General features: G+C 37.4%; 3 protein-coding genes and 1 pseudogene across 3 annotated transcripts; 3 read left to right on the top strand and 1 right to left on the bottom strand.

The window, feature by feature from the left end:
- The first annotated feature begins 10,824 nt into the window (after positions 1–10,824).
- Positions 10,825–20,113, top strand: LOC149848529 (cell division protein FtsZ homolog 2-1, chloroplastic-like). Its single transcript, XM_090011796.1, has 8 exons — positions 10,825–11,058; positions 11,390–12,253; positions 13,397–13,696; positions 14,764–14,854; positions 16,710–16,834; positions 18,551–18,643; positions 19,622–19,687; positions 19,770–20,113. Exons 2-8 carry the CDS (start codon positions 11,513–11,515, stop codon positions 19,905–19,907), a joined length of 1,554 nt encoding a protein of 517 aa, XP_089867922.1. The 5' UTR covers positions 10,825–11,058; positions 11,390–11,512; the 3' UTR covers positions 19,908–20,113.
- A 65-nt stretch (positions 20,114–20,178) lies between these two features.
- LOC149848528 (pentatricopeptide repeat-containing protein At2g22070 pseudogene) lies at positions 20,179–20,968 on the bottom strand (annotated as a pseudogene).
- Positions 20,969–43,212: 22,244 nt separating this feature from the next.
- LOC149848527 (large ribosomal subunit protein uL1-like) lies at positions 43,213–49,470 on the top strand. Its single transcript, XM_090011795.1, has 6 exons — positions 43,213–43,309; positions 43,411–43,446; positions 45,604–45,823; positions 46,916–47,081; positions 48,207–48,412; positions 49,192–49,470. Exons 2-6 carry the CDS (start codon positions 43,442–43,444, stop codon positions 49,243–49,245), a joined length of 651 nt encoding a protein of 216 aa, XP_089867921.1. The 5' UTR covers positions 43,213–43,309; positions 43,411–43,441; the 3' UTR covers positions 49,246–49,470.
- Positions 49,471–51,335: 1,865 nt separating this feature from the next.
- Positions 51,336–64,360, top strand: LOC149848526 (sulfate adenylyltransferase subunit). Its single transcript, XM_090011794.1, has 3 exons — positions 51,336–51,527; positions 63,279–63,500; positions 63,883–64,360. Exons 1-3 carry the CDS (start codon positions 51,393–51,395, stop codon positions 64,096–64,098), a joined length of 573 nt encoding a protein of 190 aa, XP_089867920.1. The 5' UTR covers positions 51,336–51,392; the 3' UTR covers positions 64,099–64,360.
- Positions 64,361–72,089: the final 7,729 nt, after the last annotated feature.

Here is a 72,089-nt window from a genome sequence, read left to right as displayed (position 1 = left end):
GGCGCCAAGGCAGCTCAACCTGCTGCCTTGAGCCATACTCTGGGATAGTCTGTGGGACTGCGAAGCACAATAGCACATACGCTGCTAACACAGTAGGGTTGTTAACCTGCACACAAGCTGGGAACGGCCAACAGCAGGCCTGCTGCCGACGCCGGCAACAACAACGGCCAAAGCTGCAAGGCCAACTTGCCGCAAACTGCCCTGGACTACGTCGGTCAGAGTGTCCAAGCTCTAATGCCAACGAAAAGGGTTCTAGTGCATGCAGGAACATACCAGACTGAACCACACCCACACCCTGGTCTAAACCAGGGCGATTCAGACCAGGGGGTGTGGTGCAGCCCACGGCCAAAAGCCCCAGACTGCATCAGTCTGGGCGCTTGATGCCACACGCACACCAGCCGGAACTGGTCCAGGTGGGACCAGACCTTGCTGGCCAAAAGAGAGGGGGAGACCCTGGTCTGAACCAGGGTGGAGGCTCTAATGGTGTAGGTCATGGCCTATGCAGGGAAGGCATGCAACCAACACCAAGACCTAGGTGCAGCCTGCACCCGGTTACTAGACTTTGCAAGGCTTACAATAGGGAGCCCCTGACCGAGTCCCTGCTCGGTCCAGGGTGACCCTGACAAGTCTGAACCAAGGTGGTTCAGGCCAGTTAGGCTGAAGGCAAGAGGGATACAGCGGGCCTCGGGCTGGGGTGCTGTTGTAGCTTGGCTATGGACATGGAAAGGGGAAGAGGAAAAGTGGCTCGAGTTGACCATCACTCAGTAGGTCTGGGTCATGGCTGCAACACATGCAGTTGCTGCAATACAAGGCTATGGCAGCCCAAAAAGGTGAAGAAGAGGATGGTGACTGGGCTATGAGTGAGCCCAATCCGGTCACCCATGCATCTAACCGAAAACAAAACAAGAACTTGCATGTGTGCGAAACCAAGGAAAATGAGAAGAATCTTCCTACTACATGCAAGAAACGAAAAACAAATAACGCTTGCATCTTATCCACCTAGAACCCCACACGCTTCATGGAATGAAAGGAGGAAGTTCAAGGCTTTGCTACAGTTCACAAAATGAAAGCATTTCCAAAAGAAATCGAAAACAAACGAAGATGAAGAACATCTTCAAAAATGTTAAAGTGTGTGGGTGCTCAAATGAAATGAAAAGCTACATGCATTAGCAAACGAACACCACTAGTCCGCCAAAGATCCGTGCATGCAATGGATGCACAAGGATCTCTTTGGCTCCATGCATTAACCAACATGCAAATCCAAGTAAAATAAAAAAATAGAGTGAAATACTCATTGATTTCGGATTGGGGAAGGAGAAGAGAACGACTTCTCTTAGCTTGAGATGGAACCTTCACAAAAATGAATACCCACACCACACACTCACACTCGAATTTTCGGAAGAGCTAGAGGAAGAGGAGAGGAAGAGAGAGAGAGAGAAGGGGAGCTCTCAAAGATGTCACCTTTTTGGGGTCTCTTTCTTTCTTAAAAGCTTTTATATCCCTTGCATGGGATATGAATGGCTAGGATCTCTTGGAGAGATCCAACGGATGAGATGCTCCACACACCCCTCTAGGCGGTGGCAAGGGTGTAATACCCTTACATGGCCGCCCAAAGTGAGCCACTCATCCACCTCTATTTAAATTTGCTTTTAAATTTTTCAAAAGTGCTATGGGGTTGTGTGAACACCCCAAATTTTCAAAAAATATTAAAATTTTCCTTTTTGCCCCTAGCCCTAATTTCCTGAATAATTGAGTCAGTTTTAATCAAAATTCCAGTTTATTCCTCGGATTTTACTGGAATCAAATCTGTTCACTGTATCTGACTTAATTTTGGATCCAGATCCAGTGTTAAAATTCAATTCTGAGCCCCGTTATCCAATTTTCAACTCAAAATTATAAAAATACAAACTAATTTTCTAAACGGCTCAGGTAGTCCATCCGGTATCCATTTGGATCCACTGCTTTGTATTTTTTGATTCGAGATCAAAAAACTCAGATATTTTATCAAAACCTTTGATCCAAATCCATTTTCTGAAGAAAATTCTAAAGGATAACCCCGAATTCTCAGAAGACCCTTCTTTTGTAAATATTTTTAAATTTTGCAAGAATAGTTTGAAATCCTTTATTTTTTTATGTAGTTTTATGAGTTTTTATTTCAAAAACACAAAAAAAAATACAGAAAATATAAAGAAAAAGAACAAAAAAATAAAAATCAAAAAAGAAAATACAAAAAAATAGGTTTTAGAAACCCCTCTTTGAAATTTGTTTTTACTAAAAACCCCTTTTTGAGAAAACCTTTTGGAAAGGACCACTATTTTGAAAAATTTTCAAAAGGTTTTGGACCCAATTGGTAAAGACTCCTAACAGCTTCACGTTATAAAAGAAGTCACAGGAGTCGAGACCAAGGCATCCGCCTTCACCCCACCATCGCATTTCTTCTGATCGCTTCTTCACCTCACCATCGACTCTAATCCTCTTCTCCTCTTCCTCTTTGCCATTCCCTCTTCTTCTTCATTTTGGTTCTCAAGGAAGACCCATAGCAGAGCGCCATTCCTCTCCTCCTTCCTTCGAAAACCCTGCAAAACCAAGGTAAGTCGTCATTCACCTTCCCTCTGTGCCTTCTTGGCTGCCGCCCCATGCACCCAATGAGAATACACAACTTTAATTATTACTCTTCTACGAATTACAAGAGAGCCATGGGTTGTCGCCCACTTGGCCAATCCCCACGCCTCCATTCAAAATCTTACCTTTTTATTACCCTTTTGCCACCTCCTAGCATGGTCAAACGTGACCACCTCGTCCTCCTCACCAGGGTGACGCTCAGTGAGGTCGAGCCATGGTGGGTTTTGACCTTCCGGTCAAACCCAAACCCGCTTATGATGGAAATTAGAATAAATCTTGTATTTATATAAGTATATATTTTTTTTTAATTGCTCAATTTTCATTTCTGATTGTGAACACCCCAAATTTTCCAAAAAATCCAAAAATTCCCTTTTTGCCCCTGAGTCCCTTTCTTTGAATAAATCAAGTCAATTTTTAATCAAATTTCTATTTATTTCTCAGATTCACTGGAATCTAGACTCAATTTTCATTTCTGACCCAATTTCTGAAAAAACTTTCATTCATTTCTCGGATTCACTGAAATCCAGACTCAATTTTTATCTCTGACCCAATTTTTGATCCAAATTGGATATCCGGATCCAATTCTGATCCTGGATCTTCTATTCTTCAAAAAAACAAAAAAATCAATTCGTGGTATTTTCTCGAATATTTTATCTGCATCCAATCTTAATTAAAGATCCAAAACCAATATTTTCTAAAAAACTTGGATCCAGGTCCATTTTGGAATTCATTTTTTTAAAATAAATCATGTATTTTTTGCAAAAAACCTATTTTTTGAAAATTCTCATATCTCAAAAATAGAAAAATTTTGCAAAAATCCCGTTTAGACCCCATCCTCTATATTCCCTTCGCATTTTTTGGGTTTTACCCCCTTTTTTGAAAAAAACTCATAAAAATCACCACCTTTTTGAAAAAAACTTTAAAAACTAACCTTTTTTTTTAATATCAGCAACGGCTTTCTATTACAAAAGTCGTTCACTCCCTCTCTTTTTTCCTTCACGGACTCTCTTTCTCTCTCGATCGACGATCGACGATCGATCTTCTCTTCCTCTCCCGTTCATCTCCAACCACCATCTTCCCTTTCCGATCCTTCTTCTCCCTCTTTAAAAGGGGCACAAAGGGGAAGCCTTCCTCACCGCTTTTCACCCCTCCATATGCATTCTTCCTCTCTACAACCGCTTCTCACCCACTATACACACTATACTGCATCCGTTACTTCACTCACACATTCGTTATATACCTTTCCCTGCATGCTTCATTATGTTCATAAGCATTCCTTCATTCTCACGTATATTTAGGCATTCATACTCTCATATGCATAACCATTTAGCTACGTGCATCTCATAGGCATCTTAAAATTCCATTTCACCATTTGCCTTCTTGATCTCATGAGATATTGCCACCTCTTTCTTTCGTACTAATCCACTTGGTTTTGCAGGAAATATATGGAAAATGTTATTTCTCGGTTTGAAAATCATAATATCAATTCAATTCAATGATGTAATAATTAGATTATAATGAGAATTTATATTTCAAGCACTAGATTAGAATGTACGAGCATACATATCTTCTAGAATTGCTTGTTTCATATCATTTTGCTCTTTTATTTCAAAAATTCACAAATGGGAACACGAATGGCACGTGCACCATTCTAATAAAAGGTGATTAAATCCTAAGTTGACGATTTGCATCGATGGCCATACTCAAGATGTGAACAAAACTTAGGATTTTCATCTTTTATGGAATAACACTAGATCCACACTGGATCTCTTTTTAAAAATCATCATATTTTCCAAATAATTTCTCTCTTTATCAGAGTTTAACTTAAAATTAACTCAAAACATATATTAATGGCCATAGTCAAGATATATTGAGAGTTAATTTTATTTTAAACTCTATAAAGGCACCAAAATGTGTTTTATTCTTCATTTGAATTCAAATATGATTATTATATAATACATTTTATGACTATAGTCAGAAATGTATCATATCTTCAATCTTATTTTAATTCACTTAAAGAATGAAATATGTTTTTCAATATTCAATTTTCAAAATCCCTTAATTCATTCATCATTTAAGATAGAATTGCATCATATTTTCAAAACATTTCAAATTTTCTTCAAAAACCCAAGTGATTTTAAGATAATTTTTCAAATATCTTCGTATTTCTCAGACCAATCTTCAATTCTTATTTATAAATTTAAATTCATCTTTCTATTCTCAAATCTGTCTTATTTCAAAATTCAAACTTCAATTTCAAAGTCCAATTTGACTTTAAAATTTTGAATTCATTTCTAGATTTAAATTTCAATTTCCAAATCAAAATCAAAGTTCAAAGTTCAATTCAACTTTGAAATTCCAAATTCATTTCAGAAATTCAATTTCAAATTCACTTTAATATTCAGATCAAATTCCATAGTTCAATTTAAGTTTGAAATCCCAGATTCATCTCCTGATTTCAAAACTCAAGTTTAAAATCAAATTTATTCTTCAAAATCTCTAAAGTTCTATCCAAAGATTGAGTCTTGATTCTCAATTTAAAATCAAGATTTTGAGATTGATTCTGAATCTCAAAATCCGATCTTCCCTAAAGTTTAAAGCCCACTTTTAAATTCAAATCTAGATTTCCAAAATCCTGATCCATCTTCAAAGTCCCATTTTGGATTTTCAAAATCCAATTCCGTCTTGGATTCTAGATTTAAAATCCAATTCCACATGAGATTCAGATTTTCAAAATCCAATCCCGTCTTGGATTCCAGACTTCGGATCCAATTCCATTTAGGATTCCAAATTTCATATTCAACTCCATCTTAGATTCCAGACTTCAGATCCAATTCCATTTAGGATTCCAGATTTCAAATCCAATCTCATCTTGGATTCTAGACTTTGGATCCAATTCCATTTAGGATCCCAGATTTCGGATTCAAATTCATCCTGAAATCCAGATCTAAAATCCAAATTCAATTCCTCTTTCAGGTTATGAAATTAAGAATTCTTTTTTCAGAATCAGCCCATTCAAATTCAAAGTCCATTTTTGACTTTAAAAACTCTATTTTTTCTCAAAATTTTATCTCAGTTTCAAATCTCTCATTTTTCTTTATTCCTTCAAATTCAAGATTTATTTTCAAGTCCCTGGTCATTCCGAGACTTGGAATTTCAAATCTCTTCTTCCAGATCTATTTCAAATTTTGGGTTAGATTCAAAATCTAACTTTTTCAAATCAATTTCAACCCTTTGAATCATTTCTTCACTACATTATCAGAATCGCTTGAAAAATCCCAAATTTCTAAACTATTTTCTCAAAAGCATATATTTCTGCATTCACACAAGCATGATTCTTTGTGCATCCCTAAACTTAGAATAAATTCTTAGACAATATTAAGGAAAAGCAAAAAGACATAAATTCGATCATTAGTTCGATTACCCCTGGTAAAGGCACCTGGAATGGTCGAACCTCGTACCGACGAGCGAGCCCTGTCTCCCTTTTCCCGCAAATATTTCAAAAATGGGGGCGAGTAATCTTTTAAATCCTTTCAGAATTTAGGTCAAGTGAAACCTTCGCAAAAGAGTTCTTCTCTCTCTTCTTTCTTTTCTTTTCTCTTCTCTCTTCTTTTCTGTCTTTTATTTCCCATTCAAAAAGGGAATAAAGGCTAGAAAGGAAAATAGAAGGAAGAGAGAGAAACCAAGAGAAAAAATTTTGCGATGATCACATTGATAAAACCTATAATTTTTTTAGAACCACTTTCAAATTTCGTGAAATAAAAGGATTTTAAAACAATTAACTTCTTCGATGTGCAATTTGATTGATCTTATGCAATTTGAATAAAACCTAGGGTTTTGATGAAAAATACATTACGATATGCATTTATTTCAACATGTATATATGTGTATGCAAAGATCCTTGTAGATATACAAAAATATTTCTCTAATTTTTTTTATCATGCATTGATTTTTCTGAGAAAATTCATGGGCCTTACACTAAGTCCCATCGACAAGGTCGTAACGAGCCAATCGAAGTGTGAGAAAGAGTTTTATTTTCAATATTTAAATTCAATAAAAAATCAGGTTATTTTTGGGCAAAATTCAGAATTTGATATTCGTATAATATGTAGTTGGATGCGTCGCAGAATTTTGAGCGCAACAATATTTCACTTTTCTAAATTCGAGTTCCGGTTGGCCCAGAAATCGTGTTTTTTTTTTAATTAAGCAGTTTGTCGAACTGGATCCGAAGCTGGATCGGATGGGATCCAAGGCATATGATTCGAATTATTATGGATTTGGATCTTATTTAAGACATACTTAAATCTAGATCTTAATCATTTTTTTGGGCATGGGTTTGAATTTTTAGATCTGAATGTGGATCCAAATCCAAACTCCATGATTTTTCAGCTTTAAATCGAATATAAAGCTTTAATTTGAGGTTTAATAAGGTTAGGGAGTCTTCTAGGTTAATTTGGCTATTTTTTGAAGTTTTTAAATAATTTTTAATTAATTAATTATTGTTAATTCCAAATTCTATTTTAGGGCTGAGTAGGATTCCTTAAAAGTATCTTTATTCTTACTTAAGAGAGAGTTTTAAATGAATTGAAAAGTTAAAAAAATAAAAAATAAAAAATAAAAAGTCAACAAAAGGAGTTGGAAATTTTTTATAACAAGAGAGAGAGTTCTAAAATTTTTGGAAACCCTCTCTCTCCAGTAAAGGGCCGGAGAAGGGGCAACATCACCCCCTCTCTCTCACATTATAAAAAAAAGAAAGGGGAAAGGAAAGAGAGAAAAGAGAAAGAAAGAAGGGAGAGAGGAGAGAGAGAAAGGAAAAGAGAGGGAATAGAGGAAGAAGAATAAGGGGGCCATCTTCTCCAACAACCCCTTTTCCACCATTGTTTCTCACTATTCTTTTAATTTTCAATAAGGTACAGGTCTTCTTTTGTATCCAAGTAAGAAATCAAATACCGGTTCAATTTTATGCAACATTTTGGTTGGGAAATCCATGGAAAAAATGTGTGGAGTATTTGTTTCTTAAGATCACATGGAGGATGATCCATGGATCGTCCTCCATGGATGTATTTTTGTGTATTTCTGCCCTTTTCATGAAATAAAAAATCTGTATTGTATAACATAATTTTTATTCATGGTGGGAGTGGTTCTTTTGTGAACCTCCTTGATAGATATTGATTCTCATTGGTGGATTTCAATAAGGGATGTGTATATGCATGTAAGTATGCTTTCCTAACCCAAAACATCTTATAGTATTTTGCAGTTTAGTGTTTTTTTTTTCTTATCCCACATGTCAGATGATGCACCGCCGATATTTGTCTCATTTACCTTACTTGAAATATCTTATGATGCTTGAAAAAATGACAACTGAGTTCTTTACCTTTGGCGAGAGCTTTTTCCCTCTGTTTTCGGCCCTACTGCTACATGGGTCTTTTGTGACTTGTTAGTACATCAATTATACTCATGAACCATGATCCAGAGGCATAAACACATATAGCACTATTGTGTACGTTCGTTTCTCATTTGAAATTTCATATTGTATTAAGTCTAATGACGTAAAGCAACCTGCAAACGCTGGCATACCAGGCCCTTTAAGCACTTGAGGGCTTCGTGTGAATAAACAGAGTGAACACACAATTGATGTTGATCTTGTAATGGCTTCTTAACTATTCTAACTAAATGTATAAAGAGATCAAATTCTAGGATTTACAAATTACGTGATATATATAAATTTATTGGTTGGCTGGGCTGTGAGTTGGCCTTGATAGTGCAAACACAGGCTCGGACTGGGCCTATGTATTGGCTGTCAGGCCCAGCTGATAGGGTCGGCTGGGCCGGCTCGGCTACGAGACCCTTGCGCAGGACTGGGACAGGTCTGGCAGTCCATTGCCAAGCCCGGCCTGGGGTCAAACCAGATTAGACCCAACTGACTAAGGTCGGTTGGGCCTGTATGAGACCCCAGCCGACTATGTAAGCCCCCCCTAAAAAAAACACATATATATACATATATATAAATAAAATAAAATAAAATAAATATTTTACAGCTATGAGTATATTTATGTGGTTTAAATCGGTGATTTGAGTTATACGGTGTATTAATAAATATATGCTTTGATGGGTGCATGTTCTTTTCAAAACGGGAAACATGGTATTAACAGTACGTGCATTTCAAAAAGAAAAACAACACAGAAATAGTTACACACGTTTCTATATTGAACATGCATTTACTAAGTATATGCAGAATTAATGAGTTCATGCATTGATTTATTGAGATCATGCAATTGGCATGAATATGCATACTTGATGGGAATATGCACTTACATGAGCATATACATTCAAAGAAAATATGCATTGGCATAGATACGTATATGTAAATGAAAGAATGCATTTGACAGAGTTGCATATAAATTAAGTAAATACATGCTTAAGAATATTTTTGTTTCATACACATGATAAAGGTTTGCATATATAAATGTGCATTTAGAAGATGTGATTTGTGTCACAAATTGGCATATTGCTTTGGTTTTTTTATATGGTGCATCGAAGATATAAGTGAATTATCGCAGTCTTGGAGAGCTTTGAGGACTAAATGTTCATTCTTTATTTACTTCTAAATGCATCGCAAAAATCACATTTATTATCATTGCATTGTATTGCACTGTTCTATGTGTTTGCACGGGCGCGAGTCTCGTGATGGCTCTCGCAGGGGTAGATGTGAGTTGTTGTCTTTGTTTGAATGCTGAATTGCAAATTAAAGAAATAGAATAATAATAATCTAATAAAAAGAAAAGAATAATATAATGTATTTTTTAAGATATCTCATCGAGAGTACGGGACTTTTGGAGTTGCAGTTTTGAAAAATGATGAAGATACAAAAACTACGTGTGTATTGTTGGTGCCCCTGAACCCGATATTGAAGTTCTTCTTCTAGCCACAGTTTTAGGGAGAAACTGCCATTTTGCCTGGGAGTGGTGTGTAGACAGAACTGTTATTTTGGTATACCAAGAAAAGTAACACTTGTAGATGGGTGGTCCCTGGTGTCCTCGACATTAGATGGGTGGTCTAATATTCCGAAGGTTATTTTGGTCGAGTGCTAAGTTTGGAACTCAATAATAAAATACAAATTATGTGTGAAACTACCTTGAGAACCTAACTTGACTTCGGGGATTTTACCCGTTTGATGTATCCGCGGACAATGAAAATTAAAAAGAAAAACTTAAATTATGTACATTTAATAGGGATATGTATATGAAAAGAAAGTTTTAATAAGATATAATAATTTACTAATACATTGCACTGAAGCCATACATATTTCTGTTATGCATTAAATCATGCATGTTTACATGTTCCCTTAAATGTTAAATGTTGGTGAATGCTTAATGTTGTTCACTAATGCATGTTAAATGATTGTATTGCTTAAATTGTGATTTCTGTTATTTATTAAATATTCTCTTATACTTAATAATTGTTTTTAATATATGAATGTTTGATCGAATTACGAATTTATCATAATTACATACTTCTAAAATATTGCATGAATTCTTATCTGTATTCTTTATGCTCATTTGATTCATTAGGGGGATTCATACGCAATTTTTTTTGGATTTCTGACCCTCTATTTCTGTGGTTTTTTGCAGCTGCAGAGGATCAGTGAAACGATTCACTTCTGAAAGAACTACGAGTGCTACACGTTTTCTAAACAACTTTACTGATGAACAACGTAACTCAACTTTTTCTTTACTTTTTTTTTACATTCAATTGTTTATGCATTCTGAATTTTCTTATGCAATTGTCTCGAGACTTATCATTAATTATTCAATAAAAATTTGGTTTGGTTTGCTATAGATAATAAATATAAAATCTTTTGTAGTTGGTTGAGTTATGTAATGGTGAGTAAAACTATAAAGAATTTGGGTCTCAAAAAATATTTTTGCTTAAAAAAACACATAGTTACACATGTCCTGTCTCAACAAGGTGACCCCCATTTTTCCCATGCACTGTAGGTGAGTTGGGCTTAGGGTCTGGGTACGCCTAAACACGCTTACCGACATGAATGCCTCGACTCTTGTCGCTGTCCACTTGGAGCCCACCTGAACAGCTGTAATCTCTTTTGTAAAATATTTTTTTTCGATAGAGAAAGCTGGGTTAAACAGACACGTACCAGTTATACAACCATATACCATCGGGATTGGGATTCTAACTTGCAACGTCCCAAACACAGTGACTGGGGCTAATTGTTCCTGCCATACAAGCCGAGCCCCCGTTGGTCCTTTTCGAAACATTGATTGAACTAAAACCCTCTTTTTGCTCACATCCACCGAACGAAGACAGAGACCCTGTTCTCCACCGAGCAGCCAAAACCCATCTCCATTGTTCTCATACCTCCCTAAACCCCTCCCAATGCTGCCGAAACCACTCACCCATTTCGGTTTTTCTTAGAAGGTAGGGTTTCCTTTTTTCTATTTCTCCAATACCTATTTCCTCTTTTTGTCTCTTTTTTCTCCCTCATTTGATGGTTGGTAGTCTTCAGAGTAAAGAATGAGTTCTTCTTTTGTCTTGGATTGTTTTTTGAAAACAATGCTTTACATTCTGTCTTATTATCTGTGAATTTTCATTTTAATTTTGTGTTGGAAACAGATTTAGTGGACTAATTTGGACTATGAGCATTTTTTTTAATTTTTTTTTCTGTTGGTGCTTGTTCATTTTAAGTACTGATTCTGTTTTTCATGGTTTTTGCTGCTGCTGTTGATGTTGGTTGGACGGTTTCTTGCAGTTGTTGAGAGAATGGTTGATGATGTGCTTGAAGAAATTGGAGATTTAGGGTATAAACAATAATTCCAAGGTTTTTCCTTTGTTGGGGTGTTCACATTTTTGTTCCTGGTTTTGCCCATCAACAATGGCATCCCAAATTTCGTGGTTTACGGCTTCAACAGCCGGTCTTTCATTGCCGGATTCTTCCTTGTACTCGAGAGCTTTTTACAAGCATCCAAAGGGTTCGAATCTTCATGGAGGAATTCAATTTGCTGCCACGGACAGTCAGAATCCAGCTGGGTTGGTAGTTTCCAGTCGCTTGAGTGTCTTGAGAAGAGATGATGTGTTGATGATGGCTGTTGAGGGAAGGAATGTGGTTAGGGGAACTCGAAGGAAGTCCGCTCGAAGTTTGAAGTCCCATGGAGCAGGTGTCGTCTCCGCTACACATACACCTTACAACAACAAGGACCCTTTTCTGAAACTGCATCCTGAAGTTTCAATGCTGAGAGGTGAGGGGAACAATACTGTTAGCAGCCCGAAGAAGGATAATTCTAGTGTTCTTGATGACACGTTGAGAGATGACACTCTTTCAAACAATTATAATGATGCGAAGATCAAAGTTATTGGTGTTGGAGGTGGTGGTTCAAATGCTGTGAATAGAATGATAGAGACTTCCCTGAAGGGTGTCGATTTTTGGATCGTAAACACAGATGTGCAGGCAATGAAGATGTCGCCTGTGTATCCGGAGAATCGGCTGCAAATTGGGCAGGAGCTAACTAGGGGACTTGGTGCTGGGGGTAATCCAGATATTGGCATGAATGCTGCTAAGGAGAGTAGGGAGTCAATTGAGGAGGCAGTGTACGGTGCCGACATGGTTTTTGTAACGGTAAGGTTCTTTACTGTTTATAGTGTTTTTCACCATCACTTTATGCTAATGGCATTCTCATGTAGTCAAGCAATTGTTTTATCGCACATGCATCTGTTTTAATACCCTGAACCGTAAGAAGAAAAGGACTGTATTTTGATTATCGTTGCAATATCATTTTTTTTTTGGAAATTCTAACTATCCTTTCACTTGTTGATTATCATTGCTGGTTCTGTGGAACTGTGTGTTCTATGACTGATAAACAATTCTGTCCATATGTCATTGTTATGCAGTATTGGCACTGGTTTTCTAGGGCATAGAACTCTCTCGATCAATTTATGTTGAATGACCATTAGACTGTGTTGTCTTACTAGGGGACCTGATATGAATAAAAAATAACTTTCCTTATGTATTATATGTTTGGTTGAAATATCTAGAGATATCGACCTGTCAAATTTTATGATCTATTCAAGTTTTAAGGAACATAGAACCATGGACTTGTTCAGTTTAGTGATGTCGTGTTGATGTGAAGAGACCGCAGACTACTTGATTTAACAAAAAAAATTGAAACTTCTAATAGGATATTCCTTGGGTAAGACTGAGAATATTACTGAGAGTTAGTTTGTTGTTTGAGGCCTGAATTTTGTTTTTTAACAGCAATGTCTTTTACAACAGAACAGCTGATTTGTTCTATTTTCAATCCCATGCAACCATTTTGTGTTGATTCTTCCTGGTGGGTTATGTTTTTTGTTAATCTAGTAACATATTTACAATTTAGTGGTACTGGTACAAGTTCACCAATTTTTTAAAATATATTATCTGGAGTGTTGGGCCTTTTAGATTTCTTTGCTGAACTTCCTTCTGCAGCTTGTTTTGAAACCTCTGTGCATCCGGATATTCAACAACCATTACAAACTTTAGGCACACCAGTGGATACATTTGTTCATTGCTTCTGTTTTTTCCTTTGTTCTCATGCTCTGTTCATTATGTCTTTTTTAACAAGTCTTGAAATTCATAACAGTTCTCTTGTACAAAATTCCCCATGTTAAATTCTGGGCACAGTTTCACATGCTTCTTTGATACTAATAATGATGTGAAACATGTGACAGGAATTTTCTTGAATGCATTTGTTGTAATTCTTTCTCATCTACCCACAATATGCAGGCTGGAATGGGTGGTGGGACTGGGACTGGTGGTGCACCTGTAATTGCCGGAATTGCAAAATCAATGGGTATCCTGACTGTGGGGATTGTTACTACCCCATTCTCTTTTGAGGGTCGAAGACGAGCTGTTCAAGCACAGGAAGGAATTGCAGTTTTGAGAGATAATGTTGACACACTAATTGTCATACCAAATGATAAGTTGCTGACAGCTGTTTCCCCATCTACTCCTGTGACAGAAGCATTTAACTTAGCTGATGACATACTTCGGCAAGGTGTCCGTGGTATCTCTGATATAATCACGGTATGCACTTTCTGAAAATTGTGTATAACAATTTAATGCACTAGCATTATTAACTATTGGCTTAGTTTCACCCATAAAGTTTTGCAGGGCTGGGTGTTGTGATTCATGCTATTGATTATGTGAATGCTTGCTGATAACGGGTATTACCAAGTTGTTCATGTTCCTGTTTAACTATTTGTTATGATGAGTTTTCTTTGCAACGTCGCCTACACCAGAACCAAAATGTGGGTGCCAATTTGTTAGCTTTTACATCTGTATCCAATTCTGATTATATGGAGTTCGGTAATGCCTATGTCCTGCCTGAAACTGACCCACTTGTATCCATATTTTGTGGTTTTATTCTATTCAGATTGTTGTTACCTCTTTGTCCCAGGTTCGACCCCCACCGGGCGTGCAGGTTCCTTTAACTGGTGGGCTCAATAAGGGCTTGCGTGTTGGTGAACCCACCTGGGGTTTACTTCACAGAGAGGCGGGCCTGTTAAGTGACCCATTCTCAGTGAGGGTTCCTAATCCTCACAAAAAAAAAAGAGAAAAAAGGAAAAAATATGTTCATCATGTTGCATTTTTTCTGGAACTTACAATTGGCTATTATACACCTCATCTAACCAAATAAAAAAATCTGCTCTCTTATTCAAATAAATGTGGAGGTATTTGGAAATAAAAGAGAGTTCTGATATTAATCCATTATACATGGAGTGAAATACAATCCCAGTCATGGCATCTGAATTTATCCAACCAAGTTCAGATTGGAGTCTAGAGAAATTTTCTACTTAATATGATAGTAATATGAGGACTGCATGAAGGACAAAGGAATTGTATATTTGGAAGTAGTTGTTAATTCCTTTGGGGAAATTTTCTAGAAAATGATGGTTTGCTTCTGTGTTAAACCAAAAAGTAAAAAGAAAAAAATGATGGTTTGCTTCTATAGTTGCACTAGAAACATGGATTTATTCTGTATGCTAGAGACAAATTATTTGGATTCATTTCTTGATTTAATTTTTTTTTTGCGATGTACATAACGGGAAAATAAATGTGGTTTGTATTTACTGAGTTTATCTGCTCTCTAGATTCCTGGTCTGGTTAATGTTGATTTTGCTGATGTGAGGGCTATCATGGCAAATGCTGGTTCCTCTTTGATGGGGATAGGAACTGCAACAGGTGAGCGGACTACCTTATTATTTTTTCTCCTTAAATGTTAAAAAGTGTGCATTCAACCTGTGTCTCTTCTTGACGTTTTCCTCTCAATGTACCTTAGGCCATCAGTCTTTGGTTTTGTAGTGACCTTTTACAAGGAGTAAGGACAGAAATTCATTGATACTCGTGAAAATTTCTTATGATTGTGCTTCTCTTCTTGTAAAGAGAGGTGCTTCATATCCAGTGAATAGATCTGCTTTAAGATGCGAAAAGTCAATAGCATGCTAATAGTGTCATCTATTGTACCATTTTAAGTGCACAACATATTTAGCCACTCCCTATAGTGTTTCCCTACCTGATAAAGTTTCCATATATAAAAGGAAATTCCATAAATGGGGTCTAGGTCATTTCCTGTTTGTGTGCAATACTTAGATTTAATTAAATAGTATCAAGTTTGTTTTAAGTATTGTTAAATGTTGAAATAACTTTTAGTGACAAATTTGTATCCATGTTTCTTTTTTCCAGTTGAAATATTGCTTTACAAAATGTCAAAAGGAAGATTATTCACAGGTTTAATAGAGTATCAAGTGAATAATCCCATAACCTACATGTCATACCATAAAGAAATTCTGTTTCTTTCATTTTTACATGTGATCTTAAACATGCTGACGTGCATATGCAATCAATGCACAAGTATTGTTTGCTTCAAGGTGTGATATTGCATTACTTATTGCATATAGTATTACCTCTTTAAAAGGAAAGATAGTAAACTATTTTTAGTACATGCAAATGGAGCATGTCATTATGGGATATATAAGCAAGACTCCTGAGCATTGTTGAACTGCGGTTTTGCTGATTTAAGAGCATGCTCACCATCTTGCTGGAAAATTAATGCGGGTCAGAAATTGTTCCATGCCCTGCTGGCTGCCCTGGAAATGACGTAGCAAATGAGTGAATCTTGCTACTAAGGGAAGCGGGGGGCGGGAGGTGGGGGTGTTTACAGCACAGTGTGGTGAAAGGTTGTTTCTTGTGTTTTTTAACTTGTTTTATGAATATAGCAAGCTTTTTTCTTCTTTCAACAAGGAGGTTTCCTTCTGGTACATCACCCCTGAAACTAGGGCTGTCAATGAGTTCAGTTTGTACTGGGTACCCAACCCGACCGGACCCGAACCCGAATTCTCAGGTATGGGTATGGAAAGTGCCAACCCTAATAATATTCAGGTCGACCCAATCCTGACCCGAGCAATATGCCGGCCAGGTTTGGGTCATGATTTTTTCCAGGTACCCAACCTGACCCAGCTTTTTTGCTGGGTACCCAGTCTCACCTGAATATTTATATGTATTTTTAATAAAAATAATTTTTTAAATTATACGTGTCTGAGTTTGAGATTCTATTTTCGTGAACCAACAAAACCTGAACCCGGTGATATGGGCAGATCCGGGTCAACCCTGACCCAACCCATTGACATCCCTATCTGAAACCACCTCTGGTAATAATTAGACTTCCAGGCACATGGAAACGTGAGAATCCTGACTAGTAGCGTGTTTCAAAATCAGATGTCAAGACGCAAAGCTATTTAATAGGCTGTTCAGTATTTGCAAGAAAAAGTTATGATACATTAACATGTCAACACACTGTGAACAGGCAGTAACTGACAAGTAACAACTAAACATAAAGAGTTCTTGGCATACACTCGCAGCTGTATGGACGTGCATTATTCTTATACATTGAGCATTTAACAATATGCTAGAAAATATTGTATGCATGCATCATTTCCTATAAATCCTTTGATTTGGAAATATGTATTATATTGTTTCCATGAGGTTTGGTTTTCAGTAATCTTGATGCACTTGCTGGTATATCTGTTGCTCTCCTTAGGCAAGACACGGGCCCGAGATGCTGCACTGAATGCCATTCAGTCACCTTTGCTGGACATTGGCATTGAACGAGCTACTGGGATTGTTTGGAATATAACTGGGGGAAGTGATCTAACATTGTATGAGGTCTCTCTCTCTCTCTCTCTCTCTGACATTCAATATAACTGGGGTTGTTTGGAATATGGAGCCTACCATCTCTAGTCCTTTTCAGATTGTCAAGGCTTATGTTTATTGTGTTTCAATTAGCATTTCTTTAGCAGTACTGATGGCTTTGGTGTATGTCCTGGCTGGTGTTGTGGGGGACTGCTATTTAATTCCATTATCCTGATTATGGGGCCCAAATCCAATACCCCATTCCAGCAGTCATAGGCAGGTGTCAGGTGTGCCTAAGGGAATGTGAAGATATGTAGCTTTAGATATTGTAGTTGAGCTTCATTAGAGTTCCACTAAAGGTCCCTCGATGTTCCTAGTGTAGATGCAGGCATGTTACATAGTTGATCATTTATAAGGTTTTGGGGCAGCCTGCATCATACTCTTCTTTCTTGAGGAGATTTGATATGTGCTGTAGTGTCCATTCCCAGTTTACAAATTCAGAACTTCATTAGTTGGTCTAGGCACATCTTATGATCTATTTATTCAGTTGTTTTGATTGCACAGAGAGCTGCAACCTTAGGATTGTGGGACTTAGGGGAACCTGAACATTTGGAAAATGGCTCCATTGAGTCCCGCATCGGTTATAGAATTAATTCCTATTATTATGAAACCCATATGAGATACGGAAGAATAGGCTTTTCTCTTTTTTAAATTGCATTGACTGTGAGAGGTTGCAGCTGCATAGATTGTTTGAATAGTTCCTACTATCATCAACCAAGGAGAAAATATGAATGGGCATGGGGTAATAATTCCATATTAATCTGAACCAGATGTTTACAGTGCTTCTATGTTCCCTCAAGGGTATGCTACATGCCCAACATGAGGTCATGTTCAGTGTTTCTTTCAAAGCTTTTAGGTGGTTTAGATTCAGAGTTACTGGAAGCTTCTTAAATAAGTGGGAAGCTCGCTTCTCGAAAACTCGTTTCGGAAGAGCGATACTCCTCGCTTCTGAAACTTGATGGGAATCTTGATTCTCCTATGCTTTTTACATGCTTCATATATTCTTCTTATATGTTTTCTTACTCTACTTTTCATGTGTTTTGTGTTTCCTCTCGCACTTCTCACTTACTTCCATGTTCTTTCTTTAAATTGGCAATCATCATTTTTAGGTTTTGTTAAAAATTTAATCTTTACAGTAAAAAAACATGAAATTTAAGAATAGTCACTTTTATTTTAGTTTTTATTTGTGTTCTATTTTGATTCCCATTCAATTCTTATATTGCTTTTTTTATTTCTCGCTTCCCGCTTCCTATAAATTTTAAAATGCATCGCTTCTTGCTTTCACTTCCCGTATCGTTTCCCACTTTCGCTTCCTAGTCTAACAACCTTGGTTTAGAACAACATTTCGTTCATTCACTAATTCATTCTTTTTGTTCTTTTGACATCACACAACCATCTTCACCCAGTCTTAGGTGGTAGGTTTTGAGCTCTGGCAGATGCTCTCTGCAAGATTATTTTCTTTTAATTTCTTTCTAGTCTCTTTCTGCTCCAGGGTGCCTCCTTAGCAGCTATATTCTTCTGCCTTCATCTGTTTTCCTTTTCTTTTGGCAGTTGTTTTTTGTTTATCTTGCTTTTTGTGAATTTTCAATCTTGCAGCTAATTAAGTGCTTAATTTTCATGAAGTCTTATCTTTCCCTCGATCTCCAACGAGTGAATTATGTTATACTTTATTTTTCTGTGAAAATGCAGGTAAATGCTGCTGCAGAAGTGATATATGACCTTGTAGATCCAACTGCAAACCTAATCTTTGGTGCGGTTATAGACCAATCACTCAGTGGACAAGTGAGTTGGTGAATAACTATTTGCTGTTTTACCCCTTTCTTTCTGGAATTTCTGCTGCTGCTTCCAATGTAGAGAAATGCTTAGAAGTTAGAATCTATAGTATCAATGATTAATGAGTCATGCATTCTCAAATGAGTGCTATAGTTCTTCTAAAGACTAACAATTCTATCTGGATTTGTGTCAATAGACATTCTTTTATGGTTCTTAATCAAAATTAGTTGCTCTCTTCTTGTTTTTTTAATATTCATGTCTTGTTTTAGTTTGTTTGAATGCCTTTTCAAAGTTCAGATTCTTTAATCAATCTTAGACTAGGTTATTGGCGATGGATTTGTAAAGGCATCTTACCCATGTATGTTGATGTGCCTGAGTTTGACTGGTAACTTAGTAATTTCTTAGTATTAAATCATACATTGGTGCTTGAGATTGATAGAATTTCTTCCAGGATATCCGTCATGATTTAGGTAGAGCTTGGGTAATATAACTAAATGCTATGATGCTTGGAGCCAGATCACCTGTTACTTTAAAGCAGTCACCGATATCGCTGATATTTTGAAAATATCGTGATATTATCGGTAATTTCAAGGTTGCCAATAATATCGGAAATATATCGCAATATCTTCAAAATATCAGCAAATAAAAAATATCGCGATATTTTTTGAGATTTTTTTTATTTTAAGTTTGCATTTTCTATTTTTTTGGTTATTTTATATCTTAAAACCTTTAAAACATGTTTTTTTTAAAGAAAAATAATACAAAACTTATTATTTTCTTAGGTTTTTTGTTGTTATTTATATTTTTTTCAATTTTTTAAACTCCCGAGATTTTCCCGAGATTTATCAACTTTTGAAAATCTCTCCGAGAAATACCTTCGCCGAGAAATTACCTTTAACGATACAAGTCACTATGCTTTAAAGTAACTATTACTGTTTTTGGTAATACATTTCAAGTTGATGCCAAAATACAAGTTATTGTTTTCAGGTGAGCATAACTCTCATTGCTACTGGATTCAAACGCCAAGAAGAAACTGAAGGCCGGCCTGCATTGGTACTGTTTTGTGATCTCTCTCTCTCTCTCTCTCTCTCTCTCTCTCTCTCTCTCTCCAACATATTTTACCTATAAAATGCAGGGAACCCATCAGCTAGCTCATGGGGATGGCAGCCTTGGAATAAATCGCAGATCTTCCTCAGCCTTTGTGGAAAGCGGTTCAGTTGAGATTCCTGAATTTCTCAAAAAGAAAGGACGATCACGCTCTCCACGAATTTGAACCTGTTAATTTGTGTATATCTTTGATTTTTTTTAAATTTCTGCCATTAACAAGAAAATGGGATCCTGTTGGAACCTATAGTTCCTCATAACAAAATCATAACAGCATAAAGGCCTTCTGTTAATGCTGGTTTTGTTTATTTTGAGGCACACCATGCTTTGAATATACATATGTCAAGGATAATATGCAATAGAAAACTTTGGGACTATATTGGTTTCACATGAACAAGAAGTTTGATTTGCTTGAAGTAATGGAAAGAATAAATTGTATCCTAAATCACCAATAGTCTACAAGAATATGACCCATCTGCGAAATGATGATATCTACTGTGATCCCTAACAATTATATGTCTTCCAACAATTTTAGATATGAACTTTGTTGCTGAATGGTAATCGATACAGATCCTTATATTCTTTATAATGATTGGTTTCTCATTTGGCATGATGATGAGAGCAAATGCTAGGGCAATTCGCTCACTGTGATACTGAAGAAGCCTCTCTTTCAAACAGTCTTCGTAGGGAACATAACCTGCTACCTTCATTTGATGGGAAAGGCTCTCAAGCTTCTCATAAATTTCTTTCTTCTGAGGATGAGAGAAGTCCTCTGCACCAAAGATATGAGTTGTGTTATTCACATCTACCCAACTATAGCCAGGTAATTTCTTCACCTTAATTCCCCTAATCATCTTTCTAACACTCTTCACATCCTCCCACTTCCCTACTGCTGCATATAAATTGGAAAGCAAGACGTGGGTTCCATTGTTCTCTAAGCTTCATGAGTTTTTCTGCAGCGAGCTTACCTCTTTCAATATCACCGTGGATCCTGCATGCCCCCAGAAGTGAACACCATGCAAATGCATTAGGCTCTGAAGGCATCATGTTAATGAATTCTTCTGCTTCCCTAAGTCGACTGAGCAGGTCAATGACACATGCATAATGCTCATCTCTAGGCATCAAACTGAACTTAGACATTGAATTGAAATAACTGAGGCCCTCATCCACTAATCCAGCATGGCTGCATGCAATGAGCAGATTTACAAAAGTAATCTCATTAGGTTCCATTCCTCTCGAGATCATTTTGTCAGGCTATTCTATAGATTCCTTGCCATAACCATGCTGTGCAAACACTCCTATGATTGCATTATATGCAATCTGTTGGATCCTGGATCTCATCAAACACTTGCAGAGATGAATCAAGAAGCCCAGATTTTCCATATCAAGAAGAATTGTGGAAACAAATGGGTCAGCTCCAAATTGTGCCTTGATCACTTGGGCATGAAGCTGCTTTCCCTGTTTAAGTGCAGCTTGGCTAGCACAAGATTTTAGCAAGCTAGAGAAGGTAAATTCATTAGGAGCAATACTGCACCTACGCAAGTCAAGGAAAATATTCACAGCTTTCTCAATTTCATCATTTTCAGCAAACCCATCCATCAGCGAACTGCAGGAAATAACATTAACCATCTGAGAGTCCATTGAAAACAGAAGAGATGCACTTTGCATATCACCGGCCTTTGAGTACATATCAATCAGAGAATTACCAATAACAAGATCTGATTCAAACCCATATTTGATCACACTACCATGTATTGATTTTCCTGTCTGCAAACTGTTTAGCCCTCCACATGCACTCAAAAGGGGTTTGGTGTAGTGGGATGGGCAGGTGGTCTAAATTCAAATCCCATGGGCGTCACCCATTGTGAAAGCCAAAGTGTGGAGACTCTCTGGGGGCAAGGGGTAAGCGCAAGGAGTTTTACGCTGCCAAGACAATAACCATAAGTACGGCAGGCAGAACCAACCTGGCTAGGTCTCTTGGGGGCGGTTTCTCCATGAAAATAAAAATTAATATAATAATAAAGTAACACAAGGATTGTACCACTCGTCGAATATGTCCAACATCCACTTAAATCCATAATTGTAGGTTTTTTATGTGAATTTAAACCTTATGAACTCGCAAAAATTTATTTGCAAAATTTAGGTGAAATTGAAACCACCAAAATCAAAACTATCATAGTCTTTCACATATATTTCATGAAATCGCAAAAATATATGTATGAAACTCTATTTACCACTAAATTTGCAAATATCATATTTTTCGTATATACTTTCCGAAATAACATAAATTTATGTGTAAAACTGCACTTATCACTTACCACTAAATTCGCAAATATCGTACTTATTCACATATACGACACGATATCACATAAATTTATAACATTGTTTCATTAGGTTAGCCACTTGGAACATAGGATCTTTAACTGGTAAGTTGGTAGAGTTAGTAGATGTTATGTGTAGGAGAAAGATCGATATTTTATGTCTATAAGAGACCAAATGGGTAGGTGAGAAAGCAAAAGTGATAGAACCTTGGGGATATAAGATTTGGTATACAGGAATAAATAGGAATAGGAATGGAGTAGAGATTGTTATGAGTCGTGAGTTTATAGATAATGTAGTTGAGGTTCGTAGGAAGGGTGATAGGATTTTACTTATTAAATTAGTATTAGGTACGAATATTATTAATATTATTAGTGTTTATGCACCTCAAGTAGGTTTAGATGATTCCATTAAGCGTCAATTTTGGGAAGATTTAGATGGAGTAGTACAAGGGATATCTTATGAAGAAAGGCTTTTCATCGGCGGTGACCTTAATGGGCATGTAGGCATTAGTAGGGATGAATTTGAGAGTATCCATGGAGGCTGTGGTATAGGAGAAAGAAACGAAAGTGGAGAAAGGATTTTAGATTTTGGTTTGTCCTATGATATGATCTTAGCAAACACTTGGTTTAGGAAGATGGAGTCTCACCTAGTAACATTTAAAAGTGGGGTTAATACGAGTCAGATAGATTTTTTCCTACTTAGAAAGAGAGATAGGGGTTGTTGCATCGATTGTAAGGTTATACCGAGAGAAAGTGTAGCTACACAACATAGAGTCTTAATTTTAGATCTTAGAATTAGACAATACCGCAAAAGGGATAGACATATGATAGATCCTAGAATTAAGTGGTGGGCACTGAAAGAAGCTAAACAAGGAATGTTTGTAGAGCAGGTAGTTAAGGAAGTTGATTGGTGTCTCGAGGAGGATTCAGAATCTATGTGGAATAAGATAGCGGGTGGCATGAGAAAGGTGGCTAAGGAGGTATTGGGTGAGTCTAAAGGCGGTGCACCGCTAGGTAAGGATACATCGTGGTGGAACGAGGATGCCAAATTAGCTATTAAGGTTAAAAGAGAGTGTTATAGAAATCTAAGTAAAAATTGTGATAATGAGAATTTGGAGTAGTATATGATAGCAAAGAAGGAAGCTAAAAAAGTAGTCCGGAACGCGAGGGATAAGGTATATAAGGAGGTTTATGACAAGTTGGATACCAAAGAGGGTGAGAAGGATATTTATAGGCTTGCAAAGATGAGAGATAGGAAATCGAGGGATCTGAGTATGGTTAGATGTATCAAAGATGAAACGCAAAGGGTTTTAGTCAAAGATGAGGAGATTAAGGAGAGATGGAAAGATTATTTTGATAAGCTATTTAATGAAAGTCATGCTCAGGATCTTGGAGACTTTTCAATTTCTTTTCATGAGATGAATCGTGACTTCATGCGCAAGATTCAAAAGAAAGAAATTGCAGAGACTTTGAAGAAAATGAAATCAAGAAGGACAGTTGGCCCAGATGGTATACCTATCGAGGCTTGAAAATGCTTGGGAGAGAAAGGTTTAGAATGGTTGACAAATCTTTTTAACAAGATTTGTCGAACAAATAAGATGCCTAATGAGTGGAGGAAGAGTACTTTGGTGCCTCTATATAAGAATAAGGGTGATGTACAAGATTGCACAAACTATCGTGGTATAAAACTCATGAGTTATACTATGAAACTTTGGGAGAGGGTGATTGAGTCTAGGTTGAGGAAGATTGTCATGATATCGGAGAATCAATTGGTTTTATGCCTGGAAGATGAACTATGTAAGCTATACATCTTCTTAGACAACTTATTGAGAGAAATAGAGAGAGGAACAAAGATTTGCATATGGTTTTTATTGATTTGGAGAAGGCTTACGATAGAGTACCTAGGGACGTTCTCTGGTGGACAATGATGAAAAAAGGTGTTTCTCTCAAGTACATTAATATAATTAAATATATGTATGAAGGAGTAGTAACCAATGTCCGCACTTGTGGAGGGGTGACAACCAATTTTCCTATAACGGTTGGGTTACATCAAGGATCTGCTTTAAGCCCTTTCCTATTTGCTATAGTGATGGATGAGCTTACGAGATCAATTCAAGAAAATGTCCCGTGGTGTATGTTGTTTGCTGATGATATTGTTTTGATTGATGAGTCTAGAGCTGGGGTTAATGCTAAGTTAGAATTATGGAGACAGACATTGGAAGCAAGAGGTTTTAAGTTGAGTAAGAGTAAGACAGAATACATAGAATGTCGATTTAGTAAGCAACGAAGTAGTGATGGGAGTGTAGTGAAGCTTGGTGAGCACGAAATACCGGTGGATGATTCTTTCAAATATTTGGGATCTATCATTCAAAAGTATGGAGAAGTTGATGGAGATGTAAATCATAGGATAAAGGTTGGGTGGATGAAATGGAAGAGTGCAACTGGAGTGTTGTGCGATCGTAGAATGCCATTGCGGTTGAAGGAAAAGTTTTATAGGACGACTATTAGGCCCGCTTTACTATATAGTACGGAATGTTGGGCTGCCAAGAGACATCATATTCAAAAAATGAGTGTAGCTGAGATGCGTATGCTGAGATGGATGTGTGGAAATACAATAAAAGATAAGATTCAGAACGAGGAGATACGCAAGAAGGTAGGCGTTGCACCCATTGAAAATAAGATGAGAGAGAATCGTTTACGGTGGTTTGGACATATTCGACGAAGGCCTAATGATGCTCTAGTTAGAAGGATGGAGAAATGGGAAAATATATTAGTTAAAAGAGGTCGGGGTAGGCCTAGGAAGACATGGATGGAGGTGATAAGAAAGGATATGAATGCTTTGAACCTCACCGAGGACATGACATTGGATAGAAATGAATGGAGGAGAAGGATTCATGTGGAAGACCCATAATGATTTTCTTTGTTGGTTCATATCGCCGACCCCAATTGTTTTGGGATGAAGGCGTAGTTGTTGTTGTTGTTGTTGTTTTCATTTTGTGAAACCTCACTAAATTCACAAATATCTTATTCACATATACTATACGTTCTCGCATAACATAATTTGTGAATCGCCTTATATCGCAAATATCATACTTAATTATTTGAAAAAGTATGATACATACGAAATATTGCTTATTTGTTGCGAAATATTTTCTCGAATCATATATAAACATGTTGTGCCCCCAACCTGATTATTTTCGCATACTCTAGATTTTTTATTTTGTCTTTTGTCCCCAACCAGTGGTCCCCAACCTACTTTTCTTTCAGCAACTATTTTCATTAAATATTTTCAGCAACTATTCATCGAAGACATTTCATTGCTACTGAACCATCAATGACGTATTTTTTCGATAAGCACAGTGTGCACTTTTGTTTAACGGTTAAATCAAACAATGTTTCATTTTGTTTAACAGTTGAATCAAACACTGTTTCCATTTTGTTTAATGGCTGAATCAAACATTGTTTCATTTTGTTTAACGACTGAATGAATGAAATAATGTTCACTTTTGCTTTTTTTTAAATGGTCTTTGCAACGCAAATATGTTGTTTGTATTTTGCAATGCTTGTTTAATATTCCCAGTATTGTTATTATAGGAAATTTTGAATATGTTTACTAATACAATATGACCAATAAGAAGAAAATTGTGTCGAAGGGGACACCCATATCATCTGAAATTTCTCAAGCACAACAACAAAAGCGAACGAAAAAGTATGAACTGGGTCATGCTAATAATTTAGAAGTATGACTTAATGTGCATAAGTGGGTAGAGAGAGTCACATCCATTGCCAAAAATGTGAGTGTATAATATTTTTCATAAAAAATGCACCATAGATAATCACACACAATTGCATTCAAGAAGTGAGCCAGAAAAAAGCCTGATTTATCATACAATGAAAAACTAAAAATTATAAAGTGGCCTGTATCTAAGTCAGAATGTGCAGAAAAAGTTAAGTAGTTTGTAGGCACAATCTTATCTTAAGCAGTAAATGTGAGTGAATAAAATTGCAAATATATTATCCATATACTTATATTCAAGCGTACCGAGCTTTAACAAGCTCAGTATGCTAATCAAGCTCAACTCATTTGCTCGTCCGAGCCTTAGAACCACGTTCAAGCTCGGCTCATTTAAAGCACAAACAAGCTTCAAGCCGAGCTTAACCAAATCGAGCCTTAGCCAAGCTCGAGCCGGCTCAGTTCATTGTGCATCCCTACCCACATACAAAAGGCACTTCTGACTCAAGGCACCTTCTTTGCCCCCAACCAAGGCACTTCTGGCTTAACGATGGACAACTCTAGTCCAATGTGATCCTCTCTATCGGCAGTTAAAAGGCCACCAACACATGCCACCAAAAGGTTTGCTCTTTCAAAGGCATTGTTACACACTTTTATGATCCACAACATAACTACTCCTTGAGTGAATGGCAACTTCCCAAGCATAAACCAACTCACCCTTCATGGTCTTTAACAACAGTCTACCTCGATCACGTGTCCAACGTGAGAAAACTTGCAAACCCACTTAGGATCAAATGTCAAATGCAACAACCTCTTACCACTACCCAAGTTTTAATAGAAGATCTATCAACAACAACGAACCGAAACAAATAACATCTTTTGCTCAAAAGGTGAGTACTCTGCTAACCCACAATCTCATTATCCTTTGCAAACACCCAAGATAGAACATACAAGTTCAATTGAGTCTCTCACACTCGAAGGTGCAAATTCATCCAGCCGAATCCAACGTACACTCTGCATACACAAGGCAAACACCACGCTTCATCTATGAGTCTAACGCAAAAACTAGTAGGAATCTTGACTTCTACATTCTCTTATCCAACTAAACAACAACCTTACGCTTCTGTTTACCATAGATAAGATGTCTCATACCACCCTGCCAACAACTTGCTTCTACGCTCGGTTAACCACACTTCAGTTGCACAAATTCACATATATCATTTTTTGTTGGTTTTCATTCTTGAACAAAAAATCATTACCCTCTTCAGTGTCGCATTCATCAAACAACAAGGTCACCGTGAATCTTTTTGCTCGGATATCATTGTCATGGATATAAAAAAATTTGTGAACCTGTGTGGCGCCAGACTGCCCAGTCTGGCCAACCTAACGGTCAAAGGCCTCACACAAACTCATTTTCGTGTGTTGAATCATTTCATTAGCCTTGTGAAACACCCTGTGCATAACTGCCTAAACGAAAGTTGATCAAATGCATGTCCTCATGTGTATCTACCTGACCCAACCACTGACTTTGTGTATCTTTTCTTAGCACATCACCATCATGCTTCAATGAATAATCAAAGTAGTCGTAGTCTAAGTTTCAAGAAAAGGCATGACACTCACACTCGACCGAACAACCAACCAATCCAAACAACAATGTTGTGCCTCTAAGGCTGCAATGCTCTTGAGAACATCACTCGAAAAGGCCTAGTGAGTCTGTAACGAACGAGAAAAAATTATTTCCAAAATCGCCTAACCTTTTGGCCAATTGATAGCTGATATGTCATAGCAAGCAACGCTACCCAAATTGCTCATTGACGCTTAGGCATTTACTCGCCTAGCCCCAAGTCACTATACTCAATTGAAACCACCTAATGTGATCCTTAAGAGAATTAACCCTAACTCACATGCCACCCCGTGCAACGCCACCCCGTGCGACCAACGCTATGCGTGAGATATACTCATCCAAGTCGACAGGTCCTTAACCAAGTATCCAAAGGCAACATCCTCTGATTCGTTGGCATACTTATTAATCAAACTACTTTACGTCTCTACCGTCACACACCGTCTATCGCATGCCATGCTACCACCATACATCGCCGATCAGTCCAACGCATACCGCATGTTCTTACACATGCCCAATTCTAAAGGCTCGGTCTGAGACCTACAATAAATGCAAAAAAACATTGTTCTTATGAAAATGTTTCACATCTTCCCCTCTTGGGAAAGCACTACGGTGTATCTTCCAAGGGAAAGTAGTTTCCTTGGGTGGGAGTGTAACAAACGTCAGCATAGCCAGTTGGTTAAAGCTTGTTTTAGCAAATGGCCTACTGGCCACAGCAGCATCCATGCTATTGTGTGTGCATTTGGCTATCACCGAAGTTAAAGGCTTGAGCCATCAAGATAGTGACATTGTAAGCAGCAACATATATCTGCAAATGAACTTTTTTAATATATGTATATATATATATATATATATATATATATATATATTGGTCATACCAGTTCAGAAACCTCATCTGTGACCAGCACCTTAAAACGCATGGAAAATTCTGTAAATGTGCATATTTATGTGTGAAGACCCCACTTTGCAGGAAAACTTCTCTAGATGTAACTTTTAACAAATAAAAGCAACATCACACTTATCCGGAGAAGGTGAAACTATCACTAATACTCTGACCTGCATCACCATCATATCTTTTCCATCCTAGTCTTCCTCGTGACAATAGATCATTATGAACCGATGGCGACTCTGGAACACGGACCAAATCATTTGATTCACTCAAAGGTACTAACTGCTAACCATGTGCCACCTTTAGGTCAGTTTGGGAGCCTTTGAATGGGAGGTGTGTTGTGGTTTCCCCCAGCCCTCTCATGCCCTCTGCTATTTGAGAGCAGTGGTGTTGCCAAAATACTGCATTAAAAATGGAATCTGCAGCCCAGCACCACATTTCAATCCTATTCACAAGAGGATGTTTTTGACAACTCCATTCTCAAAACCATATTTTGGCAACACACCAAAGTGGTGTTTCAGTCTCGATGCAAGGCTCCCAAACAGAGTTTAATGGTTGATCTAAAGCAGTCATTTCCATATCAGATGGCACACATGCACTGGCAGCTATCCCCTTTTCACTCGGTAGATGTGTTGAGGAAAGACAAATTTGTAAACAACTCACTTTATTTGATAGCCATCCGTTCTTGTTAAACATAATCTAGGATTATTATACACATGTATATACATGGAAAGAGCAGGAAAACAAGCTTACGGGCTGGGGAATCATGGCTCAGCTGTCAATTCCCAAATCTTTACTGTTCCATCGTCACTTGCAGATGCTAGAAGGTGAGGCATCTGCAGATTTCACCATTTTTTAGCAGTATGCAACATTTTATTTGAATTTTAAGATAGAACCGAGAAAAAGATAAAGGACTGGCAAAGGAGAATGCTCTACCTTCGGATGCCACTGCACTGAATTTACATCCATGTCATGGGCCTTCTCTTTCTTCATCAACAACTCGTATGATGGGCCATCGACCTGCAATTTGAGTATAAGAATGATAAAAGAAAAAAATCTTGGAAGTGGGCAAACTGCCTCTTAAGAATGGATGAAAATTTAAACACCAATGACAACATTGCTAATGAGTACAAACATACGCCTCTCTGCTGTAATGAAATACAACAGGAGTGTGCACAACACAAAAGAGTGCAAAAACACAATATCCTCCAAGGGCAAAAACAAAGGGCACAAGAGAGACAGCACAAGCCACAAAATGGCTGAGAACAGCATAAAAAATAAATAATATGTTATTGATTGAATGCTTGGAAAAGCATAATATATGGGAGAGAATCCCATATATACAGGCTATACAATGGAGAAGAAAATAGGCCCAACTAGCCGTCGGACTGGCCCAACAGCTAGTTGGACCCATAGTCACAGATATCAGCGATATTTTGAAAATATCATGATATTATCTCGTTATGTTCATCAAATGATATTATAGGTAAAACATCACCAATTTGATAATATTGTGATATTATCAATTATTGTTAGTTTTTACTTTTTACTTATTTTCTACATCTTAAAGGTGTTTTTCTTCTTTATTTTGTATTTTTTACTTATTTCTTTTAGTATATATGTATTTTATTAACTAAACATGATATTTTCTTACTTATTTGTGTTATTATATATATTTTATGCCCCGAGATTTTCCTGAGATTTATCACCAAACCTATAACATCATGAGAATAACCTCGCCGAGATATCGCCAATACTGATATTTGTAACTATGGTTGGACCAGCTCCATCGTCTCTTGGAGACAGGACAAAAATGCCCCTAATGGGCATACGCTATTACAAAAATAAGAAACAAAAAATAAAGAAATAAAGAAATATAATACAAAGATCCCAAAAAATACATTCTACAACCAATATACATATTATATATACTACTACATATATACATATATGTTATATTTTAACATCCCCCTCAAACTTAGGGTTTGATCACCGAAAGTTTGTAAAGGAAAAAATGTTACCTATAGAATGGTAGAGCTTTAGTGAAGAAGTTTGCAAGATGATATTTTGATGTGACATAAGGAGCATGATAGTCTTCTTCAAAAATTCCTCTCGTACGTAATGGCAATCCATCTCAATATGTTTGATGCGCTTATAGAATATATGATTGCTTACTATGTATATGACACTTTTGTTGTCAAAGCACAACTTCAAAGGCTCTTTCAAGTGAACTCCCATATCTGCAAGAACTCTTCATAGTCAAACAACTTTAGTGGTGGTGGTAACCATAGCCCTATATTCAGTTTTTGTGAATGAAAATGATACTTTTCGTTGTTTTTTGCATTTCTACAAGATCAAAGAGTCCCCTAAAAAAACACAAAAACCAATAATTGAGTGTTTGTTATTAGCATCCCCACCCCAATCAGAGTCGATGTAAGCAATAAAATCAAGAGATGAAGTTGAGGATAGCAATAATCCTTCATTAGTCGAGCATTTGATAATTCGCATAACACTCATATGAACAATCGTAAGAGCATGCTAGAACTGGCTTACAACATGTACAACATGTGAAATATCTGGTCTAGTGATGGTGAGATATGCCAACGCTCCAATAAGTTGATGATACAGAGTGATTTTTTAAAAGAACATCATTTGTTTTTAACTTGTTATTGATCACTTCCGGACTATCCACTTTCTTGTCATCAGTGTCAACAATACTTATAACAAATTTAATTTGGAACAACAAGTACCCTCTTAGAGAGTAGGCAACCTCTATACCAAGGAAGTAACATAGTTGCCCCAAGTCAGACATTTCAAATTCAATTTTAAGAATATTTTTAATTATTTCTATCTTCACTCTATCTTCTCTTGTGATGATCATATCATCCACATACAAGAGAAGAATAATCTTTCCAGCTACGAATCTTTTACAAATAAAGCAATGTCAGTATAACATGATATAAATTGAAGGTCTAATATGACTACTAAATCTGTCATACCATGCCTTGGGGACTTGCTTTAGACTATACATGGCCTTCCGCAAGCGAAGAACTATGAGGATATCTAACCTAGTTGGTGACTCCATATAGACTTCTTCGGTGAGATCGTTATTAAAAAAAACATTTTTAACATCCATTTGATATATATCCCAATTTTTTAGGAGACAACCATCAAACTTTTAAGAGAGGTCATTCTAGACAAAGGTTGCATCATAATCAGTTCCATATTCATGAGAGTACCCCTTGAAACTAACCGAGTTTTGTATCGTTCAAGTGATCTATCACTTTTAGTTTTAACTTTATATATCAATTTACATCCTAAGATTTTCTTTCTTTTGGGTAAGGTTTGAAATTCCCAAGTATTGATTTTATGAAGAGCTTTTACTTCCTTTTGCATGACATCTATCCATTAAGGTAATTTTTGGCTTCTTTATAAGTAGAGGGTTATAGATAAAAGACAAGCTCTATATTTAGGAGAGAAGGTGTCATAAGATACGAATCTATCTAGTGGTCTAGATACTCTACTAGATCTCCTAACTTCATGATCACTAGCTACACTAGGTTGGGCACTAGAAGATTCTAAAGATTGGATGGATTATTCATCATTTTCTTTATTTTCATTGTGTAGATATTTTTTAAGACACTAGGAGGATTAGGCTCAATTCTTCTAGTGTATTGATGAATGGGTTCTTCGCTTTCTTCTAAGGGATCCAAATTATTATCACAAACATCATTTTCATGAGTAGGCATATTAGACTGAGAAACAACCTGATCATGTTCAACATCAGGTCAAAGATCAAACAAGGAATACTCATTTTCTTTAACTTGTTGGTCCTTTACAAAATATAATTCTTTTTCTGCAAAATTAATATTTCTAGAAACATATAGTTTGTCAGAAATGGGGTCATAGCACCTAAATCCTTTTTATTTTCAGCATACCCTAAAAATACTCATTTAGTGGCTTTAGGAGAAAGTTTGTCACCTTTGTTCACAAGAGCAAAACATTTACAACAAAAATCTTTAGTCTAGCATAATCAGGGGGAGTTTTAAACATTTTTTTAGCAGAAGAAATGTTTTTCAAAGATTTAAAAGGCAGTTTGTTTTCTTTCAGCTAGAACAAGAGAATGAAAAGATTTAAATGTAGCAAACACTTCATGCTTATGCTTAAGAAAATATATCCACGTATATCTAGTGAAGTCATTAACAAAAAACACATAATATTTAAGTCCTCCTTTATACACAATGAGAGAAAGACCCCACACATTCAAGTGAACCAATTCAAAAGGTTTGAAAGGAAAAAAGGTTATATTATCAAAGGGTGAAGCTTTCATCTTTCCATGAGTGCATTCATTACAATAGATTTCTTTTAAATTACAAATTTTTTCACACAAAGGAATGTGAGGGATGTCCAAGTCTTTGGTGTCATAAATATAAATCCTTTTAACAAAATACATGTTACAATCGAAGGAATGTTAAAAAAGTCCATATAGTACAATCCACCTTCTCTATGCCCTTCCTCAATCAGCTTCCTTGACTGGTGGTGATCATGCATCCAACAACATTTGGATGAGAAGGAGATATCATACCCATGATTACAAATTTGAGAAACATATAACAAATTGAAACTTAATTTTGGAATAAAACTAATGTTGAGAATATAAAATTGTTTTGAATTTTTGAAATCTTTTTCAAATTTTTTAATATCTTTAATGTTTAGAATAGTGCTAGCAGCGGTTGAAACAAAGGATGTGTTGGAAATAGGTTGACACTCGGATAAGTGAAAAGGATTTGGTGTCATGTGAAAGGAAGCATCAGAATCAAGGAGCCATTTGTCCATACCAGAAAGGGTTAGAGATGAGACGGTCACTCCCGAGACATTAGAAGATTCCTTCAAGTAGTGAATGGCCTCAGTAAGTTTGGTCACGATCCATTCTCTAATTGTTTTCTTATTTTGCTTTTAGCTTTCTTTGGCTATGCATTTACCCTTTTTAAGTTTGGGGCACTCTGGCTTAATATGGTCATTTTCTCTACAATGATGGCAAGTGACCTTGCGAGGTCTTCCACCAAAGTTCATGTTAAAGTGAAGAGGCCAATAGGTCTTGGTGGTGGCATTGGGTTTGGAGGCGGTAAGAACGGTGTCATTTGTTTTGTCTTCCTTACCCTCTAATCTTTCTTCCTCCATACTCAACTCGGTAAGAGTTTCATAGAGAGAAGGAATTTTAGGTTTATGAAGTAGCATCAAACTCACCCCCTCAAACTCGGGCCTTAGACCATTAAGAAACATGAAAAATTGTTCTCTTTTAAGTTGTTCTTGTCTAAGGCAAAGATCTTCGGGAGTCGCTCATTTAGGCTCCAAGACGACAAGTTCTCTCCATAGAAGGGTCATATAAGTGTGATAGTCCCGAATGGTTTTGTCACCTTTCTACAATGACATCATTCTGTTGTGAAGATTTCACCAATAAATGATGCCCTTCATAGTATACATGTCCCTCAAGAACTCCCATGCTTCTTTGGCTATTTTGATTTGGACCACACTATCAAGGATAGAGGTGTTCACACTACTCACAATCCATGCTAAGATTTTTGCATTGTCCATTCGTCATTCCATGTATCTTTTCTTGAACTCAAGGGTGGCAGCAACCTTTTCCCATCCACAATTTTTGTAAATGATAGTTGAGGCTCTGAACAATCACCCTCAATGTATTTGATGAGGCCTTTAGACGATATTGTTTTCCATAGTAGAAGCCCAAGTGCAGTAGTTAGAACCATTCAACTTGATGGGCATGACAAACATGGACTCCTCCATAATAAGCAAGAGAGTTATGAAGAATGATGGTCGCTTGAAGCTTTGGCATGTTCTTTAAGAAGAGGCACAAGCACTACGATGGACAACCACTAGGATCAAGAACCTATTGCCTTTGATACCCATGTAATGAAATACACTAGGAGTGTGCAAGGTTGTCAGTATCGTGTCGTACGTACAATACACTATGATACGTATCGTTATTTTTGGGGTTTATGATACGATACGATACACACTCGTATCATGATACGAGTGTGTATTATACCTGTATCAAGAGTATCGTATGATACACCCCTCTATCGTGATGTATCATACGATATAGGGTGTCATACGATATGGGTCTAGCACACTTAAAAATGAGTTGAAACTCATTTTTTTTTTGTTTAAAAGGCCGCATGAGGGTCAAGTTCTCCATATGTTTAGAGGTTGTTAGAAGGGAATCGACACACAAGGTTTCGTGAGATCAATTTAAGGGCCGATTTGTGGGCAAAGGAGAGGGATTTTGCAATTTTCTCAAGAGTGCATTCCTATCATTTTTCCATTCAAGGAAGTAGATTAAGATAAAAAATACTTATTCTTTGCTTCTTATTGAGTGTTTTTGGAGAAAGATAGCATCATAGGATCCGGCATGGCAATGGGGCACTCAAGTAGTGAGTGAAAACCGACTAAGAATCAAGTGCAAGTATTGTCAAAGTTCTTTTTTGGGTGGTATCTCTCGGTTGAAGCATCATTTAGCCGAGACATCATAATGTGCAAGCATGGACGTTAAGGAAATTGTCGGATGTCATAAAATGACAATGCCATCAATTACTTGATGGCATGAGAGAAAAAAGACAAAGAGAGATAAATGAAACAAAAATGAGATATGTGGAGCCCTGGGAGGATGTGTATTACAAAGATAAATTCCCTACTTCTGATCCTACAGTCCATAGCATAGGATCAAAAGTAGGAAGTTTTGCAGAGAAGGCAAAAAGTGTGACTGGTGTCAATAGTAATGACGCAGTTGCTGCTGCAGGCACAAAAAAAAAAAAGAGAAAGAAGAAGAGGAGGGAGTTCTTCGAGAGGACCAGGAGGTAGAGTTAAAGGCTCTATTAAAAGTTTTTTTCTTTCTATGACTGCCTCTGAGGCACAGCCCGACATTCGTACTGCTATGACTTCTCAGCATTCAATTGAGCAGGAAAATGTCATGGTTGGAAGATGGTTATATGATGTTTGCATTAATTTCAATGCGGCAAATTCTTTTCATTTTCAAACTATGGCAGATGTCATAACTAGTATCGAGCCTGAATATAAAATGCCTTTTGTATCATGCTTTGAGAGAAAAAGTTTTAGATGCTAATGCAAAAGAAGTGAAGGCATATTGTGATGGGATGAAACAATCATGGAGAGAAAGTGGGTGTAGCATCACGGCAGATGGGTGAACAGACAAAAAGTCAAGGACCTTGATAAATTTTTTTGTCTATTGTTCCAAAGGAACCATATTTTTTAAATCAATTGATTTGTCTAATACACCCAAGACAACAGATGTATTGTTGAACCTCAAAATGTTGTTCATTTCATTACTAATAATGCAACAAATTATAAGGCAACAAGTAAAGAATTGGCAAAAAAAAATTGGGTCATTCTTTTGGACCCTGTGTGTTGCCCATTGCATAGACCTAATGCTTAAGGACATCGGTTGCATGGATGAACAATTAAATGTTGCCAAGAGATTACTAAATTTATTTACAATCATGCATGAGTTTTAAGCTTAATAAGAAAGTATACTGGTGGTGCTCAATTGATTCGTAGTGCAGTTACTAGATTTTATACATTTTTTTTCCAGTGCAAAGTCTATTAAAGAATAGAGTTGCACTAAAAAAAATGTTTTCATCATATGAATAAAATGCCCCCAAAAAAAGAAAGCCCATAGAAATTGTAGGTATTGTATTAAGAAGCAAATTTTGAAATTCATGCATCAAGTTGTTGAAAGTAACTATACCTTTGGTAAAGGTGCTTTGATGGGTTAACAGTGAAGACATATTAATTATGGGTTATCTCTATAAGGCCATGGATAAGGCAAAAGGGGCTATTAAAAATAATTTGAAAGAAAAAAAAATTATACACACCTATATGGAACATCATTGATCACAGGTGGACTGGGCAACCTCATCAACCTCTTCATGCTGAGGCATATTATTTAAATCATGCATTTAGATACTCCCCTATATTTAAAATGGACAGAGAAGACAACAAGGGACTTTTGGATTGCATCGAAAGGTTGAACCCTGATTATAACATCAAGATCAAATTTATAAAGAAATGAAAACTTATGATAATGCATTGTATGATATGGAAAGACCCGCAATAGTGTAAAACCGTGCCACAATGCATCCAGGTAATTTATTTTGTTTATTTCAATTTTAATTTTATATTGTTATTTAGTTATGATGTTTTGTATGATTGTATCTGTTATTGTCTTATTGATTTCTCATTTTCTTGTTTTTTTAGACATGTGGTGGGCTAGGTTTTAAAGTGATGTTCCAAATTTGAGAGTTTTTGTCACACATTCTTAACCAAACATGTAGTGCAAGTGAATGCAAGAAAAACTGAAGTGACTTTGAGTAAATTCATAAAAAAAAATAGATTGAAACACAAAAGACTCAGTGTCCTCGTCTACATTCGTTACAACTTACGACTGAGGCAGAGGTACATCAAATTATAAAGTTTATTTATCATTTCTATTCAAAACTCAATTAATTTTAATATTTTCATGTCATCTTTTTAGGCAAATCAAAAAATTATAAGGAAGTAGAGCAATTCAATCCCATTAGTTTGGAACATTTTGATGAATTGGATAAATGAGTTAAAGAATGAAGAAGACATTCAATGGATTAACATAGAAGGAGCACAAGAGGTAGATGATGAAGACCCCACGTATCTTAGAAACGATGTCGATGTCGAAGGAGGAGGAGAAAAAGATATTGATGATGATGATGATTATGATTATTGATGTATCATGTTTTATTAAAAAACTTGGTTAGTTAATACTTAATTGTTCATAAACTTGGTTATTTTGTTTTTGTTTATGTAATATGAAAGTATGAGTCTTGTGCTATGTCACACAGACTCGGCTCCAAGGTCGCCGCACCCGCGTCGACACGAGTGCGGCTAGGACTCGGTCAACCCGACCCTGGGTGCGATTAATGCACCCAGGGTCATTTTGGTCCATTTTAAAAAAAAAAATAAAATTTTTTTGGGCTACAGAATTTAAGGAAAAAAACCCTGAATCAGGCTTCACAACTCATCACCTGTCCCCTAATGGGCACAACTTTGATCGAGTCTTATATATATAGCCGAGCCCCCATGTCCAAAATTTTTGAAATTGCGCCGCACTCGTGTCACACCCGCACCCATGTGACATAGGTCTTGTGGTATATTCTTAATTGTAAGATATTTAATATTTTGCATTATTCTTGTGAGATATGCAAGCAATATTATCTATGATTCTATATTAGTTGATGTTTGATGATGTCATATGCGGCTCATAGAGACATAAATGCTTCATATACGATTTTATGGTTGTATTTTGTGCAATTCATCATTATTTCATGTGATGATTTTTTTAGAATTTTTACTAAAATTGTTTTTATTTTTAAATTTTTTATTAAAAATTTATGATATGTTTATGATACAATACAGTGTAACTATTGGCCCAACCGATACAGGTAATGATACGCTACTTACAACCTTAGCGTGTGCAACACAAAAGAGTGCAAAAACACAATAGCCTCCAAGGGCACAAGAGAGACAACGATACAAACCACAAAAGGGGTGAGAACAACATAAAAAATAAATAATATTTTACTGATTGAATACTTGGAAAAGTTGATACAGTGGCGATTGGATTCCGTGATGCACTAGGGTGCTAAAGAGGGGGAGCATGACCTCCACGGTCGTGCGACATGCATAAACAAATGACAAATGAACACCAAAAGCTAACGGTGCTGGATTTATTCAATAGAAATTTAACCAAACAATGAAATAAAAATGACAAGAACGGAAATAACAATGAAGGAAATGAGAGACTGCTCAGACAAAACGTGACTGAAAAAGAATATAAAAAATTATCAATCTTCTCTGTCGCACGCAACCCTAGAATAGGGTATTTAAAGTGTGCAACTGGATCCGGGTCTCGGGTCCATCACTGGACCCGAGGTGACTCCTCTTTGCTGCTGGATCTGGGATGCACGGTCCTGTGCTCGTCAAAAGTAGGTAAGCAGGGGTACATCAGCCCTGCGTCTTGGTACCGTGATTTGGGTCAGATCCACTACTTGGGTTCGATCCTCGATCCCATCGTGCAGGTCTGGTCTCCTACCTGGGTCAGGCTGTATGGATCTGGGTCGATCCTGCTCTGCATCATTCTCCCCTGGTTGGGAAAAAGTCGGCTCCGACGACTTGTTGTCTTCACCATAAGCATATAGATCAGAAGATAGGCGAAATGTGTCAATCTTCAAGCAGTTTAAGAAGGTAGGCATTGGGACCCAATTGCTGAAGGATCTTGAAAGGGTCATATTTCCTGGGATTCAATTTACCATAAGTACCCACTGGGAAACGCTCTGGATGCAGGTAAATCCATACTAACTGACCAACTTGAAATTGGACATCTCGACGACCCTAATCCACGAAAGCTTTGTAAGCTTCATAACTCTCAACAAGTTTGGCTCAGACATGTCTATGTATATCACGCATGTACTCAACGGCATCAAACGCGTTCGGGGCTGGGTCTGGAAGACTAGACACATGTGCGAGATCGACTACATGGGTTGGTGTTCGCCCATAAACCACTTGAAAAGGAGACTTGCCCGTGGACCGGTTGATGAAACTATTGTAGGCGAATTCGGCTTGCGGCAAGACTAGATCCCAAGTTTTTACATTTTCACCAACTAGACTCCTTAGTAGGTTCCCTAAGGTACGGTTCACAACTTCGGTTTGGCCATCGGTTTGTGGGTAGTATGCACTGCTAAACTAGAGTTTGGTTTGCAATAAAGCCCACAATGATTTCCAAAAATGGCTCATGAAACAAGTGTCACGATATGAGATAATCGTGTGAGGCAATCCATGAAAGTAGGCTACGTCCTTGAAGTAGTATGAAGCTACTAACGAGGCGTCAGTGATTCGCTTACACGGGACAAAAATAGTCATTTAGAAAAAATGATCAACCACCACTAAAATGGAATCAAAATGATGCGAGGTTCTAGGAAGACCCACAATAAAATCCATGGAAACATGTTTCCGAGGTCGCTCAGGGATGGGCAACGGAGTATACAAACCACTATTCTGACGTCGACCCTTGGACACTTGACACACTCGACAACTTTGAACAAACTTGACAACATCTTTGCGCATTTTGGGCCAAAAGTATCGTTCATCTAATAGTGCGAACGCCTTATCATGTCCAAAATGCCCAGCTAGTCCCCCTTCAGGTAACTCAGAAATCAATTGTAGCCTAAGAGAGAATGCTGGCACACATAACTTATTACCTCGAAAGAGGTAACCGTTATGTATAACGAACCGTGGGTCTATCATGCTAGAAGAGGAGAGGCACCCTTCTCAGACCTGCTAAAAATCAAGGTCTGTCGGGTACAATTCCTTGCATTGCTCAAACCCAATGACCTGCATGGACATAGTCATCAAAAGACTATTCTTCCTGCTAAGTGCACCAGCTGGCTTGTTTAGAGTACCAGATTGATGGCGAATCACGAAAATGTACTCTTGCAAGAAACTGATCCACTTGGCATGTCTAGCACTCAACTTCTTTTGGCTATTTAAATACTTCAACGCCTCATGATCCATGTACAAGATGAACTCCTTATAAATGAGATAATGCCTCCAATAACGAAGGGCTTGCACAACGGCATAGAATTCGACATCATAAGTGGAGTACTGACACCTCTCCTGAGTCAGCTTTTCACTAAATAAAGCAATGGGCTTGTGGTTCTGACTCAAGACAACACAAATTCCCACTTTAGAGGCGTCACACTCAACATAAAAAACTATGCTAAAGTCAGGAAGGGCTAGGATGGGGGCACTAGTCATTTTCTCTTTGATGAGCGTAAAAGCTTTGCCCGCGACTGAAGTCCAACGAAAACTAGTACCCTTTAGGCATTCCGTGATAGGGGCCATGAGAGTGCTAAAGTTCCTCACAAAACGACGATAGAAAGTGGCTAGTCCATGGAAACTACGGATCTCTCCTATAGTCCTTGGGGTAGGCCATTCTACAATCGCACGGACTTTGGCGAAATCCGCCTTTACTCCATCAGACGACACAATAAAACCCAAAAATACCACACTTGACGTCATAAACTCACACTTCTTGGCATTGACATACAACTTATACCGCCTTAAAATCTCTAGGACTTGACGCAAATGACTCAAATGATCAGACAAAGAAGAACTATAGATCAAAATGTCATCGAAATATACAACGACAAACTTCCCTATACAAGGACGCAACACTTGGGTCATCATGTTCATGAAAGTACTCAGGGCATTTGATAACCCGAATGGCATGACTAACCACTCATACAATCCATCACGTGTCTTGAAGGCCGTCTTCCACTCATCCCCCCTCGGATACGGATTTGGTGGTACCTACTCTTTAAATCAATTTTGGAAAAAATAGAGGCACCGGCCAACATATCAAACATGTCATCCAACCGAAGAATGAGAAAACGGTACTTGAGAGTGATGTGATTGATCGCTCTACTGTCGACACACTGTTAGAATTCCACCTTTGTACCTATATTGAGAAAACAAGAGAGAGAGACGAAGAAAAGGATACAAGAGAGGGTTGAGGCTATCACGATTTCAATATTGAAATCGTGACCTAAACTGTGCATTTATATTTACATTACAGAGGTATGGATTCAGGTCCGGGTCTGGTAGATCCAAACCCGATTAATAAAAAGGGTTACATGGGTACATGGCTCGGGTTCTCTTGTACATGGATCGGGTCGGATCCTTTGAACCTTTTTCACCCCCCCTCAAGTTGATCATGGTTTTGGACCATGAACAACTTGCTTTTAAGCATCCAAAAACGATCCTTTGTTAAACCTTTGGTAAATATGTCTGCAACCTGCCTTTCAGTACTGACAAACTCAGGCTCAATCTCTTTTTCTTCAACCTTTTGTCTCACAAAGTGTTGGTCGATCTCAATGTGCTTGGCACGACTGTGATGTACTGGATTGAATGACATGTTGATAGCACTTTGGTTGTCACATAGCAAGGTAGTGTGGGAGATCTTTTCTCCTACTTCAGTTAGTAGATGACTGATCCATGTGACTTCGACAGTAGCAACAGCCATGGATCTATACTCAGCCTCAGTGCTTGATCTAGCAATAGCCTTTTGTTTTCTACTGCTCCAAGAGACTAAATTTCTTTCAATGAAGACACAATATCCTGATGTAGATCTTCGTTCGTCAGGATCTCCTGCATAGTCTGCATCACAGTATACAGTAAGTTCGTGCTCATCTTTGCCATATGATTGTGGTAAATATATCAATCAATCCCCAATAGTCCCTTTCAGATATCTAAGGATCCTTTTGACCGCTTCCATATGTCCAGTACGTGGCGCATGCATAAATTGAGACACTTGATTGACTGAATAAACAATATCAAGTCTAGTGAATGTGAGGTATTGTAACATTCCTATTATGCTTCGATACCTGGTGGAGTCATCACACAGATCTCCATCATGAGCGCTAAGTTTTTTATGAAGCACACTCGGAGTTCCTAGAGGTTTGCAGTCTTTCATGTCTGCCTTGCTGAGAACATCTACGGTGTACTTGTGCTGAGTGAGTGTCAAGTCATGAGCCTGATTATCAACTTCTACACCAAGAAAATAACGTAGAACTCCAAGATCTTTCATTTTGAACCTCTGACCTAGTAAGTCTTTGACTTCTTGGATGTGACCCACAGAGTTTCCTGTGATGATAATATCATTGACATAAATTAATAATAGAGTGGTCACATGCTGACTTTTAAAAATAAATAATGAGTGGTCCAGCATGGAACGGGAAAATCCATGTTTCTGAATCTCTAGCGAGAAGCTATCAAACCCAGAGCGAGATGCTTGCTTCAGACCGTAGATAGCTCTTTTTAACCTGCACACATGGGTTTTACAATTTTGTTCTTGATATCCAGGGAGTTGCTCCATGTATACTTCCTCCTTCAAATCTCCATGCAAGAATGCATTTTTAACATCAAGTTGACTCAACTTTCATTCATGTTCAACAGACAGGAAAATAATAATTCGAATCATTCTCATTCTTACAACCGGACTAAAGGTCTCATCATAGTCTTGCCCTGCTTCTTGAGTGAATCCTTTTGCCACAAGCCTTGCCTTATATCGTTCAATGGTTCCATCTGGCTTATACTTTATTTTGTAGACCCATTTGCATTCGACAACATTTTTGTCAGGTGGTCTAGGAACAACTTCCCAGGTTCCACATTCATGCAAGGCTTGCATTTCATCATTCATGGCTTCTACCCATTTCGTAGAAGTGGCTGCCCGCTAATACATGATGGGCTCATCTTCCTTATTGATGGCAGTTAAAAACAGTTGAAGATCCAAGAAGAAGTTAGGAAATGTTTTGTCCAAGATCAAACAATCCGCTAAGGCGTTAAATTCTTATGAGAAAGTGCATTATACAATACTAGATAATTCAACTATGACATAAACTCTCAATGAAGTTGTACATTTTTAAGACAAAGTGATCCGGAGTGAAACTTGTTTTCAAAATATGATAAATCTCTAAGTAAAGTTGCACACGAGCCAGGTTCAAGCTGAGCTTGGGTTAACTCGACTCAAACTTAACTCTATACACATAATGACACAATATTTAAAACATCAAAATAAAGTCAACCAAATTCTTGTCAGAATTGGACTTTTTTTCCTCACACCTCTTCAGACAAAATATCAGAAAAAGCAAATAAATATAAAATTTAGAAGAATATACCTGTAAGAAGAAATAAAAAGTACGTAAAGAACGCAAATGTGCCGTTTTCCGTTAAATAGCTGACACATATGCTAAATATCGCGATTCTCTATTTTGTTGCATAACATTGCGATATTTCGAGGGGGGTTTACACTTTAGGGTTTACAGATATAAGGTCCCATTTTTCTCCCGCGGGTTAAGATCAGAGCTTTTCTACCACAAGTCAGGTACGCGCGTTCTCCCCTCTGCTCGTTGCTCTACTCTCCTTGTAGGGTTAAGGTTTTCACTGCTTCTGATTTCATCTGATCTCTCTCTCTCTCTACGATAGAGGCCGCGCGGATCCAAGTAACGACGACATCATGAGGTATTCATTATCGAAATCTTTCATTGCATTTCATGTTTTTTTGGGGATTTTTAGTGGAATTTGACCATCGTCGTCGTCGTCGTTGTTGTTATTCCCTTTGGTATGGTGAGCGTTGAGAGTCTGTTGGGTATGAATGAAATTTCTCTCCTTAGTTATTCTTTAGAGAAAAAAAATGCTTTGATTGAATCGAGCATTGAGTTGGGTTTTGGAAGTCTGGAAGTGTGAAACAAAGGACGTCATAGGAATCTTTTTTTTTCCTGAAAAAAAGTGTTACGAAGCGAAGATAGGTATTAGTGGTGAAGAGGGAAGGTTTCTAATAGTAAACGCCAGGATTGTGTTTTACTTCATTCCGTGCAAATTTATGATTTTTTCCGAAAATATGGTCAGACTTGGATTATGACAAAATAAGAATTATGTAACGATATTACAACCAGATCTCAATATAAACTCGTGACACATTTTTTGGGAACACTTTTGTTGAGGACATCAGTTGAATCTTCAAAAGATCTATGGCAGTACTGGATTTGATGGTGGGTCTAATGGCACATAGCGATAAGTGCATTGCCCTGTACTTTACTAAATACACGGAGCAATCTCCAGTTTTTTCGTCATAATGCAGCTCAAACACGCTCATGGAGTTGTTCTAGTTTTGTTTCTTCCGCCCTCTATTTCTCGATATCATAGCCTTAAGCGGGCTATCTTGCTTGCCGTCTTGACGATCTTTCTTTTCTGATACAAAAGAGCTCACATTGGCTTGTATCCTTTCTGTTGAGTGAAAATCATTCACCCTATGGTCTAAAAAAAGATAGAAAGCACGGAATTGGTCATTCATTTTCATTGGTGGAAGATTTTTTCCATTCATTGAAGGTTGATATTAGTTAGAAGGATGGAAAAATGGGAAAATATATTAGTTAAAAGAGGTCGGGGTAGGCCTAGGAAGACATGGATGGAGATGATAGGAAAGGATATGAATGCTTTGAACCTCACCGAGGACATGGCATTGGATAGAAATGATTGGCGGAGAAGGATTCATGTGGAAGACCCAGAATGATTTTCTTTTTTGGTTCATATCGCCGACCCCAATTGTTTTGGGATGAAGGCGTAGTTGTTGTATTGAAGGTTGATAGTCGAACAAAAAAGTTAAACATCCCATGCATTAAGGTGGCATGAAAGGTTGGAAGAACTTAATGGTCGACAATCACTAATCTTCCACAAATAAGCATCATATTGAGTTAAAGTGCTCTGCACGAGCCAAACCAGAGACTGAGCTTGAGCTTGGGCCATTGAGCTGGGTTTGGTCTACCGGGCTCAAGCTCAGCTTGATTAAGCTTCCCTAAGCTCAGGAGCTGAGCTCTCTATGGTAATTAAAAAAGAAAAAAAACTGTGGAAGAGGGAATGATGGGATCTGAACCTGTCATCTTGCTTGAAATTGAAGCTTTCTGACTGTTACACCATGAGCTGTATGTCTGATGAAATTACTTGATATATATTTGTTATATGCTAAGTGCTTAAACAAGCTTATTAGGCTTTCTAACTAGCCTAAACTTAGGCTTAAGCCTCTCTTGATTATTTAATGAGCCTAAATGAATGAGCTTGAGCTGAGGTTCTAAGGAGCCAAGTCCATACCTCTCACAAGAAGCTTGGTGCATCGCCATCTCCTAATATAATGCAGGACAAGTAGTTAACTTGTTAATTCGCTGAGTAATTTAATTTGGGCAATTTTCCATTGCTGGTGTATTTAAGTTTGTGAACTGACCAATTTTTTCTCATCCTTATAAATTTTGATAGTTTTATATTTCATGGATTTATTAATGAGTTTGCCCTGCTGGCTGTGACCACCTTGAAATAAATTTCAAGCTGAATGCATGTAAATGATAAATACATTGAATGCCTGTGAATAGTTCAGATTTAATGTCTATGTGTGGACTGCACTGGCTTAGAAACTTCATGATGATTCTTAAACACATGGTTATTAAGTTGTATCATATTTATCACTGTTTATGTATTCAATTTGTTTTACTTTTTTTTTTACTAAAATGCTGATAAAACTATTCTTCATTTTTAGTCAAATGGCTTATCCTTAGGCAATAGTTGTTAGAGCTGTCATCAATATATGAAAAAACCTATTGATATCTTTCCCTTTTTTTACCCCTTCAGCAAGCTCCAGAGTGATGCTTTGAGGGAAGCCATCACCTCAGTTGTGTCCAGTGCCAAAGAGAAAAAACGCAATTTTACTGAGACAATTGAACTCCAGATTGGGCTAAAGAACTATGATCCTCAGAAGGACAAGCGTTTCAGTGGCTCAGTCAAGTTGCCGCACATTCCCCGTCCCAAAATGAGGGTTTGCATGCTTGGAGATGCTCAACATGTTGAGGAGGTAATATCATGAGAACATAAATATTCACATGTAAATCCTGCTTTGATTGTTTGTGTCTCTGTAAGAGGGATTCTTTATGATTATATGCATATAGGTGCTGTACGATGACAACGGATATAAAAGTTCCTTTAGATGAGTGATAAAAATAATGTTTGACCGATTAATGCTGGTTCAGCTCTGAGTTTTCTGAACAGTGATGTTGGAAAGTTTTGGTTAGCTAGCAACTAATGCTCAGACCTATGAAGCTGGAGGTTTTATACTGGCAAGTGTCTGCCTATGTACATTTACTACTTATTTTGGTCCATTCATTGTTTAGTTTAGTAAACATGCAGAATGTATGCATGTGCGTCACATGGATATGGACATGGCATGTATACGATATGGATCCAAGTCACGAATATGCGATCATGAAAATCAGGACAAGTGGGTACACATTTTTAAATATTTGATATATTACATGTACTTTTAATTGTTATACCATATAAAATTTACTTAAAACAAACATGTTTTGTCCCGCTAGACATGGGATCCCAAATGGCCTGTCCCTGTGACATACAAACATGTTTTCTCCCGCTAGACATGGGACCCCAAATGGCGTGTCCCTGTTACATACACACGTATGCATACTCACACTACCGAGCATGTTGGTTTCTTTGGGATGATGATGAATGTTGAACGACTGAGGCACCAGGATGGCTGGTTGCCATAATTCACAAGTTCAGGATGAGCATCCAAGTAGGCTCCAAAAGCAGTTCCTTTTTTGCAAGCTTTCTGTTTATAATAAAATATTCAGAATGTACTTCTGCTTGTGGAACCACAATTTTTTTTAATCTAGCAATTTTGATGGTATTATTTTCTTTATTGGAGACACTGTTAACTACAAGTAGAACAAATTATTTCATTTCTTATGGTAAAAAGAACAGAAAATGCAATCCTTAGTTCCTTGTATGGTATCATGAAACTGCCACTGTGTTAGGGATATGCTTTTGCAGTTTTCAATTTCAAGGTGGCTGGATAATGTGAGTGGTGGAATTTTTGTGGCTAGCCACATTAACATGGAATAGGTTGTAATTTCATTGGAGAAAATTGCAGGCAGAGAAAATAGGTTTGGAGTACATGGATGTTGAAGGGCTGAAGAAGATGAATAAGAACAAAAAGTTGGTGAAAAAGCTCGCAAAGAAATACCATGCTTTTCTTGCATCTGAGGCTATCATCAAGCAAATCCCAAGGCTGCTCGGCCCGGGTCTTAACAAGGCAGGCAAGAGATTTTTTGCTAAATCTAGGGATGGTTCTCTGTTTCTTTTGTTGGTTTCTTATTCTATTATTGCTGTTATTCTTGTGATTGATAGCTTGCTTTATCACCTGAACTGCATAACAAGCATGTCCTGGACTAAGTTAATTTGTGGATTTATGATTGTATCATATTTGTCTTTTCCTTAAAACAACTGAGAGGATTAGTTTTTCGTTGCCATTAGATGTACATAAAACTGGATGGGGGTTCCACCATTGTTGATGTGTATTTGTTTTCTTTTCTTTTTCCTGTATGTGTGTGTGAACACGTGTCGTAAAGCTTGTACTTGTTTGGTTTCATCTGTAGGCTTTATATTGAGTTCAAGCTCAGTTTTGAGCTGAACTTAGGTCTAAATAATCATCTATTCTAAGATACACTATTTAAAGGTACGCTTGAATGCATAAGACTTCAAAAGCACAATTCTTCAAGGGAGAGGTTTTCAAAAGAACAAGCAAAACAATGGAAATTATGTGTTACTGGATGTTGAAGAGAACTGAATGGCTAGTTTTACATTCTAGACAAGTCCACAAGCAAAAGATACAATAACGTGCAGCCCAGTAGAATTATATAGGTAAGAAGGCACACATACACTGTGTGTGTGTGTAATTTAGCCAAGCTTGATGTTGCTTGAACTTGGTTTGATTACTTATTGAACTGAAAATCAATTCTTGAGCTTGGATTGTAAGACTTACAATCAAATTCAAACGAGCTTTTAGTAAGACTAGCTCAAGATGGGGCCAGGTAGCTTGGCTTGTTAACCTTGATAACCACCTTATGTGTATATGTTCGTGTATACATGTGCTTGCATGCATAAACAGTGTGATTAGGTTATCACTCTGAGGTGGTATCTTTATGACCTCTTATATGCACACTATTGATGGCACTAGACTTTGAAGATATAAACAGATCATTTAAAATGTGCAAGCAGTCATTTTCAATCTCCACATAAGCTTAAACACAAAAAATATGTGTCATGTCACTGTTGCCTCTTATTTAGGACATTTACTGTGTTTTTTTGTGTCTACACTTAACGGTTTTATCTTTGTATTACTTTCAATCATGTTAAATATCTCATTGTGTTTGGCACACCAGGGAAGTTTCCCACTCTGGTCACTCACCAAGAATCCCTAGAGTCTAAGGTGAATGAGACAAAAGCGATGGTGAAGTTCCAACTCAAGAAGGTGCTCTGCATGGGGGTTGCTGTCGGGAACTGTGCAATGGAGGAGAAGCAAATATTCCAAAATGTTCAGCTCAGTGTCAACTTTCTTGTTTCATTGTTGAAGAAGAATTGGCAAAACGTAAGGCTTTTGTTCGTGAACATATTTTTCCCGCTAGACTTCACTCTCTAGTTTCTTCTTGCTTGGTCTGATCGCCATGCTGCTTTTATCAGTGGAATATGTCGAATCTGTCAATATTTGGTTGAATAAGATAGTTGGACTGGTTTATAACTTTATAGTCCCTTTAGGGGTTAAGGTTCAAACCAAAATGGGAACTATCTTTGACGTCGGCCGTTAAAAATGGAACAAAAGAAATCTGCTATTGTTGATTGGCTAGGTTTCAAAGTTGAAATGTTCATGGTGCATTTTGGAAACAAAATTCAAATGTTTGCACATGTTTATGAACTTCAATGAGTGGAAGTCTGCTGTTATGCTTCTGTACACCTGGCTATAAATGTGGGTCGTCTTAAGTGTTCAAGTTGAAGGATGTCTAGAGTTTGATACCCAGGGTGCATGTCCTTGCCTTAAAGGCCAAACTAGCTGGCTCTATGGTGGGGAAGCCAGTGTAACTCGGGTTTTAAATATTTGGGGTTGGGCCATACATCAGGGCGTCAATCCCTCTCAGACCCCACCACCTGAACCAAGGTTTTTCCTCATTAAATATTAAAAAACAAGTATTTATCTGAGTAGTATGAAGTGGCATTTAGTTTTCGTTATCCATGATGGTCATATTTCTGTGTTTTCCATAGCAGTTGCTTGTGGTTTGCACCTGTCCTGGGTTGTTCATATGATCGGTCAGTGAAACCTCCATTTTTAAATGGTTCACAAAATATTAATCCGTTGCCTTAATGTGTAAACAGGTTAGGTGCTTATATCTGAAGAGCACGATGGGAACGACAATTCGCGTTTTCTGATAGCCTTCTCACGTCATGCAATTTTTGTCCGGCAAGTCTGATTGTTTCTGAAAATATGAGCTGTTGGTACTTCTTTATTTTTGTTTTAATTTTTCTAGAATTTGTTAAGCACTCGAATGCGGATATCATCGACATTGTTTCTGTTTATTATTGTGATTCTTTTTTTTTTGTTGCGGCTAATTACATTTGTGTTTGGATAACTATGAAGAAACTAAATTGCTTTCACAGTTCATTGGTGTAAATAATGCGTCCTCCTTGTCCACTGGGGAGTACACCCAAGCTTCGCGGCAAAGGATGTTTGCCTGTGGGTTTTGAACTAGTTCTATTAGAACTGATTACGGCCCGTGAACTCGGTGACTTTCACGAGTTACCCTTACCAGATGAGTAGAGTGCAAAAATTAGTTATTATAAATGGACATTTTCTAAATTTTAGTACTAATAAACACTTGAAATGGTGTTTGGATGACTATATGCATTAAGACCATGTTTTGTGTGTTTTCGAGATGAATTTTAGTAAATAGACGATTAAAACCATGCTTTGCATTTTCCTAGCTTTCCCTCATCACTACCTTTGATTTGGAGGAAGGGGTGTTTGAGGTCACTACCTAGGAAAGAGGTGTACCTGAGGCCTGACGACTGCTTTTTTTCATAAGTGATGCAAACAGCATATTTTCACATAGACGAAGCTAAACTGGTAAAACTTGTAAAAGATTCTACTTTTAACTGTTTTACCCTAAACACGTCCGACGGCTCAGCCAAAAAGGTTTATTACACATGAAGAGAGAGAGAGTTTCTCAATTGTTGTCGTTTACATTATCCAATATGTAATTTGGAATTTTTTGAGCGAGAAAAGTCCATATATCGACTGGGTTTACGTACGTTGCTTATGGGCCTCTCAACGGGTCTGTCTTACCCGACTGGGTACTGACCCATACTATTAGGGGGGCGTTTGATTTGCCGGGACAAAGTGTGTGCGATGCCTGCCGCTTGGGGTCCATGTGCGCCCGTGTATGCGCCCATGCAAATGTGGTACTCACGGGTGACTGGGAGACTGCGTCCTGTGCCTCCCAAGGGGACATGTTTTGCTGTCCCACGCTGTTCTGCCCTCCCCCGTGGAACAAGGAGGACAGAACAGGATACCATGTCCTTGTTCTTCCCTGTCCGCTAATCAGACTCTTAAGTATAAACCACGGGACTGGTTTCCTTCATATATGTTTTCACAATTGTTGACTGGGTTTGGAATAACCTGATCCTAGCCCTGTAGAGCTGCCTGTGCCTATATTCTAGTGTGTGTCCAACTTAGATTTGGACCTTGGGCCAGTCTGAACCAGAACCTGACATGAAAGCCTGACCCGCTTTTGAAATATTCGGGCTCAGCTCGGGACTTATTGGCCTGGGTTTGGGTTAGCTTGAGTCGGGTCCTTTAAACCCGAGGCCTTGTCCAATTTGAGCAACATCGAATGATGTTTCAAGCCTACCTCGAACCGGGCCCATTTGGTTAGGCCAGAGATCTATCGGGCTTCAGGCCGCTCAGGGCAGCCCAACCCTGACCCATCTGGGATCGGTTACCAGACTTGAGGTCCACCTCTAGTCCAACTCCACTTCATCCTTTTTCTTAACTTATGCAAAGAGCCTGAAACTGTGTCAGGACTCAGGAGGTCCGGATAACCTGACCCAGTAATGCTACCAGGCTCACTTGGTTGGGTTCGGGTCCAAATCTCTTCAGGTCAGACCAAGTCCATTTTGCAGCTGAGGGTGTGGATGGTTGGTTTCTGTGCAATGTCACAGGGACAACGCCACACCATGACGAGCGGACACGAGGACAAGCCACATTATTATTATTTTAATAATTTTGAATGATGATAAGTATTATTTGAATATAAAAAATGACTTTTTAATATTAAAATACCAAAACCTAGTTTTTTATTGATTAAAAATTCAAAAAAAATCCGTGTCCTCGTCTCTTATTATAAAAAAATGGGAACTTTCGCATCGAATCCATGTCACGCGTTATCGTGTCCACGTGTCTTTGTGAATCTATGACACAGTTTTCTGTGGTATTAAATGTCTCTATCTGGAATAATGTAAATAAGGAGGGAGCTAGGTGAAAGCCGTGAAACGATTGGGCTTGTGGGACAGAGAGAGAGATGCTGTCTTCCTCTCTAAACTCGGCGTTCAGTCTCTGCCCAAATCGTGAAATCGACTGGTTCAGATTAAAACAGAGGTGTAAATGTAAGCCCAGAATCTCTTGCTTGTTCTCTGGTGGAAACAGCAACAAACAGGTACCATTTCCTCGCCATTTTTTGTGATACAGTCTAACACCTAACATATATTGGTCTACCTCCCTAGTTTTCTGTTCATCATCTCCTACCTCTCTCTATTTCCATTTCCATATTCAAATTTGTTGGTGAGTTGTCGAGAATTCTGTTCCTTTTCCGTTTTTGGTTTGTTTTCTGGCTCGGGGAGGTGGAGAAATATCTGCATGTTTCGCTAATTAGTTTATTCAATCGATGAACTCCGGATTATGGTAGGTTAGGGGATGTGGAGTTTCATTCCTGGACTATTTTTATTCTAGTTGGTGCCCTTATACTCGCTGTTTTGATTGTTCTGTATGGCCGTGGGCGAGAGAGAGAGAGAGAGAGAGAGAGAGAGAGAGAGAGAGAGAGAGAGAGAGAGAGAGAGAGAGAGAGAGAGAGAGAGAGATGCACGTGACGCCCTTAGAACTACAAGTCAGGCTTGTCAAAGTGTATGACCTGGGTAAAACAATTAGTATGTAAGATGAAAATTGCACTTATCAATACAAAACAACCATCAATATGATTCGAATTTGTATTTCCAAGGAAGTTCTATACAATATATTGCATGAAGATGCAAGAATTAAGCTATGAGAAAAGCTTGAGTCGTTGAATACGGCAAAGTCATTGAAATTGAACAAGCGAGTCTATACATTGGAATGTGAAGAAAGGAACCAGAATTATGATTTTGGAGAGTGGAAAGAAATTATTTGATTGAAAATAGTTTTTTTATAAAGTTTTTTGGAAGACCATGACGTGTTCATTGATCAGCCACATAGACTTTTGTTATGTTATTATTTTTCTTCCTTAGAATCTAGCTTGAATTGAGTAGTTTACTGGAACTTCATATCTTGATTCTTTTGTTGCAGTTGTTTCTTAGACCCCAAAACAACACTTTAGCTAAAAATGTTTTTATGAGTTCTTTCCCCTCGTCAATGATGCAAATTTTCTGCCTGTGACCCTCCTGCTTAGCTCAGGGGCCTGTCAAGTTGCACACTTGCACTGTTGTAACTTGTGACAAACAAAATTGGTTTGACTTACTGAGCCTTATTGGGTGCCACTGGTCGATATTTATGGGGTTTGGGCTTTTTTTTTTTGCAGTAGTTCCTTTTGTAATATAAGTTGAGCATGCTGAGCTGAACATGTTTGATTCATGCTCTGTCGAGAAGAAAAATGAATGAATAGGCATTCATGTCACTTTTATCAAATTGTTTAACTATAAACATCTGTACATGTTTTTATTGTTCATTAAGGATGCTAGTTCACTTCTTTTTGCAGCCAACGTCTCTTCAGGTAACCAGGATTTGCATTTGCTTCTTGTTAGCTCCTCTATACCTGCTTTTTTCCATTTGGCACTCCTACTTGTTACCTTCTACTTTTGTTCTTCTGAAACTTCATCTTTGCCGTTGCTCGTACACTAAGAGAGACACTTGGAAAATCAGAAAGAAATACATGATACTGAACTCTACCACTCTAACATAAACAACTCCCTCGTTAAGGCTGTGCACAGGCAGAGATCAGCTTGAGCCTGGACTATGTCACACGGACTCGGCTAGGGGGTCGACGCACCCGCGTCGACACGCCCCGACACGGGTGCGGCTTCGGACACGGGGCGGACTCGGTCAACACACCGGGGCCGAGTCCGTCCACTTTATAGACTCGGTCAACTTTGACAAGTCTATTTTTGTCCATTTTTAGGGCAAAAAACAAAAAAATGATCTTTTTATATATTTTTTAATATATATATATATATATAACATGAGTGTTTTTATATTGTTATATATTCACATATATGGCTTGAAACTCCATGGCCCCTACTCAACCCTAAAAGGCCTCTTGCTTTTTTTGCAGAAAGGGGGCACTCACATGGGAACTCAAACTCAGGGTAGGGGGGACCTTGTTACACAAACCGCGAGCAAGAAACAACCGAAGGAAACAATAAACAAGAGAGAAAGAAAAGAAAAGAAAAGAAAAGAAAAGAAAAGAAAAGAAAAGAAAAGAAAAGAAAGAATTTATATAAGGTAAGGGCGACAACCCTAAACCTAAACAAGTCGGGTCTGATCCATAAGAAATCGGGACCCGGGCCGGGGGGAGCCCCCGGACCCCCTTTTCTGCAAGGGCAAAAACTCTGAATCAGGCTCCACAACTCATCAGACCTCCCTATCGATGAACCCAGACCTTGACCACAAAACTCAAATACTCTTTGAACCAACAAGAAACCATGAAAAACACAACTAGTTCCAGTAAAAAAGGTAACACCCACCAAGACAATCCTCCTCAATGGTGGTTGTATATTGACAGTGTCATCACTTTACCATTAGAATAACCACATACCAGCCTCTGTTATGAGTGAACATCAACAAGTTCAGCAAAATTAAGTTCTTAACAATTCAAAGGATACCATGGCAGTGCCCAAGCACCGACAATGACTTAGATTTGCAAAAATTACAATTTGCAAAGTTAGTAAAAACACTCATGCTGGTGCCAAACTTTAGAGGACAATATCCACATATATGCACACACTGGATATATATCTATATCTATATCTATCTATATATATATATATATACACACACACACACACACATATATATAGCCGTGTCCCTGTGTCCAAATTTTTTTAAATTGCACCGCACCCGTGTCGCACCCGCACCCGCACCCGCACCCATGTGACATAGAGCCTGGAATGTTCAAGCTCAGATGGTAACTTCCCATATGGGGCTCAAGGTTGGCTTGAGATCGAGATGAGCTTGCCTAGTGCCAGCTTGAGTTTGTCTTGATTGTATAGGTTAATTTAAGAAAAATAATGTCATATTATCAATAAAGGGCACAAAGGGTGAGGTCAAACCCATGACCTAAAGGAAAGGTTAGTACCAAAAGCTCCTTTCATGATAAAGCTATCTAACCAAAAAATCATACATGCAACTTAAATTTTAAATTCCCATTAACAAGCTTCAGAAGCTCTTAACATGCCTACACCAATGCTGGAGATTGGTCCATTCATTAAATAAGCAAGGTCGAGCCTCTCAAAAGGGACTCCGCTCATTTTCCACCCTTATACTTGTGGACGGACTAGGGCTAAATCACTTGAATCCCAGGCTATGATCTATGCAGTCCGCACCGAGTAGCCCTAGGCATCGAGTCTGTGCCTAGTCCAAAGCACTTGGGCACTTTGGACTTAAATGGTCTTGATTAATCCGATTAGTCCCCACTTGGGTGCCGACTGGTCGCCGCTTAGGCCGACTATGTGCCAACTAGTCCCCACATAGGCCCAAACTTGTCTTTTTTTTTTATAACCATCTCTCTCTCTCTCTCTATATATATATATATAAAGTGTATTTTTTTAGATGTGTATCTACACTTTTTCTTCAGCTATATAAATATATATTCTTTTTTTTTCCAGATATATGTATATATATACCACTGTCACTGATATCGGCGATATTTTGAAAATATCGAGAGAAATACCGATATTAAAGGTAATATCTCGCAATATTTTCAAAATATCACCAGAAGACAAAATATCGTTATATTATTGCGATAATATCATGATATTTTTTGAAAAAAACTCTTTTTTATTTTAAGTTTTGCATTTCCTATTTTTTTGTTTTGTTTATATTTTAAAACCTTTAAAACATGTTTTTTTATATTTTTGAAAGAAAAATAATGCAAAACTTATTATTTTCTTAGCTTTTTTGTTGTTATTTATATTTTTTTCAAATTTTAAACTCCCAAGATATTTCTGAGATTTATCAACTTTTGAAAATCTCTCTAAGAAATACCCTCACCAAGAAATTACCTTTAAAGATACATGTGACTATGATATATATATATATATATATATAAAATATGTTTGTATGTATCAATGTTGTGAAAAGCGTTGAGGCGAAGCGAAGCGCTCCACTAAAAACTGAGGCGATGCGTAAGCCTTGAGTCATAAAGCGTAAGCCTCAATTTTTTTTTAAAACTTAATAAAAACTATAAAAAATATGTAAAATTACAAATAAATAAAAAAATGCTTTATTGATGAAGCAACAACAAACAAAAAATAAAAAATCTCAAATAAATACCAAAAAATATGATATTAACATGTAAAAGTAACATTAATGCAACAACTTGATCTACATAAGTATCTAAGAAATAAAAGTAAATCTGGTAGGAGAAGCTAGTGCACGTCACCTTGTGTTGGGGTGTTGCAGGTTAAAACCCAATGGTATAGTTGTATAACTGGTAGGGGTCTGACCAACCCCAGCTTGCATTTCGAAAAAACGCAGGGAGAGTAGGGAGAGACACAGGTAGAGTAGAGAGACACAGGGAGAGACAGAGAAAGAGAAAGAGAAAGGAGATACCGAGAAATGGAGGGTGAGGGAGAGTAGAGAGACGCAGGGAGAGGGAGAGCAGGGAGATGCAGGGAGAGAGAGAGAGACGCATGCATACCTTATTCTTCTTTTTCTTCTTCTTTGCCAGAGACGTAGGAAGACCGAGAGACGAGACCGAAAGAGCAGGGAGGGAGCTCGAAGTTTGGGCTATTTAGCCCTAAGTTAGAGTCAAATGGGGGCTTTGACCCCCATTTGACTCATAAATGTGAGGCACACACCCCATGCATGAGGGGTATGCCTTAGGGCAAGTGCACCTCAAGGCAAAAAAGGCCCTCGCCTTGAGGCAAGGTGCACTTTTTGGGCCTTGAGGCGAGGCACGCTTTTTGCGCCTTGAGGTTTGTTTTTAACAACACTAGTATGTATGTGTGTGTGTGGATATTCATGATGGAAGAAGTGCAAGCACAATAACAACAATACTCCGAAAAACGAATGCGACTTTGTAAAACAATTATTCAAAGGAAGCAATGGGAACATTCACTAGATTGGGTTAATGTATTGCATGCTTGAAAGCTGAAACATGTGGTAGTAAGACAAAGGTGCCCAGAATACTATTTATCAGCCAAATGTCAAAACCTTTTTGTGCATTAGCCATTTAAGATAGTGAAGTAAATTTTTCCTGTTTCAGAGTAAATGAAAATAACTTTTAAAAGGATTATTATATCTTTCATTCAAATATTATAAGGGAAAGTGTCACACCTCATGATTCTTTATGAAGTTTTATTTAATACATCAAGCCTTTCTAAAACAAAAAAGCATCAACTTCACATAAACTTGTATCTTTGCTGGAGTCTGAAATTCACGTGAAACTTGTGGAAGTTATAATGACAGGAGAGATTATGATGTCCTTAGTATGGTAAAATGCATACTTCTTGATATTTTATTATATAAGAATATAACTACTACATATATTGTATTGATGCTATTTATATCTCCTACCAGCTATAAGGGCTGTCAACATGTTTGAACCTACATGGACAAACACTCAAATCAGGGTCCTACATGCTATATTCTATGGCTTTAAATTGGATCCCATTGCATCTTATTGTCTGCCACAAATAATGCTGACATATATATAATATAACTCAATGTGGATCAGTCTAGTCGAGATCTAAATCCAGTTTGGGCAATATAGGTATGTCCAAAGCCAGGACTGAACCTGTCTTAGTCTGGCTCAATAATAGAATATGAGAAGGGGGATGGTCCTACCCCTTTTTTAGTTAGGTCTCGTTAGGACCCTCTAAAAATCATACTTCTGTGAAATTGTCTACGAAGAGACAATACGCATACAAGCATAAATACTTAAAAAAGAAGTGCATGAAGGCACTCTTACAACACTTTGAACACAATACGCAAAAAGCGTATAAATAATAAACATGCAATAATGCATGTATTTCATAAAAAGGAAGCAAGTGCTTGAGACTCTCAAGCTTATTCTACAACAAGGGGGAACACCCCTATTTATACAAGAAAGAAGAGGTGCAAGAGGGGGCTCCCCAAAGGAGTCATTGGAGAGCTCCCAACGGTCACAATTGTGACCGTTGGGGTCCCCCAACGACTCTATTGGGGAGACCCCCAATGCACCTTTTTGAATATGCAAAAAGGAAAAATAAAAAGAAAAGAATTGCAAAAATAAAAGGAAAAAAATACAGCATATTCCAAATGGAATATGCACAAAATGTAAAAAGACTGAAATACCCTTTTCGGGTAAAAAGAGAAAAATGTATAAATATATATACTTATGTATAGAGATACGTATACATATAACATATGTATACGTATCTCTATATATATAAGTATATATATTTATACTTACAATAAGGTTTTTGAGTATACATTTTAACACCCCGCCTCAAACTTACGGTGTGATAACCACAAGTTTATCAAGAAGGAAATGAAATCTAGGCGAACAAAGAGCTTTTGTGAAGAAGTCCGCAAGTTGATACTCAGACGTCACGTATGGTAGATCAATGACCTTCTTCAAGTATTCTTCCCTGACATAATGAGAGTCCATCTCTATATGCTTTGTTCGCTCGTGAAAGGTGTGGTTTTTGGCAATATAGATTGCACTTTTATTGTCACAACACAACTTTGTTGGTTCTCTGATAGGCACTCCCATATTTTCCAAAAGGCGTCGAATTCATATAATTTCCATGGTAGTGGATGCCATGGCTCGGTATTCGGCTTCAGTGGATGACAGAGAGACCTTCTGTTGCTTTTTACATCGCCATGAAATCAAAGATTCACCTAAGAAAACACAAAAACCAGTGGTGGAGTGACGGTTACTAGGGTCACCTCCCCAATCTAAGTCAATATAAGCAAGTAATTTTAAATAAGAAGAAGAAGATAGAAATACTCTCTTATTTATTGTGCCCTTCAAGTATCTGATGATGCGAAGAACAACACTCATATGAACGGTTGTGGGAGCGTGTTGAAACTGACTGGCGATGTGTATATCATGTGACAAGTCAGGTCGAGTAATACTAAGATACATTAACGAACCTACCAACTGCCTGTAAGGGGTAGGATCGATGAAGGGAACACCATCGTCAATTTTCATTTTTGCTCCCACAACTTCAGGAGTTTCGCATACTTTGTCATCAGAAATCCCGGATCTGTCAATAATCTCACAAGCAAGTTTAGACTGAGATAGAAAATAACCACATTGCGAATAGTCAACCTCAATTCCAAGAAAATATGTCAGAAAACCCAAGTCTGACATCTCAAATTTTGAAGTCAAGACAGACTTAATACCCTTGACTCCTTGAACATCATCACCTGTAATTAACATATCATCAACATAGAGCAATAATATGACAATCCCTGCCTTAGATTTTTTAGTAAATAGAGCAGTGTCAGTATAACATGAGGAGAAACCATTTTCCAACATTACACTGGTAAATCTGTCATACCAGGCTTTGGGAGCCTGTTTCAAACCATAGAGAGCCTTTTGAAGACGAAGAACTTTATCTTTAGGAATCTTCATGCCTGGTGGGGCATCCATATACACTTCTTTGTTAAAATCACCATTTAAAAAAGCATTTTTCACATCCATTTGAAAAATGTTCCAATTTTTAATAGATGCAATAGTAATGAGACATCTAACTGTAAACATTCGGGCTACAGGAGCAAAAGTTTCTTCATAATCAATTCCATACTCTTGCTCATACCCTTTTGCAACTAAGCGAGCTTTATACCTTTCCAGGGATCCGTCGCTTTTAGTTTTAACTTTAAAAACCCATCGACAACCTATAGTTTTCTTTCCTATGGGTAGAGTTTGGAAATCCCAAGTTTCAGCCCTTTTGAGAGCACTAAGTTCATTTTGCATGGCTTCTTGCCATTCTATAGATTTTTTAGCTTCTTCAAAATTCCTTGGCTCAAAATAAGAGTGAATGGCACTAAGACAAGCCCTATACCGAGGTGAAAAAGAATCAAAAGAGATAAAACGAGTTGGCGGTCTCCTATTCCTCTCAGATCTTCGGTGATCGAGAGTAGGTACAAGCTCACTATATTGGTCAATGGCACTTCTAAAGGTGTCTTGGTTTCTACGGGAGTAGGTTATCGGATCACTTGAAATCCGATTTTCTTGATCATTGAGAGGGTTATGTTCTTCAACATCACCATCATTTTCCTCATCGTGATTTGATGATACATCATCATCACTAGATATATCCTCATTACTAGCCAATAAATAAAAAAGGAATGAGTAATCAAAATTTTCTTGTTGAGAAACATTTTTTTCAAATCCACTCTCATTTTCTAAAAACGTTACATTTCTAGAAACATATAACTTATCATCTCGAAGATCATAGCAATGAAACCCTTTTTGAGTTTCGGAATACCCAAGAAAGGCGCAGGGGATAGCTTTGGGAGAGAGCTTGCCATTTTTATCCGTAAGTATAAAACATTTACATCCAAAAACACGTAACCTATTATAATCAGGTTCAAGTTTATATAAGATCTCAAAAGGGGATATTTTTCCTAATATCCTAGATGGTAAGCGGTTTATCAGATAAACAGAAGCGAGGGCTGCTTCAGCCCAAAAGTTCTTAGGAATGTTTTGAGAAATAAGCAGGGTCCTAGTGGTCTCAATGATGTGCCTATGTTTTCTTTCGGCCAATCCATTCTGTTGAGGGGTTTTAGGACAAGACCTTTGGTGAATAATTCTGTGTTTCTCAAGATATATTTTAAATTGGTTGGAGAGATATTCTCCTCTGGAATCACTTCTAAAAATCTTTATATTACTGTTGAATTGATTCTTGATCATTGAGTGGAAGGTTTTAAAACATGTAAAAACTTCATGTTTGTACTTTAGGAAATAGATCCATGAATACCTGGAGAAATCATCCACAAAAATAACATAGTAAGAAAAGCCTCATTTTGAAACAACAGGTGCGGGTCCCCAAACATTGGAATGAACAATTTCGAAGGTTTTAGATGAGAACATAGTTCTTTGCTCAAAAGGTAAACTTTGCATTTTTTCGAGAATACAATCATTACAGGAAAATGAACTTTTACATAGATCTTTTGCAAAATGTAAATAAGATAACTTGGTGACATTAGGATGACTAAGTCTTTCGTGCCATATGTTTATATCTTTGTTCCGGGCAACATTACAAAATGATTTTGGAACTTGGAGAGATTCCATATAGTATAAGTCTCCTTTTCTAAAGCCTTCCCCAATCAATTTCCCGAACCGGCGATCCTGTATTAAACATTTGTCACATGAAAATTTAATATCGCATCCATGGTCCGAGTGTTGAGAAACAGAGAGAAGGTTTAAGTTAAGTTTAGCTATAAATCTAATTTTTGGAATGGAAAAATCTTGAGTTTCAAAATTACCTATTCCTTTAATTTCAAGAGAGGTTCCATCCGCAGTGGAAACAAAGGATGGAGAAACATTTTTTGAAAAATCAGAAAGTAAAAACATGTTTGGGGACATATGAAAAGATGCACCTGAGTCCAAAAGTCAAGAGACTTTACCTGGAATGGAAGAGGTAGACATGGCGGCACCGGATGTAGCTCCTTTGAGAAGAGGTTGAAGGGCTTCCACTATTTGATTCAACGAGAGTGACCCACTTGATGATGCCTCTTCCTTTTGTGGTACACCGGTGGTGGCCATAGCGAGAAGCCTCTTCTATTTGGGACATACGAGCTTGATATGCCCCGGTTCCTTACAAAAGTGACAAATAGTCTTGCTATAGTCCCTCTTTCCTCTTTGACCACCATCTCCTCCTTGATTTTGGAATTTGAAATGAGGAGGACGATAGGTCTTTACATTATTTCCGGGTCTTGATACGGCATTGACCTCATTGTTTTCTTCATGATTACAAGGAACCACAAGAACATTTGATCCTTGTTTACATAAACTCATACGAGTCTCCTCACCACTTAATTTGGTGCGAACATCTTCAAGAGATGGAGGAGTAAATGAGGATAGAAGTGATGACCTTATTTGCTCAAATTCCGGTCTTAACCCATTCAAAAAGTTGAAGAACCGAACTTCTTCAAGTTGCTTGTGGCGGAGTTCAATTGCCTCTCCACTCCATTTTGGTTCAAGCATAAAAAGCTCATCCCAAATGGAGGAGCGGTCGGCATAATATTCCCTAATGGACATTTCACCTTGAGTAAGGGAGAGGGCCTTCTTTTGAAGGTAATACTTATGGGATAGATCTCTTGATGTATACATTTTCTCGAGATAATGCCAAGCTTCCGATGCTTTCTTGAACTTGATAATGTTGGCATTAATCTTTGTTTCGACGGATGCGAAGAACCAAAAAAGAATTTTGAAGTTCTTCATTTCCCATTCGTCGTGCTTCTTGGAGTATTCTTCAAGAGCTTTGATCCTTTCCTCTCCTTCAAGAATCTTGATTTCATTTCCGTCCATCACGGTTATTTTGGGTTCCGGTTCCGGAATTGTGCCTTGCACATAACCCCATAATCCTTTACCTTTTATGTGAGCCTCTATGTTCTCGGCCCAAATATGGTAGTTGGACCCATTCAACTTGAAGTCAAGAGCGAAGTGAGACTCTTTTTCACCCATTAAGGAGTAAAGAAAAGGAGAAAGAGGCGTACCAACACAATGCTTCAACTTCTAGCTTGCACAAGATCCTTCTAAAATATTTGAGAAGCAAGATCCACCACTTCAACTTCTAAGAATCCGAAGGCACGGTTTTCAAGGCACTCGAAAAACGAAGAATCCCACGATCCTTAATCACCAACCGAGCTCTGATACCATGTGAAATTGTCTACGAAGAGACAATACGCATACAAGCATAAATACTTAAAAAAGAAGTGCACGAAGACACTCTCACAACACTTGAACACAATACGCAAAAAGCGTATAAATAATAAACATGCAATAATGCATGTATTTCATAAAAAGGAAGCAAGTGCTTGAGACTCTCAAGCTTATTCTACAACAAGGGGGAACACCCCTATTTATACAAGAAAGAAGAGGTGCAAGAGGGGGCTCCCCAAAGGAGTCGTTGGAGAGCTCCCAACGGTCACAATTGTGACCGTTGGGGGCTCCCCAACGACTCTATTGGGGAGACCCCCAATGCACCTTTTTGAATATGCAAAAAGGAAAAATAAAAAGAAAAGAATTGCAAAAATAAAAGGAAAAAAATACAGCATATTCCAAATGGAATATGGGCAAAATGTAAAAAGACTGAAATACCCTTTTTGGGTAAAAAGAGAAAAATGTATAAATATATATACTTATGTATAGAGATACGTATACATATAACATATGTATACGTATCTCTATGTATATAAGTATATATATTTATACTTACAATAAGGTTTTTGAGTATACATTTTAACAACTTCAATGTGCGGACAAGTAGTAACAACCTATCAACTATAGCCTAGTTCCGTGTGTGCTCCTAATGTATTGAAAACTCATTTCTTTTCGTATCCTTACACATTTGAAGTATATGTTTCACAGCCTGCATGCAGTTTACATATGATTTTCTGAGAATTACTTCATTGATCATGGTAGATGCAATTTTACCCTAGTCTTTTCACTTGGGATAACTTGGTTCTATAAGAATTGTTGCATTGAATGAGAATATTTGAAGTTACAGACATGGTATATTCCCTTCCATTGTGGGGTTGCTGCCCCTTCATCTTTTTAAAATTTGGTGTTTATTGAGTCTTATTATGGTTTCATTTCTTTGCTTATTAGAAAAAACATGTCAAGTTGATGAGTCCAAAAGGAAAGAATAGCTACCTTCTTTTCTCTTTTCCTCTTCTTTGCCTGACTATTAAATAGCACATTCCATTTTCTTGAAAATTCTTTTGGCTAAACTTCCATGGAAAGAGCTGTGGTATTGATGGCTTTATTTTCTGTTGGCTGAAGGAACAAGCAAGAAGAGCATTAGAGAGTGCTCTTGGTGGAAAGAAGACTGAATTTGAAAAATGGAACAAAGAAATACAGAAGAGGGAAGAAGGAGGTGGTGGAGGTGATTCTGGAAGAGGTGGATGGTTTGGAGGTGGCGGATGGTTTGGTGGATCAGATGGCGAGCGTTTCTGGAAAGAGACACAACAGACCAGCCTAACAGTTGCAGGAATTATTTTCTTGGTACTGTATCCCTTTCTGATTTTATTTGATCAAGGCTCACAATCTATTTTAGTATTGTATACTTCAAATTTCAGTACTATAGACATATATCAGGACCTTGATCCACTTGCTCTCAACTCAGCTTAGGTCATGGATGACTCTTGGAGGGCTGTCCTTGTTCCTATAAGCTAATGACAGTTGATTACATGTAGCTGACTGTGTACTTGGTTATAGAATAGGCTAAATTTCTGTACTGTGTTCATGGAGGCAGTCAATGGCTGGGCTGGGCCATGTGACTAAATGCATCATTGTTAGCCTAGAGCGAACTTTCAGCATAGTTGCTTTGCTTGGACCTTGATCGGAAATCTAATTGTTTGTTTAATGTTTTTCCTTTGTTCTACAGTATCTGATAATCGCCAAAGGCAATGTAATGCTTGCTGTTGTCTTCAACTCTTTGCTGTATGTTCTACGTGGAAGTCGAAACTTCTTCACATCGGTATCCTACTTGTCTGGTAAGATTCCTCCATTCAAGCTTCTGCCCGATAGCAAAGCTAATGAATCAGCTGCAGTCGAGCTTTCTGCTAAAGAGAGAGTTATAAGGAAGTGGGGGACGAATTGATTTTTTTTCTTCTGTAGCCAAGGTCTCTACTAAAGAGGGAGTTAGAAGTGTGGTGAATTGAATTTTTTCCTTCCTTTTCTGTGATGGGAGAGGCAGTTATACATTTGGAACATTGAAAGAATACAATTCATGAGAAAGAAACTAGGAATTTCAGAAGTGAAAAGATTTTGTTTTGTTTGCTGAACTCTTTTTTCTTTCCCCCTCAGTTCATGTAGATACCTGTTGAAAATATGAAAAAAAAGGATGATTATGGTTTTCCAAATTGTGTTTCACTTTCTATTAATTTGGATATCAGTCTCAAACTTGTCATTATGATGTTTAGAAGTTAAGACAAGACCATTTAGGATCTACATACACTTCCAGCTTATTTTTAGTGTTATTCTTTGCCAAAAATATATTTTTTTTAGAGTAATTCTTTGCCAAAAATATGAGTTCAATTTTAGCCCTATGACTGAAAAGGGCCAGGTCCGATGGAAGCAGGACATTGAAACTTATCCTTAAGAAACTCATAGGATTCAGGTTAGGATCAGGTATGCCTCAGAACTTGGTCCAGGCTTTTTCAGATATTCGGGATGTGATGCCAGCCATGCCCTGGCCTTGATACAAGCCATTCACTAGACCCAAGCATTTTGTTGGCTTTGGTTTAGAACCAAGTCAGTCTGGGTCAGTGGACGGCCCTGGTCAAGTTCTTTGGATTTTCTTCTTCATGGTATTTTCATCCTTCCCCTTCACTGCAAATGGGAAGGGCGTGTTTGGATTCGTGGAAATTTGGGGGATTCAATTCCCATAACTTAATTCCAGGAATTGAATTCTTGAAGACCCAAGTTCTTTTGTTTGGATTTTTTTCATGAAATTAGAATTGGATTCCAATGTCTTTATTTATGTTAAATTATGAAAATGGGCTTCCATTCCAAATTTGCTACATGTATATTCGCCATTCAAAATGCTAGTTACTCGTTCGAGTGCACTGGGAGGTTGTTGATATGTGGACGTCATATATATATATATATATATATATATATATATATATATATATATATATATATATATATATATATATATAAGGGTAGGTGCTAAATGAAATATGCTAAAATGATACATGCTAAATGAGTTTTCCTGCTCATCCTGTGTTTTTTTGGCAGTTCCGACCCAATAAATCTGTTGGGCATGGTCTATTTACAAGGAATCCACACCTGAATCATGTGTTTTCGATGAAAAGATGATATTTAGAGCTTCAAAAATTTACATAGATTTTGGACCGTTGATTTTTTAACCTTATAAAAACTCATCCATGTATCAGAATCGAATACTTGAAGAGCTGATCCCTATAAAATCAAGTACATAGGTCACATCTGTACGGTCAGAATTAAAAAATAAACCCATAAAAACTTGAAAAACTCATTTAACACCTACCCATTACTCTCTCTCTCTCTATATATATAGTAAATATTTGGTATTAACGAAGGTACGAAACCAACCGTATTTCATATTTTTTAAACTTTTTTTTTAATAGATGAGATGTCATGGATGTGATCTACATTGTTACTTTAATAGGAAATGAGTTTTGAATCATGTAAGCAAGCTTTTCAAAGTCCTAAAAAATGAACTGCTTATAAGTTACCAAAATTTCAAGATTCAAAAAATCATATTTTTACACCGTCCAGGGTTCGATAGTTAGTAAACAAACTGTGTTGAACGGATCCATGCTCCCAGATTGATGTGTGTAAATGCCCAGAAGGGTATTGTTGCCTTGTAGAGGGAGTACAAGCACCGGATTTCAAAACACAGGCAATTCATGAATTTATGCTTTCAAAGTTAACCTCACTATCAGGCCTAAGTGGTTTGGCCCAATGGAGGGGGCTTTTGCTACTAGGTGGGTGGTCAAGGATTCATTCTCATCAGCCTCTTGTATTAATGATGGCAAGGGATAATTGTTGGGGTGTGTGGCCATTATCCGCACATCTCGGCATATCCACAAACAGGGCCCCGTTCGTGGATATGCTTGAGCAGTTTTAAAAACTGGTTTTAGGAAACCTTTATCTCTAACTGTTTTTTGCTTTTGCCCGTTTCAACAACCTCTCGTTGAGCTTATCTGCAAAAGCTGAGCCAAAGGAAAACCGAGAGATGCAATCTATATATTGAGTCATGCTCAACAGTCATGAGTGTGTGAAAAAACAAAAGAAAGTCTCTCAAAGCAAACCTTGAAACTCTAACCTATCTTCTTCTCCTTTTTGACCTACTCTCTTTTGCTGCGTGATTCTAAAAAATATGATATCAAAGCTTCTATTGCGCCATTCATCAGTGGTATCAGAGCGGGTTGGGATCTTTGGAGTCTGCAACATCCTCCTTCTTCTGCCTATCAAAATCTGCAAGAAAAAATGTGTCAGGTTAGTCGGGCTTCCGAAAGCCCTCTGTTTTTTCTCTATGACTGCAACCTACACAGACAGTTTTTTTTCCAGCTTGAATGCATTTTCGCTCGAGGGACTCTAAGAGCAGAGACCCTTATGTGTTCTGTGTTGCTCCTATATATCTGAAAAGCATCATACTTGTGGTGAATAGTTTTTTTTTTCTCTGCATCTGTAGCAACTTATAGTAAGAATATGAGTCTAAATAGAAATAAATAAATAAATAAAAAAGAAAACTATCCTCTGTTGATCTGTTGTCAGTTTTTTTTTCCGGCGACTGCTGCTACTTTATCAGCAGCCTCGATCTTTGACCGACCTTTTACTGTTCTCACTCTCTCTCCTTGCCTGGAACTGTGACCGATAGGAAAGATATCCATCAGCGTCCCTGAAAAAGCAAACAAAACAAACAGAATATCGAAAAAACTCATTTGAGAAAACCCCGAAAAAGAAAAACACCGAAAGTCGGTCATTCGACTGCCATTTTGGTTTGTTTTTTTTTCCAAAGATAGATCTGAGCCGAAAATACTGACCCAAACACTCGGTGGGACTTCCCGTTGAAACCCCTAGCCGAAAACCCGACAGAGGAGTTCGCCTTCTCCGATGAACATTCGAGAGAAGAGAGAGAAAGTCAACTGAAAAATAAACTTTTAAGTCGACTTTAGGGTATTTATACCATGTGGTGCGAAAAGACCTTACTGCTCCTCTATTTTGCAGGTTATTCAAAAACGCATTTATAATTCTTCAAAATTTAACCCGCATACCTTTTTTTTTTTAAAATTGCTAAAAGAGGTTTGCATACTGTGAAATTTTTTGAAAATTTATATTTTTGCCTGAAATTCCATTATAAAGCCCAAGAAGGTTTAAATTTTTTAGAAACAGGGTTTTTCGGTTTTAGTCTTAATATTTCTTCAGAATTTCGACTAAAGACCTCTTTTTTTTTAATTCTTATTTTCTCATCATAACATTTTATAGGCTGAAATTGATTCTTGTTTTACTATTCCTTTTCTTAAAAATATATATACAATCATAATAATAATAAATAAATAAATTATTATAAATTAAAATAAAATAAAATATACAAAACTAAAAAGGATGACTAGCCGTGTGTGTGCCTCTGAACTTGCCAAAACTGATAAATTAAATGGAACAAACTTTTCAATCTGGAAAAGGAGAATACCTTTATCTCTTACACTTGAGGGTTTGGAATATTTACTACACAAACAAATAAAAAATCTTGAAGAAAAAGGGTCAAAAGAGGAGAAAGAAAAATATGAAAAATATCTAAGAGATGATCTTATGGCTAGAACAATTATGCTAACTTATATGGATGATGACCTGATTAGAGTCTTTGAAGACTATAAAACAACTAATGAAATGTTGGAAGCAATTGGGTCTAAATATGACACTACATTCGAAGTACATGTTCAACTTCTATTAGAACAATACAACTCATATAAGATGAAAGAGTCAGACAACGTAGTAGATCATGTAAACCGTATGCTGGTCATGGCAAAAGACTTAGCAATAGCTGAAAACATGATATCTGACAGGATACAAATCCCAACAATTTTGAATAGTCTGCCTGTATCTTGGAGAATGGTAACCACAACACTTAGGATGAATACTAAAAGTCTAAACCTTAATGAGTTACCTCTCCAACCGGCAATAGAACAAGAACACATGGTCAAGGACAAAAAGTCAAAACTTATGATAGCTCAAGATGTCTCATCCAACAATCAAGTACTCTTTAAAAGGAACAACAATAACATTAAAGGAAAATAAAATAACAGGTTCAATAAAGGATAAAAAACCAACTTTAGAAGGCCTCAGAAAAATGGACCTCAACTAAAGTGCTTCAAATGTAGAAAGATGAGACACATTCAAAGGAATTGCAGAACAAAGACCTTCAACAGGAGCAATGGACAACATGGGAAGCAGAACAACAAAAGAAGACCTGATAATAAAAAAGTTGTTTGCGTAGTGTCTGAATGTCTCTTTATAAATGAGGAACTCTCAGGATGGTGGGTTGATTATGGTGCAACCTGACACATAGCCAAAACAAAAAATGGATCTGTAAATATGAAAGAACTAGGTCCAGGAGAACACAAGGTGTACATGAGAAATAACACCTACTGCGATATACGTGGAATCGGGTCTTATAGACTTAATATAGGTGAAACACGTGTCCTTAATAAAGTTCTTTATGTACCCTTGATGAGGAGTAACTTAGTATCTGTCCCGGCATTGACTGAAAAAGGGTTTGAAGTCAAATTCATTCCTGGGAAAGTCACAATAGGGAAACATAGTAGAGTCCTAATTTGAAGGAACCTTTGTCAAAGAACATTGTATGTTTAAGCTGTGTGATAATAAAGAATCAGTTTCTGCTTATATTGATTGTGTCTTTAACATTGGTGTAAATGAATGACATAAAAGACTTGGACATATAAGCATAAAGAAAATAAAAAATTTAGCACAATAAAAAATAATTTCTACATTCAATGAATCACACTTTGAAAAATATGAAACTTGTATATATGAAAAGATGGCTAGGAAACCCTTTCCACCAAATGTTGTACGTGCTAAAGAATTATTAGAAATAATTCATACTGATATTTATGGATCATTTAGAGTCCAAATTCACAGTGGAATGTTATATTTTATAACATTTATTGATGATTTCTCAAGATACTGTTATCTATACCTGATTAAACATAAATCAGAAGCTCTTGAGAAATTTAAAGAATTTAAAAGTGAAGTTGAAAGACAACTTGAAAGATATATTAAAATAATTAGGTCAGACAGAAGAGGTGAATACACCTCGAATGAGTTCTGTGAATTCTGTAAAGAACTTGGCATTAACAGACAAAGAACCATAGCAAGAACACTACAACAAAATGGTGTTGCAAAGAGGTGTAATAGAACCCTCTTGACCATGTTGGCAGGAGCACAATTACCCAATGTTTTTTGGGGTGAAGCTGTAAATACAACAATGTATACCCTGAATAGAGTGCCCTGCAAAGTTGTCCCAACAACTCTGTATGAAAGCTGGACTGATATGAAACTAGATCTGAGCCATCTTAGGAGATAGGGATCTATAGCAGATGCTAAGATCTTGGTCCCAATTATGGATAAGTTAGACAATAGATTTGTTAGAGATATTTTTATTGAATATCATAAAGGATCAAAAGGCTACAAGTTATGCCACAAAAGATTGGGACTGATTGAGAGTAGATATATTGAGTTCCTAGAAGGACTCAATAATAAATTCAGTGATCCTATTGAGGATCCCTTTGATTTACTAGATGATCTTGATGATCAAGATAAACAGTTTGACAATGAACCAACTGTGGATCAGTCAGACATTGAACCAATTGATCCAGGCTCCTCTATTTCTCAAAATTTAACGGTCATAAGAGGACTAGAGCTCTTCCATCCTATATGGATGATTATTATGTGTATCTAACTGAAGAGTTATGTTATTCAGTAGATATAGATGAAATGACCGATAATCTATCATATTCTGATGCTATTAAATCACATGAAGCATCAGAATAAAAAATGGCTATGGATGAAGAAATAAAATCTATTGAAAAGAATCAAGTCTGAAAATTAACTGATCTTTTTGAAGGAAGGAAACCAGTTGGTTGTAAATGGGTTCTTAAAAAGAAGTACAAGGCTGATGGGTCAATAGACAAATTCAAACAAGACTGGTAGCCAAAGGTTTTTCCCAAAGGGAAGGTGTTGATTACACTGAAACCTGCTCACCAGTTGCTAAGTTTGCATCCATCAGAGTAATATTATCCATAGCAGCTCATTATGATCTGAATGTGTGGCAAATGAATGTAAAAACTACCTTCTTGAATGATGACTTAAAAGAAACCATTTATATGTTTCAGCCAGAGGGATATGTCACAAATAGTGACAAAGTATACAAGTTGAAAAAATCCTTATACGGGCTTAAGCAATCACCAAGACAGTGACATTTGGGTTTTCATAAAGCAATAACCAAGATTGGATATGAAGCCAATCAATTAGACCACTGTGTATATGTCTGAAAAGTGGGAGTCACTTTTACATTTTATCTCTTTATGTTGATGATATATTGTTGACTAAAAATGATAATGATATGATAGTCAACACAAAGAGTTGGTTGTATACCAACTTCGAAATGAAAGATATGGGTGAAGCCTCATACATTTTGGGAATCAAAATTACCAAAAATCGAGAATAAAAAATTCTCAGCTTGAGTCAAGAAAGATATATTAACTATATTTTGAAGAAATATAGAATGCATGACTCAAAACCCATTGAAACTCATGTTGCTAAATGAGTGAACTTAAGTAAAAGTGATTGTCCAGGAAAAGGCCAACAAATATTAGATGTGCCTTATGCACAAGCTGTTGGAAGCTTAATATACGTTATGCTCTGTACAAGACCTGATATAAGTTTTGCAGTAGGTCTTGTTAGCAAATATCAAAGTAATCCTGGTTGGCCTCACTGGCAGGCTGTCAAAAGATTTTTTTTGATATTTGAAAGGCTCAAAAGGATTACAGTTGAGCTTTTAATATGATAAACTTGATTTAATCGGGTATTCAGATGCGGACTTTGCAGGATGCAAAGATGACATCAAGTCTACCTCTGGCTATATCTTCCTGTTTGGAGGAGGTAATGTAAAAAGCAATGTTGTGTGGCCTGGTAATGTAAAAAGCAAGGTTGTGTAGCCTTACATGCTCAGAAAGCTGAGTATATTGCATGTAATGCAGTTATAACCTTTGCAGTGTGGATTAGAAGGTTCATCTGTGATTTAAAACTAGATCTTGTATTTGAACCTGTACACCTTTTTTTTGATAACTAGGTTGTCATCTCTCTGATGAAGAGTGGAGCAGATAACTCTAAGAGTAAGCATATGATGGTAAAATATCACTATATACATGATATGATTGAACGAAATGAGATAACCGTTGATTATCTATCTTCGTTAGACATGGTAGCAGTTCCTCTCACGAAAGGGATCCCTGAGGATCTGTTTTTAAAACATGTGGCACATATGGGATTAAGATACTTGTGATTACGAAGCAAATCCTTATGAAAAATCCGTAATTAGTGCATGAAAAGCCCACAATAGTGGAAGCAAGGCCGACAGATATATGGCCAAGTGAGAGATGTTGGGGTATGTGGCCATTATCCGCACATCTTGGCATATCCACGAACAGGGCCCGTTTGTAGATATGCTTGAGCAGTTTTGAAAACTGGTTTTAAAAAAAGAAACCTTTATCTTTAACTGTTTTTTGCTTTTGCCCATTCCAACAACATCTCGTTGAGCTTATCTGTAAAAGTTGAATCAAAGGAAAATCGAGAGATGCAATCTATATATTGAGTCATGCTCAGTAGTCATGGGTGTGTGAAAAACCAAAAAGAAAGCCTCTCGAAGAAAACCTTAAAACTCTAACCTATCTTCTTCTCCTTCTTGACCTACTCTCGCTTCTGCTGCGTGATTCTAGAAGATACGATATCAGAGCTCCTTCTGCGCCATTCATCAATAATAAGCTCTTGCTTAGTTGAAGCTTGAGACTCCTTAGGGGCAAG

Source organism: Nuphar pumila, chromosome 1, assembly GCF_984573655.1.
Source record: "Nuphar pumila chromosome 1, dmNupPumi1.hap1.1, whole genome shotgun sequence".
Lineage (NCBI taxonomy): Eukaryota > Viridiplantae > Streptophyta > Magnoliopsida > Nymphaeales > Nymphaeaceae > Nuphar > Nuphar pumila.
The sequence above is the reverse complement of the archived record's forward strand: the minus strand, read 5'-3'. Positions and strand labels throughout refer to the sequence as shown.

What these genes read in the sequence shown, in the direction of transcription:
- LOC149848527 (XM_090011795.1), top strand. An exon ending in ATGCTCAACATGTTGAGGAG is followed by an intron (nt 45,824 to 46,915) that starts GTAATATCATGA and finishes AGAAAATTGCAG; the next exon opens with GCAGAGAAAATAGGTTTGGA. An exon ending in CCCGGGTCTTAACAAGGCAG is followed by an intron (nt 47,082 to 48,206) that starts GCAAGAGATTTT and finishes TTGGCACACCAG; the next exon opens with GGAAGTTTCCCACTCTGGTC.
- LOC149848526 (XM_090011794.1), top strand. Translation starts at nt 51,393, where the DNA reads ATGCTGTCTTCCTCTCTAAACTCGGCGTTCAGTCTCTGCCCAAATCGT. An exon ending in GTGGAAACAGCAACAAACAG is followed by an intron (nt 51,528 to 63,278) that starts GTACCATTTCCT and finishes TGTTGGCTGAAG; the next exon opens with GAACAAGCAAGAAGAGCATT. An exon ending in TTGCAGGAATTATTTTCTTG is followed by an intron (nt 63,501 to 63,882) that starts GTACTGTATCCC and finishes TTTGTTCTACAG; the next exon opens with TATCTGATAATCGCCAAAGG.
- LOC149848529 (XM_090011796.1), top strand. Translation starts at nt 11,513, where the DNA reads ATGGCATCCCAAATTTCGTGGTTTACGGCTTCAACAGCCGGTCTTTCA. An exon ending in GTATCTCTGATATAATCACG is followed by an intron (nt 13,697 to 14,763) that starts GTATGCACTTTC and finishes TCTGCTCTCTAG; the next exon opens with ATTCCTGGTCTGGTTAATGT. An exon ending in GTGATCTAACATTGTATGAG is followed by an intron (nt 16,835 to 18,550) that starts GTCTCTCTCTCT and finishes GTGAAAATGCAG; the next exon opens with GTAAATGCTGCTGCAGAAGT.